The sequence below is a fragment of the Sturnira hondurensis genome, unplaced genomic scaffold (assembly GCF_014824575.4).
Source record: "Sturnira hondurensis isolate 20B ecotype Veracruz unplaced genomic scaffold, ASM1482457v3 Scaffold0023817, whole genome shotgun sequence".
In the NCBI taxonomy this organism is placed as follows: domain Eukaryota; kingdom Metazoa; phylum Chordata; class Mammalia; order Chiroptera; family Phyllostomidae; genus Sturnira; species Sturnira hondurensis.
The window spans coordinates 3,178,862-3,250,701 of NW_028096448.1; the positions used below are offsets into that span (position 1 = coordinate 3,178,862).

The following is a 71,840-nucleotide window of genomic DNA, read 5'->3' on the forward strand; positions in this document are numbered from 1 at the left end:
GCCAGCTGTATCAAGACCTGGATTTAAGCCATCAGTGTTGCTACTTCTCCTGCCAGGTACCCAGAGACTGGGTTTCTTCCCTCTGAACTTGCTTCCCTCTGTCCTTTATCCTGCTCCTGCACTGGCCTTCCAAGCTTACCACTAGTCTACCTCCCGATCACTTGCTTTCCTCCTATCTAGGTATTAGACACCCTAGATTTGTTATCTCAATCAACAGGACTTGAACCTGGGTCCTAATTCTCTTTTCCTCTCTTTAATCCATGGGCTTTATCTATCAATTTTCATTACAGTGGGCCTATAAACTCAGATGCCTCCTGCAGCAAGCAGATCACGTCATGAGTGACACTGGTGGCATGGGAAGTGGGGGTGGAAAGACGTGACCTCCCGGCTGACCTTCGCTTCCCCATATGTTTGCAGAGCCATAGTTCTCTGCTATGAGATAAGTAACAGTGTAAGATGTTATGTGGCCACTGAAACTCACCCAAATGTTCGGTTGCAGTGGGTGGGTGTGGGTAATGAGGAACTGGAAGGCCTGGACAAAAAGAGGCATATATGTTGCATTTTTGGGTCATTGTCCCAAGTCTTATTCATTTATTTTCAAGAGAAAGCAAAATTGGGATTTTTATATGAAATATCCTAATGTTTCAACACTAGCTAGCTTATTTATAAAATTCAACGAGGCCCAGTTAAACAGCCTGTGCGCTGTGTTCAGGCCTGTGTGTACTGGTTGGAGGATTCTGGTTTAGGGCGGCCTCTCCTTAGTGCAAGTTATTTGTCTCCTTGGGAGGTTAGTATTATCTTCCTTTCCTTCCTTTCATATTCAGAAGCCCACACATCCACAGGAGTGTGGAAAAGCTAGGATCAGAGCCTGCTTTTTCCAGCTCCAAGCCCATGGGTTTTGCTGCTACAGTGACTGATTTCCCAGTTGCTAAATTTTCTCAATATATATCCTGATGTGCTCACATGTGGGATAACAGACACTTCATTCTGCTCTCATGAACTATTAGACCCCTAAATTCTCTCAGGGCTGTTAGTGTTCTCCAACGAGTCTTATTCCACAGCTGGAACCTTGAGTCGTTGAGCCATGCATGATGGCTTCAGAACATCTGTCTCCACTTGAAGGTATATGGTGGTCCCTGATCAAATCCATTGCCTGTAAGCAGTTAGGGGCAGGTTGGCTTGCACTGTTTAAGGAGGTCCAGGGCACATTAGGCCCTGGTAGGAGGAAACTGAGCTTTCTTCTTCTTGCCTTCTCTTCTATCTTAGATGTAACCTCTTCCCCAGTTTCTTCTTCAGGTGAGCCTGGGGTGGAGTCCACCTACTGAACTGAGTCTATATTTTTTCCTTCTTCCTGATACAAAAGATAGCAGACTATATATGTACTTTTTTTGTACTTTATTTCCTCCTAACAGTACTTCCTGGAAATCATTCCATATCCAGTCACAGAGCTCTTCCTCCTAATTTTTTTTATATCTCAGTACTTCATTGTGTGTATGTACCACATTTTATGCAACCGATTTCCTGTACATGGGCATTTAAGTATTTCTAATATTTTGTAATTAGAAGTATTGCTTCAGTGAATAACCTTGGGCATTTGTGTTTTTGTATTGTTAGAGGTATATAGTTGGGGTAATTTCCTGGGAGTGGAATTGCTGGGTGGAAGGGCAAATGCAAACGTAGTATTGTTAGATGTTGCCGAGTCCCCTTCATAGGGATGGTGCCATGGTACATCCCACCAGCAACGTACCTGAGTCCTGTTGCTTTAGCCTCAACAACAGAGAGTATTGTTAAGCTTTTGAATTTTGTTTTTTTGCCAATCTGATGAGTAAACAAAAAATAAAGCCATTCAATGTGGACTTAATTTGCATGTTTTATTATGAGAAAAATTGATTATATTTTCATATATTTAAGGACCAGTTTTATATCTCTTCCAATAAATTTGTTTATGTTATTGTCTATTTTTCAATTGAATTTTGGTGTTTTTATTTTTAGAAATTAAAAAATATTATATATTGGTTCTTTATAATCTATGCTGCAAATATTTTTTTCTGTCAGGTTTCTTTTGTGTTTTGATTATGCTACACCTTTTTTTAAAAATGATTTTGTGTCAGATTACCAATCTCCTCATTGTAGCACCTGGATTTTAGTCACATTAAAAAATTACTTCCTGTCAGGTTATGTAGACATTTATCCATGTTTTCTTCTAGGTCTGGTGCAATTTTGCTCTTGCATCTAGGTCTCTAATTCACTTGGTAATTATTCTTTTATATAGTGCAAGAAATAGATCTGATTTTATGTCTTAAAAATGGTTATCCAGTTATCCCGGTGTCAGCCCCAGTGATTTTGGGATATTGTGTTTGTCGTGATCTGTATTTCTATAAGTATTTGGGCTTGTTTCCTGAATTTCTATTTTGTTACATTAGTCAGCCTGTCTTTTAGGTGTTGGCATTACCCTGTTTTGATTATAGAGGCTTGATGGTGTGTATTATCAATAATATCTTGTAGAATCACACGTTTTTCATAGAAGTTTATTTTTTAAGAGAGGAGTCATTACAGAATATCTGTAGGCTGATTGGCATGGCCAAGTAGAGAGATGAGTCAGTAGAGAAAGAGGAAAATTGTGCTGTCCTTGAATAAACAAAGGAGAGAAGTCTGCAAGGCGCCAGAGGACAGAGATTCAGGAAGTTGGTCAATTTTTTGGTTAAAGAAAGAATTCTCTTCTAATTTTGTTTTCAGTGAAATCAGCTGAGTTTGAGAAAAGGGGAAAAGAGATGGAGTCATTTTGCGGAGGATTGCAGAGAAAATAGGGAACAACTCAGACAACACTGAGGGTCTACTTGTGGCATGTGGTCTTCACTACAAAGCAAGACTCATCAGCAGAGTTATGTGGTTTTCTCTAGCCTCATACAATGGGTTGGGTTTGGGAGCTGACTGGGCAAGAAGTTGAGTTTAAACAGCATTGATATTTAGCCAAACAAAAAAATTGAGTTTAAACAGAATTGATATTTAGCTAGACAGAATTGATATTTAAGTAGTAGAGAAAGAATGAATGCAAGGGGGCAGAATGGTGGGCCAGGGATCTAAGCTGTGTAAGGATGGAAAATGAAGACAGTGGGTGCAGAGATGGATGTGAGAAAGATGGTAGTATCAATGACTGGAGATCCTGGAAGGGTCTAAGAAACACTGGAGTCTTTGAAAGAGGAGGTAATGATCCTGGGCAATGATTTAGGGTGTGATTTTGAGAGTGAGTGGATAAGGTGCAATAGAAGGAAAGATGTCAATTTGGGTATGGAAAAACTGAAAGGCCAGACTGTAGAGTGGGTTGTCTTTGTGGTTGCGATGGTAGTGACAGAGAAACCATGAGCCAGATCCTAAAATCTGTATGAATTTGGGTCAGTGGCTGGGAGGTGGTAGGCAACTGCAGCAGGAGGGGGTAGCAGGGGGCATCTCAATGACTCCTGTCCCGAGGTCTGGTGGAACTGCAGCACTAGGACCTTCCATTCTCTGCCACGCTCCTCTAGAAATCTCCCCACGCTCCTCTTTAATTTGTTCTCCTGGCCATCTTCCAAAGTTGGATTTAGCTGGGAAGTACAAGTATAAGAGGCTTGCCTAAGAGATTTGTCCTTAAGTTTTTTGGAGATTGGCATTGCTTAAAACTCAGAAGCAATCAGAAAGCCTTGAGGTAGAGTATGGAGAGGCAAGTGGGACGGGTTCTGAAGGGCTGGTGTGAGTTACACCATAGGAAATATCCTGGGATTCCTTTACAGTGTAGACCAGGCGATTGTAAAGGCTACTTGTGATACAGGGATTCAGGGGGTGAACTCAAACCCTCAGAAGGTCAATTAGCCAAAATCCTATTAAAATCTCCAGGAGCCCTGCCTACACGAGGAGGCACTATACACCCCTAGCCTAGCCTACCCAGGCTCCAAAATCAAAGGCTTAGCTTTTCTTCAAGGGCTCCAAAGTATTGAAAAACACCCTCCTACTTCAAGCTTTCTTTCCCATCCAGACTTCCTGAGAATCACCATCTGAAGTTAAATCCTGAAAAATGAGGCCTCCCAGTCAGGTGAACTGGACCTGGACCACTCCTTTCAGGAGACCAGTGCTGTAATGAGCCCCGGATGAATCAGTGGTCCCAGCGTGGCTTCGGCCAGGCAGCCGAGGCTGACCATTCCTGAGGCCTGTCGACAGGAAGGGCCTCAGATCTCCATGAGGGGAGATCTTCATGGGGCCGTCGACTTGAGGGAGCGGGAATAATTACCTTAGGACGGGGTCTGTGTGTGAAGTGACAAATGGGACAAGTGAATGTAAAATCTGGGTCTTTGTTAAGAATTAAAGACCATGGTTTATGACCCGTCATCAGAAATAAAATTCAGATTACTTTTTTTTCAGTTGTAGCTGTGTGGTAATTTGGAAGCTGGTGTAGAGGTAGAATAAAAGTCCATAGTGGAATTGGGGCCCACTGACATATTCACATGGACTGGAGAGAACAGGTAAGGAAATCCATCTCTATTCCATGTAATGTCTGAGGAGTTCCTGGCGGGCTGGCCTCCTGCTACAGATGTACCTTCTGGACCCCTGTCCCCACCCTGGACTCTTTGGAATAGCAGACAGTTGACTGCACTATCATGTTTAGATCTTTAGGATAAGGTCACTTCTATTACCTATGAGACATAATAAAGACAGTCTTTCATTTAGTGACATCACAGTATTTTGTTCTCATGTAAGCTACTGTTCATGTTTTCTTGAGGGGCTCTCTTTAGCTTGTGTCCTTTTTTGTGATGTCAGTGACTACAGACACATTTGAATTCTCTCTATTCTTTGAGCTTGATCCTTACGTGTGTTACTCAGAGGGTGCCTAGAGAATAAATGTTTATTTTCTAGTTGTTCTGTTATAGTTGTCTCCATTTTTCCCAATTGCTCTCCCCGGCCCCCAACTCCCCACTCCCATAGTCAGTCTCCACTCGGTTGTCCATGGGTCATTTGTACTTGGTATTTAACTCGACCCTTACCCTCCTTTCCCCTCTTGTGCCCCGCACCCCTTCCCTCTGGTCTCTGTCAGTTTGTTTTTTGCTTCCAAGCTTCCAGTTCTATTTTGCTTATTTGTTTGCTTTGTTGATTAGGTTCCTCTTACTGGCGAGATCATATGGTATTTGTCTTTCACTGCCTGGCTTATCTCACTCAGCATAATGCCCTCCAATCCCATCCATGCTGTTGTGAAAGGTAGGAGCTCCTTCTTTCTCGCTGCTGCATAGTATTCCATTGGGTAAATGTACCACGGTTTGGGGACCCACTCATTTACTGGTGGGCACTTGGGGTGTTTCTAGCACTTGGCTACTGTAAATTGTGCTGCTATGAACATTGGGGGGGGCATAGGTTCTTTTGGATTGGTGTTTCAGGGTTCTTAGGGTGTAATCCTAGCAGTGGAATTGCTGGGTCAAAAGGCAATTCCATCTTTAGTTTTTTGAGGAAATCCCTTATTGTTTTCCACACTGGCTGCACCAGTCTGCATTCCCACCAACAGTGCACTAAGGTTCCCTTTTCTCCGCATCTTCAGCAGCACTTATTTGTCAATTTGTTAATGGTGGCCATTCTGATCGGTATGAAATGATATCACATTGTGGTTTAAATTTGCAACCCTCTGGTGGCTAGTATAGAACAACTTTTATACGGTCTTAGAGAAGAGTGGGACCACTGAGCTCCTCTTCCTGTCTGTTCAAACAACAGAGTGAGCACAGATTCTGAAGTCCCAGGCAGGGAAGGTTTAACTGTGGACTAGAGTGTTAAAACTCTGGAATGTTTTAGACACATAATTACTATATTTAACAGTGGCCATTTGGATTAGGTCTAGCTGGTCATCAGTTTTCTCTGGTACAAAAGTAGACATTCTAATCTCACACACTGAAATTATCATAAGGGTTAAACAGTGTGATGTGTATGTGGGGTGACTACCACTCAGTAGATGTTACTTTCTTTTCTTTTTCTTGTTGTAGTGCAATGTGTTGATATATATCTTTGAAAATAAATCCCGTAAGAAACCTTAGATTTTTGTGCACATTGCAGTTAGAGATGAACACTCTGCTTTCTAGGCTCTTCCTCCAGCAGCTGCTCTCAGGTCTGTGGGGTGGGAGAGAACTTCCTGGCCTCCCTCAGAACCCTCATTTGTGCAGCATCCCCGGAGCTACAAACAGCAAGAAAATGAGGGAAAGGAAGCAACATCTGGTGCTAAATAAATACCATCATCTTGCAAATGACTTGTCTCTAGGATAGTGATACTTGCATATGTAGAGTGGAGGGAAGTCAACACCAGGACCCTATACTAGAGAATAAACACCTGAAAGGCAGTCATAAGCCTTCCTGACAGCTTCACTGTGTCTACAGCTACATTCCATTTTGAGAAAAGAGCAGGTGATGATGTTCATAGCTTTTAGTCACACCACACAGAAAGCCCACCTTTTGTTCTCTGTTTTCAGAGCAGAGCTCTGCGAACAGAGAAGCACAATAGAGGGTCAGCATGTGGGGCACCAGCGCCTGGTGGAGGGTGAGCTTGTGCAGGCTCTGGGGGCCTTCCACAGACACCTTCCACATTGCTCCTGGCCAAGACTGCCCCTGGTGGGTGTTGCTGTTGGGGACTTGGGAATTCCTGAGATGTCCTCAGGCATCATACGTGACTGACAAGAGGCTTTATGCCTTGCCTGATTATTATGGGTATTATACCTCAAAGAAGAAAAATGTTAATGAGTCATTCTGTAATACTTGAGTGACTCCAATTAAGCTGTGATGGGAATGCTCTGGGCCAAATGGTGATGGAGAATTTGTCTTTGAAGTTCGCTTGTCACATCTTCTCCTCTCAGCACGATTTCCTCCCTCAACTGGAATCAATCACCCAGCCCCCTGGGAGGCATCTGGTCACCCCATGCTGACGCAGACTATTGAGGATGATTTTTGTAAGGTCTGGACCTGTCTGGACAAGTCTGTTATCCCAGATGTTGCGTGCCATGACATAAATGAGAAGTTGGACAGTGACAACCATAAATGTGTTTGGTTTGTCTTTTACCATGTTTTAAATAAACAAACAAAAATCAATTACTTTTGGCATTTAGGAGATTTTGCATAAATATCTAAATTCTCAGTCCCTAAAAAAAACTGAAAAATTTGGCAACACTGGGTTGACACTTTCACATCAGGGATATTTGGCCGGAGCTGCTTCTTTTAGAAAAGCTGTTGCTCAGTTTGCCATCATCCCCACTACTCCCTATTGTCCCTTCCCACACAGGTCAAACTGAGTTTTGGGTACTTGGCTCTTTATATTCACTCATATTACCTTCCTGGCCCTGTAGGTACCTGTGTTCAGTCTCTGCTTCAGACCTTCCAAGCTTCCTCCTTTCTGCTTCCACCCAAACCTTGTCACCTTGGATATATTTCCACAAGCAATCCTGTTTTAATGACAGCCAAATGAGCTCTACTTGGATCACCAAACTCACAGAAAAATATTGATGATTCTTAATAATTTGGTATTTTTGTCAGTTAATTATGGCCATGATAATGATGCTTAAAGGTGAATTCAAAACATCTTTGCAGGTATATAAAAGAAAGAATTTATTTACTTCAAGTAGTCTGCCCATTTGATGAAAGTCAGCTATTCCAGGCTGGGCTCAGCTGGAGGGGAAGTGGGGAACGGCTCTGCTCCACGAGTTTCTCATCCTCGTCCTGGGAATAGTGGGCTAGCCTGGTCCTGTTCTCATGGTGACGGAGAAGGAGCAGGAAAGTGGAATTGACAGTCTTTGGTTCTGCCTGGTTCTCTTGGCCAACCAGTCACTTGACCAAACCCCAGGTGAAGAGGTAGCGTACTGTTCCAGCTCATGACTCATGGGCACGGCAAAGTTACAAGGCATGTGTATATTGAAGAGTTAACCTTACCCAAAGAGAGGTCTGGTCTTTGTCCTTGGCTACAAGGAAGCAATGGCTAAGCTCCTGGAATGTCTAGCCCGAGGAGTGTCTCTGTTTGCCTGAGGGCTGGCCACTGGCCAGGCTAACAACATGATTTATTCTGGAGGCTCTTGGTGGAGGCAGTGCTATCAATTCTCCCCCTGGCGTGACTGAAGACTAACGATCAGTCATGTGACTGTAGTATGTGATCCAGCCCTAAATGAATCTCTGGACACTAGGGCTTGAGTGAGCTTCCCTGGGGGGCACTATTTGTTTGTCACACAACATGGCAGAGAGGAGGTAACGTTGTCCCTAACTCCTGGGGAGGGGATGCCTGGAGGTTCACATTGGGACCCCTCCTGACTCTGCCCTATGCGTCTCTTCCTTAGCTAATTGTTATCTGTATCCTTTCCCTGTGATAAGGCACAACAGGGAAGAGTATAACAGTTGCCACTGAGTTCTGTGAGTCCTTCTAATGAATTATTAGAATTGAGGGTGGTTTGGGACCCCCTGGACTTGAATCCCTGTCAGAGGTGAGTGCAGCTGTCTTGTGTGGGCTGTTCTCTAACTTTGCAGTTGGCCTAAACTCACACAGCACAGAAAAAAAAGGGATGAAAATGGAGGCTAATAATGCAAACTGAAAAAAATATCCCTTTCAAATACACCTGTTATCCATTTACTCATCTACTCAGCAAACATTTATTGAGCACCTCCTATACATCCAATGCTATTCTAGGACCCAAGACTAAAAGAAGTAAATAAGAAATAGCCTGAAATTCTAGTGGAGGAAACATATAAAAAAGCAAACAAATCTGTGAGATAGTGTCAGACTATGAGAAGTACTATGGAAAAAAATAAAGCAAGTCAAGTTGGTGGTAGAGCTTAGCTCTTTTGTATGGGGTGGTTAAGAAAAACTTCTGGAAAAGTGGCGTTTGAATGCACTTGAATGAAGGAGAAAATTGGGCTATAATTCAGGGCAAAAAAGTTCTAGAGGGATGAGCAAGATCAAAGACACGGGAGCAGATGGTGCACAGGGCATAGAGTAACTGTAACACACAGAATTCATGCCCTGAAAGTTCCTTTCACATGGTCCTTGGGGCCTGTGGGGTGAGTATGAAGAATGCAGGCAAGGGCTTCTCTCCAACGTGCCTCAGGGTGAGTCTGAGGCCAATTTCCCCGTTCTCTGTTTTTGCGCAGCTTGCTTTGGTTGTATGGATTCTTTTTCACAGCCAACACGAGAATCATTTCACCTACCTTTTTCCTCCCTCACAGAGGATGATCTCTTTCTCTAAATGTCTCTAGTTTCTCTTTGGGGTGGGGGCAGTGAAGAGAAGTACAGGAACGAGTTATTTCTATTTATTTTATTCATTGAGAGAACAAATGAGCACATAAGTGGAAAGTACAGGGTGACTACTGAGTAGCCCAAAGGGAAAAACCTAACGGGGAAATTTTACTGAAAAACAGAATTTACATAGCTATACTCTGGGCTTCCCTCTCAGGCTCTTTGTGGTTCTCAAAGCCCCTGGGTGTGTGGGTGTGCATGCTGGGGGAAGCGGGAGTGGTGGGGGGCGCATGTGGACATCCTATGGCTTTGAGGGGAGAGCTGTCGGGGTGGAAGACCAACACTCTCAGTCAGCTAAGAGCTTTCCACGTAGGGCTGTTCTGGAGGCGGAGAAGCAGCAGGTGCTTACCACAAAGTTTTACTCTTGACCGGGGCTCAACAGTTGGTTGTTGCTGGAGTAGATTTGTTGTCAGAAGTAGTTAAAGTGCATTCCTTTCTCTCAAAAACCTGCTCTGAAAATAAATAAATAAATAAATAAATAAATAAATAAATAAATAAATAAGCAAATAAAATCTTTAAAAAACCCCTTCTCTGGAGAGGAGGCCCCGAAGGCTCCTTTGGAGCACGGGGAACCCCGCCTTCCCCTTTCGTAGGACTTCCTCATCTGTCAGGTCAGTGAACCCAAGAGAGCAGGGTAAAGAGATGTATGGGTGCACAGGGCAGTAACCTTGGGGTTTGCCTCCCATCAGCCAGCTGCAGTCTCTAGTGAAGCTGTTTCTAGTCAAGTGCAAGCAATTTTTGCCTCTCTGTGACATGTTCAGCATTTGATAGGTGTCTAAAGACAGTGTCAAAATGTGTTCACTGGCCCCTCCTGCACGACTTTTGCTTCAAGGGCATGCCTTACTCTCATTTCCTTTTTGTCTTATCCAATCATTGCCTTCCCTGAATTCACTAATTCCTTTCCTCCTTATTGAATTGCCCTCCACCCCTATATGCCACTCCCGTTACCCCAGCCTCTGACCTTCAGGAGAGAAGTGGTATAGAATTGAGAGACAGAGCAAGGTCCATTTCTTGAAATAATGTCTTCCCATGTACACTTCTTGAGAACAGTCTTCCTATGCACAACCTACACGCTGCTTAGTGAATGGGTAACATGCAGCATGTCCTCTATGCCCCTGCCTCAGTGCCCCTGTGCTGAGAGGGATAGGTGAGGACACCTAATGTCGTATCTCATTATACTAGAAGAGCTTTCTCCTTCCCCGGCCTCCAAACTCTGACCTGGTTCTCAAATATCTGCATTCCAAATGCTCTGCTGGCATGCTCTCAGGAAGAACTAGAGGAACAAAGCCACAGTCCTGCCATAAATAATAACAAGAAGGCAGGGCCTGAGAGGCAGCAGGAGTGGTGCTGGGGCCAGCCAGCTCTGTTTTACACCCAAGGTTAGTGAATGCCTGCCAATGGCTGTGAGGCCGGCAAACACACTCTTTTCTAATGAGTTAGGGGTTTCCTCTTTTTAAAGTAACAGTGAAATACATGAAGGTGACAGCTAGTGGTTTCAGAGAGACAAAAAGCACTTAATTTGTATCCATGTCTCCCTTTCCAAGGAAAATGAAGAGCCACCTCATGTCAACTATTCTCACTTGTGAAGGAAGAACCCAAGTCAGCGTTCGGGACTATTGCTTTTCCACACCACCGCCACCTCAGTACATGCTGTGAAGGTTCTTTTCTTTTTATTTTTTATATGTTTTATTGATTATGCTATTACAGTCGTCTCATTTCCCCCCTTTGCTCCCCTCTGCCATGCACACCCCCTCTCACCCACATTCCTCCGCTTTAGTTCATATCCATGTGTCATACTTATAAGTTCTTTAACTTCTACATTTCCCATACTATTCTTACCCTCCTCATGTCTATTTTCTACCTACCATCTATGCTACTTATTGTCTGTACCTTTTCCCCCTCTCTCCTTCTCCCACTCCCCTGTTGCTAACCCTCCATGTGATCTCCATTTCTATGGTTCTACTCCTGATCTAGCTGTCCTCTTGGTTTGCTTTTGTTTTAGGTGTGGTTGTTAATAACTGTGAGTTTGTTGTCCTTTCATTGTTCATATTTTTTATCTTCTTTTTCTTAGATAAGTCCCTTTAACATTTCATATAATAAGGGCTTGGTGATGATGAACTCCTTGAACTTGACCTTATCTGAGGAGACCTTTATCTGCCCTTCCATTCTAAATGAAAGCTTTGCTGGATAAAGCAATCTTGGATGTAGGTCCTTGCCTTTCATGACTTGGAATACTTCTTTCCAGCTCCTTCTTGCCTGTAAGGTCTCTTTGGAGAAATCAGCTGATAGTCTTATGGGAAGTCCTTTGTCGGTAACTTTCTCCTTTTGACTCACTGCTTCTGGGATTCTCTCCTTCATTTTAATCTTGGCTAATGTAATTATGTTGTGCCTTGCTGTGTTCCTCCTTGGGTCCAACTTCTTTGAGACTCTCTGAGCTTCCTGGACTTCCTGGAAGTCTATTTCCTTTGCCAGAATGGGGAAGTTCTCCTTTATTGTTTATTCAAATAACTTTTCCATTTGTTGCTTTTCCTCTTCTCCTTCTGGTACCCCTATAATCCAGATGTTGGGATGTTTAAAGATGTCCTGGATGTTCCTAAGCCTCTTCTCATTTTTATGAATTCTTGCTTCTTCATTCTGTTCTGGTTAAATATTTCTTTCTTCCTTCTCGTCCACTCTGTTGATTTGAGTCCCAATTTCCTTCCCATTACTGCTGGTTCCCTGCACATTTCCCTTAATTTCGCTTAGCGTAGCCCTCATTTTTTTCATTGAATTTGCAACCAAATTCAACCATTTCTGTAAGCATCCTGATTACCAGTGTTTTGAACTGTACATTTGATAGGTTGGCTACCTCTTTGTCACTTAGTTGTATTTTTTTCTGGAGCTTTGATCTGTTCTTTCATTCGGGACATTTTTTTTGTCTTGATGCTCCAGTTACATAGTAAGGGGCAAAGCCTTAGGTAGTCACCCAGGCAGGGCAACCCAGTTGCTGGGTTGTGATGCTATATGTGGGGCAGGAGTCCGAGAGGTAACAATGGCACTTGCTCCTCTCTCTGCCAGACTTCAGTCCCTTCCCCCACTACCCACAAGCAAATTGGGCCTTTTTGGTGCTGATTCCTGTGTGGGTGGACTTGTGTACATTCTAGGACCCTGTGGGTCTCTCCAGCAAACTCTCCTATGAGGCTGGGAGTTTTTCCTGCTGTATCAACCCCCACAGGTATTTTTAATCAGTCATTTGAGGCTTTATTTCTCTACACTGGGACCCTGGGTTGCACGGTCTGTCTCGTTCCCCAGTTTCGCCATGAGAATGTGGGATTGCTTGGCCCACTAGCTGCCTTTCATGTCAGGCCCTGTTCCCCAATCCGCAGCCTGACTGGGCCTGCCAGCTGCCTCTTTGCCACGAGTCCTATCTACCCTGCCTGACTGATTCTGCCCTTCTTACCGGTCTGGATGAATATGTCTTAACTCCTTGGTTGTTAGACTTCCATACAGTTCAATTTTCTGTCCGTTCTGGTTGTTTTTGGTTTTCAAATTGTTATTGTTCTTATTCTGGTTGTGTGAAGAGGCACAATGTGTCTACCTATGCCTCCATCTTGGCTGGAAGTCTCTTTTTTCTTTTCCTTTTTTTCTTTTCTTTTCTTTAATTGTAATGTGGCCAGTGAGAATGTTTGTAAGAAATGGCCTTTTAAAAATATGTTTGTCCCTCAGTATGAGGAACTGTATAGAGGATGATGAAGAATATGGTGTGAAAACATACTCGGATATTTCAGTAGGTTAAGAGGGAGCTGCTGTGCTCTGGCTGGTGTGGCTCAGTAGGTTGGATGTCATACCACCAAGTAAAAGGTTACCAGTTTGATTCTCAACCAGGGCACCTGCTTGGGTTGAAGGACTACGTCCCCGCCTGGGAGGTATGCTAGAGGCAGCTGATCGATGTTTATCTCCATTTCCTTTCTCCTCCATTCCCCTCCCTCTAAATAAAATAAATAAAATATTTTTTTAAAAGAGGGAGTTGCTATGATGTCACATTTTAAGGCAATTAAATAATGGATTGGATGCTTTTCTTTTTAGCAATATGGTTTTCTGTGTAATAAAAAAACACCTTTTGCAACTTCCTAGAAATAATAAATAAAGCCTAACTAATATCTACCTGTACCTGTAGGAGAGTAAGGGTAATTTGGAGGATCAAAATAAAAAAAGAGCTATGACCCTGCATGAGCTGACCCTGGGGCTGCTGGGAGGGGCGGTGGGGGGCAGGAGACTGGGGAGGAGCAGCTGTGCAGGCTGAGGAATCCCCTGAAGGATGAAGGAGCCCTGGCTGGTATAGCTCTGTGGACTGAGCTTGGGCCTGTGAGCCAAAAGGTTGCCAGTTCAATTCCCAGTCAGGGCACATACCTGGGTTGTGGGCCAAGTCTCCAGTAGGGGGCATGCAAGAGGCCACCACATCTGATGTTTCTCTCCCTCTCTTTCTCCCTTACCCTCTGTCTAAAAATAAATGAAGAAAATCTTTAAAAAAAAGGTTTAAAGAAATAAAAATTTAAAAAAGAATGAAGGAGCTTACTAGGTTCTAATGACCAGCAACCTAGGAAAATGGAAAGTTGGAACTGAGGCCTTCTACCCCAGTGTAAGGACATACTAAGAACAATTGCTTGCTCACATAGTGAGATGACAAGGAAGCCTGTTTGTCCTTAAAAATAAAAGCTTTTCCTTAAAACTCATAATCATAGAGGTGCCCTTACATGGATATGATTATATTTATGTAACTAGAGTGGTCCAGGAAACAACCTACCAAGAGATTAATACACAGTGCTGTCACAGACTGGCAATACCGTTGGGGTGCCTTGTTAAAACAAACACAAAAACTCTCTGGGAGGCTACACCCCCTAGGATTCCCCTATGTGAAGTCCCAACTAAAGATTAATTTACAATAAAAAATTAGAAAACACTCCACAGAAAGCAAGAGCCAGCAAACAAAACAAAACAAAAAAACAATATTAAAACCCCAAGAATTTGAGATAACATACTTATCAGGTAGATTAGAAAACAAATATTTTTAAAGCTATAAAAGCCATAAAAGAATAAAGGACACAATAACAGAATAAGGCAGAGATCAAAAAAAGAGACCAGACTGAGTTAAATAAGACATCAAACACAACTTCAGAACTTAATGAAAATTACAACAGAAAACTTAATGTGTTAAACTGAAGATGACATATCATTAAATAAATGCCTAGTCACTGAAAAGACAGGTCTGAGGACCATGCAGAGACCTGCACAGAGAAATGCAGAAAGATGGCATGGGGAGAAGGGGCTGATGGGCAGTGGGCGTGGAATCGGAGCGTCCAACACACACCTATCAGGTGTGCCAGAGGGGAACAACAGAGAAAAATAGAGGTGAGGCCATATTTCAACATAGCCAATGAGAATTTTCCAGAAGTAATAAAAGATACAAACCTTAGCAAGTTAGTAATACTGAATTCTCTACTAGACACAACAGAGTGTACCTGAAACAACACCAAGGAGAAAGGCAAGAGCCTAGAAGCACTGCTACGTTGGAGACCTGTTGCCTGCAAAAGAATGAACATCAGATTGCCTAGAATCTTGCAAAGGCAACAACAGAAGCCAGGAGATAGTGGGGTAATATATTAAGAGTCCTTAGAAAAAATAACCATCAACTTTCATTCTAACCGAACCTTCATTCAAGAATATGGACCAAAACGAGGCAAATGAAAACGAAGTGCATTTACCACTGACAGATTTGTGCTGAAAGAATTAATCAAGAATGTACTTTAGAAGCATTTGACCCTAAAAAAAGAAGCAGTGAGATGTATGATATTAGATAGAGCAAAACAAATATTTTAATACATAAAAAAGACTAATTGGGGAGTAAAAAAACAAGGTGGAATGAAGGCACTGGTCACAGTAGTTTGTAAGTGGGCAGGAGGTCAGCAGAGGTCCAGCATCCAGGCATTTTGGGGAGAAAAGTGGCAATGTTGTTTAACTTTAGACTATTAAATCAGCTATGCTTATTAAAATATATGTAAAGGTAACCACTTAAGATGAAAAATTGTATGTATAATTTTTAAACCTGTAGAGAGGGAATCACTGTATATAAAAAATTTGGTCAGTAGTTAACTAAATGCAAGAAAGGAAAAAAGAATCAGAAAAAGTCAGGTTAAAAATAAAGCATGAAAGAAGTGACTGAAAGAAATTCAAATATAGCAGGACTCAGAACAATAGTAAAATCAAACTCTCAACTAGAAAGACTGTCTCTTATATTGGATTAAAAAATGCAACTATAGCTTTAAAAAAGACATAGAACTTAAGGACAAAAAATATTGAATAGAAAAGTGTAGAAAATACAAGCAAAATATTAGCCCCAGTAAAGTGGTGTGATTATAATTAGAGTAGACAAGATTGTCTCTGATGAAATTTTTTTTTAGATTTAATTTATTTATCTTTAGAGGGAAAAGGAAGGAGACAAGGAGAGAAATATCAATGTATGGTTGTTTCTCCTGAGTCCCCTCCTGGGAACTGGCCTGCAACCCAGGCATGTGCCCTGACTGGGAATCGAACCGCAAGTGTGTGGTTTGCAGGCCCGCGCTCAATCCACTGAGCTATGCCAGCCAGGGCCTCTGATGAAATTTTTTAAAAGTCACTAAAAAAGGACAAAAACAAACAATTTACTCAGAAGAGATAATATAACTCAAAGGCAGCTACAACATAGCCTCAAGTTCAATGAGGCAAAAAGTTGAGAAAATTTCAAAAAGGAACGGACAATTGCATAGTCATAGGAAGATTCTGACACCTTTCTTTCAGTAACTGATAGTTTAGAAAGACCGAAAGTGAGTGAAGATGCAGACCTGAACGACACAATGAGCAAGCATGGTCAAAGTGACACATGGAGGATGTGCATTCCTTCCAGGAACACATGAGACATCTACCCAGAGACTTCATTAGGCCACAAAGCAGTTCGTAGTAAATAGCAATGCACCATACAGACCACATTCTTGAGAATACTCAATTGCTAGACAACAAAAACAACAATGAAAACCAAACCATATATTTGGGTTTTTTTGGGGGAAACCTCTAAATAATTTACAACTATAAAAGTGTCTTAATAGATGGCCTAAGAGTAAATTGTTAACACTAATAAGAAAGGTCAGTGAGATCACTGGCTATATAAAAGTAAATTTTTATTTACTGGCAATGAGCAACTAGAAAAATATAGTTTGGATAATATACAGTATCTATGAAAAGAGCAATAAAAATATAAAGGTACTAGAAATAAATTCACTAAAAGATATAGAAAACATTTTTGTGTAAAATTTGAAAGACTCTTGAAGATCTAAATAAATGGATACCCTATATTGATGGATTTGTAGAATCAATTTCTAAAATGCTAAATTTCTGCCATTTATACGTTGCATGCGTTCCTATTAAAATTTAAATGTGGTTTCTGAGATTCACAAGTTGATTCAAATACGCAGAAGGTAGAGGAAAGAACAAAGAATCCAGGACAGTTTTGAAGAGGAAGATTCCCCTATGAGGGCTCACTCGCCCCACCACCACAGCAGACTCATGGACTGTAGTCTAAGTAATAATAAAGCCTGATACTAGCTCAGAGTGAGAGGAAGTAGAGTTTAGAAGGAGGCCCACGTCCATATGGAAATTTGTATATAGCAGAGGTGCTATTTCAAATCAGGGGGGAAACGCGAACTTTTAGCAAACTGTATTGGAACAATTGCTTATCCGTATGGAAAAAATAAGATTAGATTTCCTACATCAACCTATATTTAAATGGATTCAAGACTTCACATATGACAAAGTATGACTTAAAAAGTTTTGGAAGAAAATTAAGCAGAATGTTTTTGTGACCCCAGGGGAGGAAAAGATTTCTTAAACACCACACCAGCAGCACAACCCAGAAATAAATAAATAAACAAATAAATGTCAATAAATGTGACATTATAATAGTTAAAAAAAACCCTTTGGACATTAAAGATACTATAAACGAGCGAAAAACACAAACCTTAGACGTGGAGCAGACATTTGGCATGCACACAGCCAAGAAAGGATTTGGCTCAGAATTTATAAACAGCTTCAATGTAAAAGGCCAAATGGTAAGAATGTGGAGTCCTCCAAAGGACACGATCAGCCTCAAAACATAAAAGAAAACATGTTCCTTCCTCCTGGTAATCCATGTCATGTAAATGAAGCAAAGAGGAACTGGTACTTCACAGTCATTACACTGGTAAAAGTGAAAAATAATCTGCGGAGGCCTGCTGAGGGGAGGGTAAACTGGACTCTCCTTTGGGGGACCGGAGGCAACACCCAGTACCCTGCCCAGATGGCAGGGCCAGAGGGTTTGAGCACCTTGGCTTCACACAGCAGTGTTTGTGACAATGAAAAGTTGGAAGAAAGCTTAAATGCCCAGGTATGGGCTCTAGCAAGGAACAGTTGTTTCATTAAATACATTGCATACAGATGTGTTTGATTCTTTTATTTTCTGTACTTATTTTTGTCTGCCTAAAAATTAGCCCTGTGAGAGTAATGGAGAAAAAGCACTTACCTGGAGCTTGTGTGACTGTCTGTCAATCGGTATAACTACTTTCAAGGCTAAGCGATAATTTGACTGTAGTGTCATTCGTTTGAACTACTTGAGTGGACTAAGGTGGAAGTTTGGTTAATAATTATGTTGACAAGTGTGCTGGGAAACAGACGCTCGCATACACTGCAGGTGGGGATACAGGTGGAGCACACCTCAGCGGAGGTAATTTCGGCATTAACAAAATTGTGAAATCCCTCTGGCCTAGCACAATTTTCCTCTAGGTACTTGTTCTGAAAGTACCTAGAGGTACTTACAGATAACCCCTATGAGACCCAAGGTTTCTTTACACGAAAATGATAACCCTTGTGAGACCAAAGGTTTCTTTACATGAAAGTTTATCTTAGTAACCCCAGCATTGTTGGTAATATTAATAATTAAACAAACAGCCTAACGCTAACATTATCTACACTAGTAACACTAGGTTAATAATGTCTAATACTAATCAATTCTAATTTATGGTGCAACTGTAAGATGGACTATTATACAAGCCGCCAAAATGATACTGTTGAAGCTCTTTAATGACGCAGAAACACTTGCAAAATATTAAGCTAAACTCAAGTAGGTTACAAAGTAGTTTGTAAAACAGACCATTAAAAATAGCTTTTTTTAAATTCATTGAGGCAAAGACACCAAATGTTACCAAATAGTCACTTCTGGATAGATTATATGTGATTTCTATTTCCTTCTAGATTTTCTTCTTGTCTCCCCCGCCCCCCCCCCGATTCTCTATGTGTAATTCTTATTTTAATAGGAGTCTCCTTTGTTGAAATATTATAATTTAAACAAGCTGAATGATACCGAGTGATAACCACGCCGGAAGGCTGGGATCCAAGAACTACAGCCTTGTCTAGTTCCTTGGCAAGTCTAGTGAGTTTTTGAATATCACAGAATCTACAGAGACTGAGGACCTGGGTTCTACAGAGACTGAGGACCTGGGTTCGTCAGTGATGTCACCACGGACCAGCTGGGCGACTGGGGAAGCCGCTTGACCTCTCTGAATCTGGTTTCACCTCCATAAAAAGGACATGCAGCCTTGGCTGGCCTCGCTCCTGGCTTTGTTAGGCAAGACAGCGGGGCGGTGTCAAGCGTTCTATCGCTGTTTCCAAAGCCCCAAGCGCCGGACGTCAGGCTGGGATTGCTGTAGCTGCAGCCCAGCCGCAGGACATGCGACACCCGCTGGGGGCGCGCGGGGGCGGGGGCGGGAACGCGCGCCAGCCGCGGGCGCAGGGGCGGGCCCGGGGGCGCCCCTGTGGCTGCAGGCTAGCGAAGGGCCCGCCTGCCGCTTCCGCCACCCGCTGGGGATTCCCCCTGAGCGGGCGCCGAGGGAAGTCCCCGTGCGCGCGGGTAAAAGAGCGCAGCGCCGCGCCAGCACGCCACAGACCCGAAATCCCCCAGCCATGTCGCGAGGCCTCCAGCTCCTGCTCCTGGGCTGCGGTAGGTCCCGAGACCGCCGGTCTACCCCTGCGTCCCGACGGCACCCCCTTTCTTCGCTTGCTCACGCCGCTGTCTTTTTCCCTCTAGCAGCTTGCAGCTTGGCGGCAGCAGTGCGGGAACTAAAGGTAGCTTGTTCCGAGAATGTGGACTTGCCTTGCACCGCCCCGCGGAACCCGCGCATCTCCTACACGGTGTCCTGGGCCAAGGTAAGCGCCGAGAGGCCCGCGGGCTAGGGTTAAGTTGGCGCCTTTGGAGGCAGCCCGAACGACCTCCCGAAGGCTGACGACCTTTTGAGGCTGGGGGTAGGGGCGTCTCCCGCAGCTATCTCCAGTCTGCAACACCGCTCCCTGTCCTCGTCCCAACGCTTTGTGCATCCAGGAACGCGGCATACTTAGATTTTGTTCCCGAGGACCTCAGTCCTTTCCTGCCCCTAAGAATGGCCCGAGATGAATGACCCACATAAGGCGTTTGGGGAGGGCAGATAACTGGTTGGGTCAGTTCTGAAAGGCCCCCTATGGTTGGGTTGGTAGGTCAGGGAGAAAACAGCCAGGGCAGACTTGGACAGTGGACGGGAAGATTTCTGATTTCTGGTGTTTTGTGACAGTGATGCCCATCAGTTTGGGGGTATCGGGTGGAAAATTGGACAAGACGGCCTGAGAGAGAGAGAGAGAGAGAGATGTTTAGGTTTGTTTCATAGGTGATAGTTTTCTGTCAGTCATCGCTTTTCTGGAATACCCTTGGCCTCCTCTTTTATCCCTTCCTCTCCGTTCTCAGTTCTGAGAGGAGCATCAAGCAGGGCGTCTGTGAGGGTGGATGAGTGCTGTCCACGCGTGGAAGGACAAGCGTCATTGTCCCTTCTGTGAGAGGATTGAGTCACACTGAGCCTTTTTTTTTTTAAGGCTTCCTTTGAACCAGAACATTTTCAGATTCTGAGTATGGTTCTGGTGGCACTGCAAAACCAAGCTGCCACTGTTTGCTGTCACTGGCTCTTCACTCACCTCCTTTAATGAGGTTACTGCCGCAACAGCACCTCCAGGTTAAGCCAAATAACTATCATGTCCCAATCTTATTCTGCAGCTCTCACTCATTGGCCTTGGTACCTTGGAGCAAATCCCATGCATTTGTACCTCACCACCACTGCAGGGTTCTCTCCTGCCGGGCATAAAAGATGCTATAAGAACCTGAATGTGTGCCTCTGGCTATTTGACAAGGCTGCATAGGACATGTATATTGTGTGTGTGTCATTGGAGACAGTGCCATGCAACTGCCTTTGTGCATTGTGGGTGGCACTCAGAGTCTGCTCTGTTGGTCGGGAAGGTGGGTGCTGAGTGAGTTGGGACCGGCACCCAGTGAGTTGTGCACAGTGGAACTGGTGCTGCTGTCTTGGCCTTGGGGCACTGTGTTGTGTGTGAAACTGGGTTTGTTATTCCTACTTCCTTTCCACCCTGTTCTCTGTGGGATCAGAGAATAGATTTCCAAATTGTTCTCATTGTAAAAACAATACTAGTTAACAAAAGTAGTTAACAACCAGTATTATTTGAGTATTCATCATCTGCTAAGTTCTGAGATAACTATTTAAATATATTAGCTGTTTCATTCCTTCCAAAAGATCTTCTAAGAGATCAGTACTATTTTTTTTTGCCTTAGAGATGAGGAAACAGCCTTAGGGAGTGAAGTAACCTCAGCACTGTTATGTGACTGGCTAGTAATTAGTTTATGTGTGCCATGAGATGAAAAAGTTGGAAATTGCTGACTTAAGGTAAAGAAAGTGAAAATGTTCCTGGGCTAGCCAGGGAGGGACTTCGTTATCTTAAAGAAGGGGGAAAACATGAAATCACTATTCCTTTCAGAGACTAATTTAAAAAAGAACAATGTTAATATCCCCAGGAGAGTAGTGAAAAACTACTCATGAAACAAGCAGATGAAATTTCAGACTGTAAAGTTCAAACAGTTGTCAGGTTAAATTTTCTTGCGCAAGGTCACTGGGAATATACAGTAAACCATAGCAATTAAACTTGGGCTTCTCTTTGGATTTCAGGTGATGATGTAACTCTGAAATGTATATGCTTGTTTATTGAACATGTTTCTTGTATGATTTACCCTGAAGGTGGCTCAAAACTGTGTTTTAAAAAACAACAAAACAAAGGTCTGTTGGCATTCTCTTTCTCCTGTTGGTCCATGGAATAGAATCATTGAAAAGTCATACCATAGTTTTTTTGTTTTTGTTTTCTTTTTAGACGTAAACTGTGATTGAGTAGTGGTGGGTAGGAGAGTCATGCTCTGCCAATAATATACTATTGGCAGATACCTCAAAAAGGATATGTAATTTCCCCTCAAGAACTTTTTAACAGGTCTCAGCATATTCTGTAGATTATTGTTCTTTTCCAACCCAGTAATTATACGTTTGTATTGATTGTTCTTGTACAACAAAAACGGATAGAGTGTTCTGGAAATAAGGCCAGTGGTAAAATGTGCAAATACTTCATTTTACAGAAGATTAAGTGTCTTGTCATTCTGCCCGCCGCCCCCTCCCAACTTTCTTATAAAACATTTCAGTCAAGCTGAGAGGTAGCCGTAAAGTGAGGACTTTAAACCTGGTGGCTCCAGCCAGCCTAGCTGCTGCCACCTCCTTGCACAGACGTGGGTCGCCTGCTGGACACGTGCAGCAGAGTCCCTTAGAGTGCGGGTTTTCCACTGTTCGTCTGACTGAATCCCATTCTTGCAGGCCTTCTGCATATCACAATACGGTCAGAATGACTCACAGTTAAAAAGTCCATGTACCACTCAGTTCTCCAGGATCAGAGAGCATCTTGCCACTGTCCCGTTGGCACTGATCACTTGTGATGAACAGAGGACCTGTGTAAGCCATGTTCTCTTCATGTGCCTTTTACCAAGACTCAAAGCAGACAGCATCCAGGTAGTGCCTGTAATATTAGGGTGAGCGGAGAAGGAACAGTGTCCACTTTCTTCTCTCTGTTACAAAGGTTCAGTGAGAAGGGGCCAGAGGGGCCTTAATATAGATGTGCACAGGGAGGTCAAAGGTGGAGCCAACAGTAGGTAGAGATAGCCCAGGTCTTGTTAACCCAACTTTACTTTCCTTGTCTCTGGGTGTCTTCCTCTCTGGGATCCTACAATGGGTTCTCTCATCCCTTCCTATATTGTAACTTTTAAGGCAGAGTGAGTGGCTGAAAAGAAACAGAAAAGTGAATACAGTACCTCCATTAAATTTAGCTTTGAAAGCTAATGTGAGTAGATCGTGGTCGTTTGGGGAGGTGTTTTGAGAAAATCTGAGAATACACTTTGGCCCAGCACTCTTTCTCCACTGGCTGAGACCCTGGGTTAGACTGTAGCAGAGGAGGGCATAGCACAGTCCTGTGTCTGTCAGGAGTAAGAGCATCCCTAAAGGGCTACATCTGTGCTCCGCACTGAGTGTCATTTGTCCATGCTCTCTTTAATGAAGCTAAATGGGTTTGGAGGGAGAGGATGAGGCTGGGTGGAGTGTTTGGGCACGGTCAAAGTTTGCTGCTACTACTAATGAATGCTTCTTAGGAATGTGCAGTACCATCTGTTATCATGCCAGGAGCTCTGACAACCTATGTTGATGCATAACGAAAGAGGATATATGGTTCATTTCTGGGTGACACTGCGGGGGACAGACATGCGTCACAAGACAAGTGCCCTTTTTAGACGATTTCTAAAGGAAGGGAGAAAGGGGAAGTAAGACTCTGGTTTCAGAAAATCGACCCAACTTGAAGTTTAGAGTATTTAGAAGAACCCTAGCTGTGGAAGATCCTGGGATGTCCCATGGACTAAGGGATCTGTGGGAGAGCAGGTTAATGGCTTGCATAAGGCTACTTCACCACACGGATGTTTCTTATTCTTCATTGTGAAGCTGTCTTCCATGGACATTGCTAACCTCCTCTTCAGTGGAGTTATGTGTTCTGTCTCCACCATCTCGTGTAATAGTGAGCCACACAGCAGGGGGGCACTGAGGAGAGCAGAGTGTTTGGGGAAGGGCGGAAGTTGGTGAATGGCCCAGGCAGATGTAATTGGTGCAGCCACAGACCCTGAAGGACCCACGAGGGAGCCAATGGGTGCCACTCACTGTACTGCCTTGATTTTAGAATGCCGTCTTTTGTGAGAGAGATTAAAGAACAAGTCTTTAGGAGAAAAAGGAAACACTTGTACATTAAATATAGCAGCCTACAACACTGAAAGGTGAAAACAATGTGTGTATTGGCATCAAAGAAAAATCATACTTTCCCCATTGGCACCTGTACTACTTGGTCTGGTTGAACCACTTCTGTGCGTTCCACGTGAGTTCAGACTATGAAAGTCATAAAGCTGGTTTTCAGGTGTCTGTCATATATATATACTTTCATTATTTAGTAAATACTTCTAAGTCTCAAATATGTGCTCAGTCCTGGGCCTGGCAATGGCCATCCCAAGATCAAGACGGACCTTTTGCCAGAGGACCATCTGAGCAAAGTCATGGACCACAAAGTCAAAGGGGGAATCCGCAAGCATTTCGGGGAAGCGATGGGTAACCTGTAGTTTAGAGCGGGGCGGATTACACAGCCGAGGCTGAGAGACAGTGTTAGAAAGTAGGCTGGGAACAGATTGTAAAGAGCCTTGAATGCCAAACTTTACGGCCTTGAACTTTAATCATTTTGACAGCAAGTAGCCATTTAAAGTTTTTAAGGAAAGATGATGACATAATGAAAAATGCCGTATTTCTTGTGGTGAAGGACAGAATATGATTCATCCTGAAAGATGAATCTCAGAGTGAGGCTTTATTCTTTCACTGCAGTGAAACTTTCAGCAGGTTAACCCTGTAAGAGTTGAATACATGCATGGGATGTCTTTCCTTCCCTCTTGGTTACCAGTCCTGTCCATGTGGTTCCGTGGAAGAGTGGGCAAGGCAGAATGTGGCTGCCTCAGAGTGGGCAGTGGAAGAAGTCTCTGCCAGACCCAGAATGGTGGATTCACTGGGAATTTTGGATACTGATGTGTCAGAGCAAAATTGCTGAAGTCTTTTAGCTTGGAAGAGGGTGGAGAGGAAGAAGGCAGCTGAGACTTAAAGAGAAAAAAAAACCCTAAGCACTTGTTTTCCATGAATAAAAGGGGGAACCTGAATCACGTGAGGACTGGATTCGCTTCGTTCTGTACTTGGTTTTGTCACTACACGAAGAAGAAGAAGTGAAAAGAAAGTCTCCGTGATGTAAGGGAAGGTTTGATGTACAGAAGGACCAAGAAGAGATTCGCTTACCTAAAAATAAGCATTGCTCCATCTATAACTGTTTCCAGGACCCCTCTTGCTTGTTCCAGCTGTGACCCCACATTTTCTACCAGCGGTCCTTAGCTCAAACCAGACCTAGACGAAAGTATTTCCCTACGATGCTTTTACACCCGTAAGAATATTTTTGATTTCTGTTTTTGCACTGGGTAATTTTACTTGGGTAAAATTTCTGTGTGTCACATGTTGCTGAAATAGGCATAAGAGCATAAGGCTTGTTAGCATCACTTGTAGTTTTCTGGGCAGCAACTAGACTGCTCTCGTTCTTGTACGGCTTCTTCAAGAGAGGATCGATTTCAGAAGAGCTGCAGGTTGTCTGGGATTATGGGTCCAGCTGGGAAAACTTATGAGAAAATAAGGATGCTCGTTGCCATAAATGAGTCATATTTACTTTGGACTAGACTCTCTGGGGCAGTTCTGGAGAGCAGAGGTTCTTCATCAAACCAGGGCCTGGTGTCCCGTTCCCTGAGGAGTGGGAGACACGGGAGTCCGAGGCAAAAGGCAGGATGGGCCTGGAGGCTAGAGCCCTGTGGGACGGCCCCCACGTGCCGCATTCGTTTATGCCGTGGTGCGAGGTGTCCCTGTCAGTTAGGACACTTTCGTTTGTGAAGGATTATAATTCGATCAAAACTAGCTTAAAGAAAAGAGCATATATCAGTTTCTAGAATTGCAATGGAAGAAATTTAAAAATCGAAGTGTGGTTCACACTTCAGTTACGGCTGGTGTTGAGGATTGAATGGCGCACCACAAAAAGACATGTCTCCGTCCTAATCCCTTACGTGTGTGAATGGGACCGTGTTTGGAAACAGGGTTTTTCTCAGACTCTCAAATTAAAGTGAGGACCCATACTCGATAGGCTGGGTCCTAGTCCAGTGACTGGTGTCCTGAAAAGAAGAGGGAACAGAGACAGAGGCACAGACACGCAGGGAGGACACCGTGCAAGACGGAGGCAGAGACCGGAACGCCCAGAATTCCCAGCAAACCAGAAGCTAGGAGTGAGGCCCACAACAGATTCTCACCTGAGAGCCCTCAGACACAGCAGGGCCCTGCCAACACCTTTTTGACTTTTGGCCTCCGGAACTGCAAGAGAATCAATTTCTGGCGTTTGAAGCGACTCTGTGTGTGGTGCTTGGTGATGGCAACTCTAGGAAACAAGCACAGCTATAGTCAGAGGTCTGTGAGTGTCCTCAGGGTTTCATGTCTTCCAGTCTCTCCACTCTTCCTTCCTTCATGTTGGCTTTATTCTCAGCCTCCACACGGCAGTTAGACAGAAGCTGATAACCTCAGACTTGTATATCCTCCCAGGATCGAGTGCAAAGCAAAATATTTTGCTTTTCTTTTAATATTTCAGTGAATGTCTCATTATACTTAAGTGGCTTTGATTGGGTTGTGTGTCCTTCAGAAGCTGTTTTTGTCTGGTCACAAGCGTCTGGCTTGAGGGCAGTGTGCCTCCTCTAGGAGCAGACGCAGTGCCTGCGAAGGGCGTGACCTCAGCTTGCAAGGCTGCGCCTCCCGGGCCCAGCAGGACCCACAAGATGGAAGAAGGATGGTTGGCATGAACAATGAGTGGTCTGATGTTACCCTCAAAGGGTTTTTGACACGTTATGGTGCTTGAGAAAATTCGGAGGGTTTTGGATATTTTAGAGACATTGTGTGTAGAAAAAGTGATTTCTTCCTAAAGCACGGATTGGGACTTTCAGGAAACTTTGCCAGAGAGGAGACTGAAAGTATCAACAATAAGGAATGACTGAATGAAGTGGATGGAGTGGAAAGCTACCAGAGATAATTCCTATTACCGACATTATCAATTATAAAGCACTTTTATGTGTTTTCTGGCTTGATTCTTAAAATAACCCCGTGAGTAAGGACGGTAGTTCCAGATGAGGAAATGAGACTCAGAGGTGAAGGGATTTACCAAAGTTGGCGTGAAAAGCTAGGGCGTGACGTCAGGCTTTCTGATTCCAAGGCCAGTGCCCTGGTATCCCTAACTTTCTCATTGTATTGAAACTTCACTCACTTATTCAGCAAATGCCCTTTGAGTATTTCCTGTGTGCTGGGGCACATTTAGAGTGCTGAGTGAAACCTTGGCTATGAAAAGAAGAGTAGTAACATTTTTAGGACTTTTTGTGTGATGGACACTATGCCACCTGTCCACCTCCACCAGCACAGGTATCTTTACCCCAGTGTGGTGAGACAGACTTACCACCGAACCCCATCTCGATGGAGCCGGTGAGTCTGGAGAGCTGTTCAGTCAGCTGCTCAGAGCAGAACTCGCCGCGGCGGCTGGGGTTTGGTTCCAGGTCCAGCGTCAGTGTTCTTAATGATGTTCTTAACGATGTTGCCACATTCATGGCTCTGTTAACAGCCATAAATCCAACCCTGTCTGTTAGATCCAGTAAATTTCAAAGTAGAAAATCATTTCTCCAATAAAAGTATACTTAGGAAAAAAACGACGTTAGTGTGCACGCATTCTACCCTCATTAGGACATCGGCCCCCAAGCCAAACTGTTTTGCACGTTTATAAAGAGCTGTTTTTGTGACGGATGGTGATTATATTGACACTTTAATTGAGTCGGAAACGAAGGTATGTGAATGTTAGTGCATGACAAATGCAATTAAAAGAAAAGCTGTTCAATGTTATTGGAATATATCAGATTAACTCAATATCACCTTTAAATACGTCAAGAATATACCTTTAAGATGTTTAATTAAATTTTTGAATTAAATATTTATGTACACACATTGCCTCTCGAAAAAAATCTTTTCTAGTAGTTAGTTTCCTATCACACTCTTAACAGATCTCATTTATAATTAATTTAGATTTCAGGTTTGTGATAAAAATTTTTTCTTTGTCATAGAAATGGAAGTGTAGCTTTTTTATAGTTAAATATAATATTCCAGGAGATTAGCATGTAGTTGGATAAAATGATGTAAGCTTAGAAAAACACTTTATACGATAGAGGTTTTGACTAAAATATTTGTTCATTTTCAGTTATATTTAACTATTTATTTGATTTCTTTTATTCTAGTTCAAATTTGTCCACCATTTAAAAAAATCTTAATCCATGTGCCTTTAAAGTTAGTACTTGCATTTAACTGGTTTAGCATTCAGAAAATTAAAGAGAATATATTTTATTTTGGGCCATGGTTTCTTGAGGGTCAAACTGCAATTTTAGAGAAAGAATATAGTACTTAAATTATTCAGTCAAACGCCTTGCCTTGAGACAAGCCAGAAGTCCATAGATTTTCTGGAAATGAGGTGTCCTGTATGTTATTCTTTCCCAGTCCAATCAGAAAAGTAGAACGGTCAGCAGGAGAGCTAATGCAGGGAATGTGGGTTTTTAAGACGTCATTGGGATGAGTGTTTCGAGGAATTAATTTGCCCAAATCATGTTGTGGTGTAGCACACTACAACATCAGCGTTGTTGAGCAGGCATAAATCATTCCTGTCAATTATACTTGGCTGTGAATGAATCCGAGGATCCCTTTGTTATAAATTACCGTTTCCTGTGATGCTTTTGCAGAGAGGCAGTGAAAAAACACTTTTAGATTTTGCATGTTTAATGAGCTGTTCTTGCCAGTTAATTTTGAGCCAGCTCAAACGTTTACAAGAACTCACAAAAACAAAGCGAAGTTGGGGATGGCCCATTTACTGTTAGTTGGTTTTCCTTGCACTGAACTTCCCCTCCGGTTCTCAGACAGGGCTGCCACCGCCCTGGGGAACTTCCCATGCAGTCTCGTGGTGCTGGTGGTGCTCACTCTCCTTTTCTGCCTGTGCCATCAACATAAAAATTACCACTGCTTTTGTGACTGGGCAGATCCCAGATTCCCCAGGGGGAGTCACATGAGAAGGTGTCAACGCAAGAAATGTCCAAAGCTGAGAGAATTTTTATGAGGTTATTTGAGCCAAACTGACGACAGTTGCTGGGGAGCAAGATCTCAATGGATTGAAAAAATGCTCTGGAGGATGGCAGTTTGGCAGCTTATTTTATATATTAGAATCAAAGGAGAAGACGCAGGAAGGGGTGTGTGAAATCCATCGGTGTGTACTGGGGGGGGCAGGAGAAAGCAAAGTGGGGAAGTCTCTGGGATTGGATAAAAAGATAATGTCGGAAAATACATACTTCTTTTACATTGGTGGGCACAGAAGAGGTAACAGTGAACCTGTGCAGCCCACGGAGATGGTGGAAGGGGAACAAGATGGCAGTGAATGAGGGATCTGTGGTCTCCTGCTCTGGTGCAGCCCTGAGGGTCTGGCAAAGAAGATTGCTCTGATTTCAAAGGTCTCTTATCTTAGATGCAAAAAGACAATAGAAGGGCTTACTTAAGGTAAAGACTGACTTTTGTCAAGGAAACTATAGGCCTAGGACGTGACTATCCACCATGACCTACTTTTCATTAGGAAGTTTTATGTTCAGACCATCCTGTGTGGTTGCTTTCAGGTTCCGAGTTTGTAAGGCCACCGTGTAGCCCTCCCATGAGCCTGTCAGGTTTAGTACTTGGCCCCTTTTACAGCTATAGAAGTTTATGTTAACAAAAAAGAAGGGGAATAGGCATCGTCTGTCCTCACAGCTTGAAGCTAGAGCAAGGTTATAAAATATTTCCAGACACATTGTGTGGATTTACAGGCTCCTGTTGCTGGAGTGAGTTACTAGGCAAAGAGAGTTGTTTGTTACTGTGGCCAGAGTTCTCGGGGAAGCCTGCAGTTTTTCTCTTCTCTGGGTCCTTCAGGAAGACCCTGGAAGGGACCATTGGAAGATGGCCCCGAGAGAGGTGAGACACTTTGCCGTGACCCCCCTGATGGCTGGAGTGGCTCAGGACATCAACATTCTGCAGGTTGCCTTGGAGTCCTGTGTTCTGCCTTTCCCTGCCTTCTTTCTGTCCTCATCACCTCACCCCGCCTTTGTTTTACTCTTTCAAAATAACTGGAGGCCTGCTGGAGGTTTTGCTAGAGGCTCATGGAAATCGGGCCATCAGATAAATTTTTTTGGTTGTTACTGTTGATGTTCAATATGAATCCTTTTCGGCATACAGGCGGAAGGCCAGGGCCAGCCAGTTCCCATCAGTTGGTCCATCAGTTGGTTGTACTTACTTGGGAGGCTCCCAGCAGCCAGTATGATAATGGGGCCCTCTCTGTAAATGACCGCAGCAGTTTATGTTTCCACCAGCTCCACAGAGGCTGGAAGGTTTGATCTTGACTTTCAGATGGGTCTTTCTGAGCTGAGGGACGGAGGCACTGGATGGGAGAGGAGGCCCCCGGGAGAAAACCAGAGGCAGATCATTGCATGTGATGGTTGCCGTCCATCTTTCAGATGCCGAGATTTCTAGTAAAAGAGAGTTCCAGTGAGGTCTGTTAGAAAGAGATCTGAGTTTAATGCATCTGGAGGTTTAGGTTCGAGAGACATCACCATGGAGATCGGAGAGACTAGGCCAAGTCAATGAGTTCAAACTGAAAGCAGGGAGCGGGGGGCCTCGGAACAGGTGGCCCNTCTGAGCTGAGGGAGGGAGGCACTGGATGGGAGAGGAGGCCCCCGGGAGAAAACCAGAGGCAGATCATCGCAAGTGATGGTTGCCGTCCATCTTTCAGATGCCGAGATTTCTAGTAAAAGAGAGTTCCAGTGAGGTCTGTTAGAAAGAGATCTGAGTTTAATGCATCTGGAGGTTTAGGTTCGAGAGACATCACCATGGAGATCGGAGAGACTAGGCCAAGTCAATGAGTTCAAACTGAAAGCAGGGAGCGGGGGGCCTCGGAACAGGTGGCCCTGGAGGGTTCCGGGCACTGGGCCCGTCTGCAGCCGGGGTTGGAGGAAGCACCTCTGCAGGCAGCTAGGCGGGGACAGGCGCGAGCACACGATGAGGCTTTAGTTTGTGGTTTAATTAGTCTTGAAAAGTGAAAAATTGAGCTATATTGGATGTGTTCTAGAATCTGTTGGACACCTTAAGTTTTTCTAAGGTTCCTTTGCCACACCTCCTTCTTTTCCCCTTTATTTTTGAACACCTAAAGGCCTCACTCAGTCTGTAGATCCTCGATTACTTAGGAAGGACCCGTCCAACACAAGGAGAACTGTCAAGAAATGGGATTGATGTTCGTGGACTCAGCCTGAGAAGTCATTAGTCTTAGCAACCCCTTGCTAGGAGTGAAAGGAGCAGGGCTCCTTGCAGGAGCGATAAATCTGCCACCAGATGTCTCTGTAGCCCACTCCACAGGAGTGCTGACTGCACCTAAAGGCTGTGGAAGCTGGAACCTGAGCTTTCAGGTGACTTTGTAGCGTTCCCTTACTTAATAAATTAAGTAGAAGCCAACCACTGAGGGTGTGTGTGTGTGTGTGTGCGTGTGTGTTTGTGATTTTTACTCCTGAGCTCTTGCTGCCTCACTGGCTGTTCTCCTGACCCCTGGTGATTTATTTCCCTGATCCCCTTTTGAGAAGGAGAGGAGTTGCAAGTGCCCCCGAATAGGAGAGGAGACATAGGCAGGTGCTGGCACAGACTGTGGAATTTGTGAAGCCTGTTCATGCTGTTTCTTACCCTAGGGTGGCTCTTTGGTGCTGTTACAATGCTAGGGACAGGGAAGGAATGCAACCGAACCCCCAGTTCCCGGCTGCTGCTCGTGGGCCAGGGGCTGCCCATGCACACCAAAACAGTGATCGACTTTACTGTTTGTTTAAATCCACTTTAGAAGCTTTATAACATTTCACTGGAAGATGGATGGGCAAATTAATTAAGCAAATTAAAGACATATGTGGGGAAAAGAGTCGATGGTGAGTGCAGTATGTGCCTAATCTTTGAAGTAGAAGATGATGAAAAGACCCCAGCAATTAACTGCAAAGATAGTTCAGGGGAAGAAAACCGGTCAGATTAGCCTGGCTGAACTTGACAGACCTCAGCCAGGCTGGTCTCTCCTGGGCCCAGTGATTTAAGCTGTAACTGCTCTTGGTATGGCCACCAAATGGATGGCGCCATCTGGCACGAAGTCCCTGCATGGCGCTGCTTCCCCATCCTCCTAAGTTAGGAGAGGAGTAAGTGTGGTACTTCCTGCGACGTCACGGAAGACCACACAGCTACACAGCCTGTGGAGGCCAAGGTGGCTGTTCATGGGAGACACTGCCCTTCTGCACTCTGCTTCCCGATGCGTTGTCTGGCAATGATATTAACAGATTCAGGAATGTTTCCAGATAAAAGGCTGGGATACAGAAATAAGAATCAGTCAGTGAGTGAGTTGGTATCTGAAGAAAACAAGGGAACATTCAACACAGAACAGCCAGCAACAACATTTGATTCAGAGTGTTCACCCACTTCATCAGATCACCGCCAAGACATCACTAGCGTCATCGGCAACACCCTCTTTTGTGTGGGGTAACAGATGGGAAAGGAAGGATTATAAATGCAGTCCTGATCCAATCCCAAAACAGATAGAGCCTTAAATAATTGCCAGAGTCTCTCCTCCTCCCTCCAAGGTCACACATCCACACAATATCTTGTTTTAAAAAAACTTGGGGATGGGTGTTATGAAAATACGAGGTGGCGCCTTGGCCTGGCCGCCCAGTGCTTGCAGGCCTGTCAGTGGAGCACAATTCAATAGGATTCTTTTTTTAACAGCTCACGGAGGGCGGGGAAGAGACGATAGAGGTGCCCCAGGAAGACCTGCAGACCTATCACCAGACGGAGCAGAAGGGCCCCCTTGAGGACCCCAGCCAAGAGCCGTATTCCCTGAAGATCCGAAACGCCACCAGCTGCAGCTCAGGGACATACAGATGCACTCTGGAGGGGCCAGGAGGGCAGAGAAACCAAAGTGGCACAGTGACCTTGAGAGTGACAGGTGAGGTGACCTGCTGCCTTTGCTTGCTTCTTACAGAATGCGTGTGTACTTTTCCTATGTCCTAAAATTGCCCCTCTTGGTTGGAGCCTAAGTTGGAAGCTTTGGATCACGTCTGTGGCTAACAGCTAAAATCTACTGCAGGAATGTCCTGACTTTTTTTTTGCTTTAAATAAGCCCAGATCTACCCCACCTGACCAGGGTAGGTGACAGATGCAGTCAGACAATTCACCTGGCTATTGTTTAGTCCTATAAGAGTCCTTTGGAGCAAATAGAAAGTGTGTAAGTCTAATTTTTGGAAGATGGGGAAATTGTGTGGTCCCCTACACCAGGTAACTGTATAATAATCTTCTCCTTTGGGGCCTCTAACCTGACCTGAGGTGGTTGCTCCGTGTTTCCACCTTTTCAGCCCGGGAACAGCACTTCCCTCCTGCTTGATGGTGGTGGACTCTCCCAGCACCTCGACTCCAGCCAGAGAAAGAAAGCACAGTAAAGGAAGGAGACTCAGTGACAGAATACCTACCGCTTTTGCTCCAAGGGTTGATTGTCGGGGCAAGGGTTGTCTCTTTGGATTTTTTTTATAACTTCTTTATGTAGCTTAAAAATGCCTTGCATTTGACTTTTACCCAATTCTTATTAGTGGCTAAGGTTTGAATGATAAACATGTTATCACAGAGCCCCAGATTTTAAAAATTTTTTTATTTTAAATTTTTTTTAGAGAGAGGGAAAGGAGGGAGAAAGAAAGGGAGAGAAACATCGATCATTTGCCTTCTGTACATGCCCTGGTCCGGGACTGAACCTGCAACCTAGGCATGTGCCCCTGCCGTGAATCGAACCAGCAACCTTTTGGTTTGCAGGGCGACAGGACGATGCTCAAACAACTGAGCCACACTGGCTGAGGCCCCTGATGTTTAGAATAGCTGTTTTTCCTACTGGGTATGTGAAGGGAGTCTACTTTAAGATAATGCTCTGATGCTCCCAAGGACACAATCCCTGTTTATTGGTCAGAGTTTGGACTTGGTTCACTGTTGCACACACATGCGCGTGCACCCTCTCCCCTCCCTTATAATGCTCTCAGCCCTTCACTCAGCTTTGTTTGTCTGTGTAGAACTTGACCATGTCAGGTCGTGCTGCGTTCTCTGCTTTGCCTTCTGCCGTGTCCTGGTGCACCGTGAATATTATCGCATGGATGAGAAATGAGAGAGACTTGGCAGGAAGAGCAGAGATGAGATGAGAGAGAAACCTGATTTTCTCTTCCTTTCCTCCTTGAAGGCCTGCAAGTTGCCCAGTTCAGTGGCCAGACTCTAGAGTCATGTACACCTGGTGCAGATATTAGCTGTGTTGTTCTTTAGCATGTGATCTTGGGAAAGTCTCTGTTCGATTCTAAGCCTCGGTTCTCTCATCTCTAAAATGCGGATGGTAACCTCTACAGCATAGGCTTGGAACAAAGGTTAATGAGGCATTGCACTACAGTGCCTGGGGTGGACTGAGTGCTCAGTAAAAGTCAGGAACCATTAGGACGATGGCTCTCAACCTTAAAGTCTCAGATCCCTGTGAGTATCCATCCCCAGACTATTGCATTACGTTTTAAATCCAGTCTCAGGGGCTGACTGATTTCCTCAGGCCATCCGTGGTCCCTGGGGAGAACCCCAATCATCTGCACTCCACCTGCGCCTGCCTGGCCTTTAGGTCGACCCTGCAGGCAACCTTGCGTCTCCAAACAGCGCATTGGGTGTCATGCCTGAGTGGGGAGAGCCGTCTCTACCATGTCGCCTCCTGGGCTGAACGCCTCACCCGCCCTCCCAGAGTGCTGCCGCCACAGCCTATAACAGCCCCTTGGGGAGCTGTTCTGTCCGCCACCCTTGCCATTGGCCTTGATGGAGGAGCTGCAGTGATTCTACAAAAGCAGTAGCTGGGCGCCTCCCCTGCCTCGTTTCGCAGTTGCGCACTCCTCCTGAGGTCAGGACACCTGGCAGTCTGCACCATGCCAGTGAACTTAGATTGCGCTCAGGTCAACAAATGGTGGTTTCTCTGCCATCTAGTCAAAATAAAAGCCAGGAAACACCACACCTTTGAAACGGAGGCAGGCGGGCAGCAGGGTAAGTCTGGACCAGGTGCCCGGCCCTCCCACCTGCCTTCATCCCTCGGCCTGTCTGAGCCTCGGCTCCTCCCTCTGAAACGGGCAGCCTCAGACCTCCTCCGGAGGTTCCTCGAGACGCAGAACCTCGGTCCCGCAGTACCTCGGTCCCGCAGTACCTCGGTCCCGTGCACATGGCTGGAGGCAGAGGGGGAGTGCGCACGGGCTCCTGCCACCACTGTCACTGCTGCTGTCACTGTTGCTCTTCTGAGGGCACAGATGTGAGGGCGGGAATGGGCAACAGGAAGTTGAAAAGCAGGAACAAAGCATCTTTGCTTTTTCGCCTGGTAGAACAGAAAAGTCCTGTTAAATGGCTTCGTATTTCTCTTATTTCTTTTAAGGATGCCATAAGAAGGGCAAAGAAGAGACTTTTAAGAAATACAGAGCTGAGATTGTACTGCTGTTGGTTTTGGTGGTTTTTTACATAACACTCATCGTTTTCACTTGTGTAAGTATTTTCTTAAAGGACCGGTTATTATTACAAGATCATGTGTAGAGTGAATCATTTAACAACAGGGAGAAAGCATCTGTGTGCCCTGGGCTTATGGAGGCCTCAGACTGTGAGAATGGTTACAGCAAGTGCCCTGCTTGTTTCTTGTCGCGTGGCTCTGCACAGAGCGCTGAGAGGGCACATGAAGCGAGATGCGTGGAGGCGGTTTGAGAAACGCCAAAGCGGTAGCTGGGCACCTCCCCTGCCTGGTTTCGCAGTTGCGCACTCCTCCTGAGGTCAGGACACCTGGCAGTCTGCACCATGCCAGTGAACTTAGATTGCGCTCAGGTCGACAAATGGTGGTTTCTCTGCCATCTAGTCAAAATAAAAGCCAGGAAACACCACACCTTTGAAACGGAGGCAGGCGGGCAGCAGGGTAAGTCTGGACCAGGTGCCTGAAGCACCAGGGGGCGCTGTCGTTACAGTGGCAGACAGTGGGACACCCCTTCCACCCTCCAGGGCAGAGGTAGGGTTCTGTGGGCAAGCGAGCATCAGTGTATGATCGGTGTCCTTCACCTGCCCTCGAGCTGTTTCCTCTTTCGGGTTCTCTCCTTGTGTTTTGTTACTTCCACCCACTTCTGGAGAAGTAACCCTGAGAAGCCAGGGCAGTGGGGTGCACAGAGAGTGTCCTGTGTTGGAGGGTGACTGGCCAGTGTGTAGGCATCGTCGACGTGGCTTTGAGCTATTGGCAGCAGCCTCCGGCTCAAAGACCCTGCGCCTCTTTCTGCCTGGCTGCTCACCTGTGTTGCCGAAGTTGCAGGGCGCAGGGTCAGCTCTGGGCCTGGCCCACCAGGAAGTGATCTTTCCCATCTGTCTCAACACCATCAGGACCGGCTGGCTCCTTACGGACTGGGATAGATCTCACCCAGGAGTGTGCCAGGGCTTCTTTTTGTCGTTGTCCCTGGTTGAGCCCCTTTATTCACTTACCTGCCTCCCTGGCCATGTGCTCATCGCTCCGCTTGCTCTTTTAGCCATTAGTTAATTAAAAGACTCCTGTGAGCACCAACTGCGTGCAAGGCACTACACTAGGCACTGGGGGGGATATAAAGAGGGGTAGGACACAGTTCTTCCTCTCGAGGAGCTTGTAATTTGGTCCTTAGAATTATTTGCACATAAGATAATTAGACTTACTGGACAGTAAATTTAAAGAGTGAAAGACTTTAGTTTCTTGCTGCAAATGCCTGTTTCTGTGGGCACTGATTTTCTCATGCAGATGATTAACAGCAGGGCCTTCAAATGACCCCCGTCCGTAATCCGTGTGCATGTGAACTGGTCAGAGTTCACAGGTAGCCGTGAACTAGTCCAGGCCCGCTGTGCAGTGAGTGAGGTGGCCATTAGACCGAGGGCTCCCAGGATGGAGTTTAGATCAAGGTGACAACTGATGCGTTTTTCCAGTTATGCACTTCTCATCTCTCTCTCTTATTTTTCAGAAGTTTGCACGACAGACTGTGTTTCCAGAGTTTTTTAAATCTGGCATGGAACGAGCTTTCCTCCCAGTCACCTCCCCAAGCAAGCCTGTGGAGCTGGTGACTCTTCCCAAGACAGAACTGGTGTGAGCGGGATTGTTTTCCCTGAAGTGGAAGGTTCCGCGGTGTGCCTTTACGTCACACAGGACACAGGAAGCGTGTGCCCCCACCGAAGACAGCGGCCTTCCTGTGAAGTCCCCACCTGACTGAAACATCCGAAGGGGATCCCACCTTACTATTTGTGACCAGGGTGTCGAACACCATCATGTGGCCACACAGCATGGGGCCGCCCTGCGGGGTGCTCTCCATGGCTCCTCCCTCACCACCACCTGCCCAGTGTTCTGTTCAGCTGCCTGGTCAACCGCTTTGACATTTTTTTCAGTCACATGAAAGCTGTGGTGAGAGGCAGTTGGAAAAGGGTCTTGGGAAGTATGAATCTCCAGAGCTGGCCCGGTGACAGATTCCTCAGGACAGCTGCACATCTGGGAAACATCTCTTTGAATTTGCTGTGTGTTCTTGGACTAGCCCAGACACTTTATGTCTGGGAGAAATGGACAGGCCATGCTGGGAGACAGTGGGAAATATTTGGCAAATAATTTCCCGCTGTGAAGGCTCTGCTTTTACGAAGGAGTATTTTGTATGCGTAGAAATAACAGGTCAGTGACCTGTTCCTCAACAGGGCCCTTTCATCTGGGAAAGGCGTCTACAAAGAAGCAATGAAGAAGAATGCCACTTTTATTTTTATATCTCCATATATGCTCTTCAGAGAAGGACTTCTCCTTTGAAAACTGTATCCGCAGTTAGATGCCGTTGCTGACTGACGAGAAGCCCGACCGTGGAGAGGGAGAGACACCGGGGAGGGGGACATTGGGATGGGATCTGCTTCATGACCCGGGGAAGTTCGGGGCCAGTCGTGTAGTCGGGCACTGGCCCCAGTGGTTCTGCTACCTGTGTGACCGTGGGCGAGGTCGGGTGGTGTCTGCTGCCCCAGCTGTGAGCCAGGAGGCTGTTGTATGAGTTGACTGAAATAACGTGTGTGAAGATGCCCTGAAAAAGTATAAAGCACTACCCAACTTGGAAGCTGTATTGAGTTGTTATCCTTACTATTGCAGTACTGTTCTGGGCAGGGGAGAATGACTTCCATTTTTTATGTTTCGCATTGTTCCAAACAAAAATCCGCAAAGGAGACCTTCCTTTCGGGACCTGAGGGCCGGTTCAGTGGCCCATCTCCGAAGCACCAGCCAAAAGCTCTCCACAAGCCACTGAAGCTTGGGGAGAAGGGAGTTCGCTGAAGTTACATTGCTATTTTGGCAATTGTGTGTGTCTTATCAGATTTGGCTGCTTCCCTCCATGTTTTCCAAAGAGACTGTGTCCCTTCAATGGTGTGTGCATTGCCCACACTGTTAGAGAGTAAAAGGGGTGCTGAGTTGATTGAGGGTCTTTGCCTGTGTCTCAGCTTTCGTGTTATTAAATGTATCCATGTGACTAGGGAATATTTTTCTTTTTATATTTAAAACTACTTCTAAGGCCTTTGGCGTGTGTGCTGGGAAGTCTGCTGGTTTGAGAACCCAAACCCCTGGTGGAATTCTCGAAATGAAAGGTTGGCCAAGTCCTTCCTCTGAGGGGGAGGACAGTTATGATGGGCAGACCGCTGTTACACAGTACCTTCCTCCTCCCTGAGGGACCCCGAATCCACCCTGGCGTTGCATGGACCCCAGGTAGTGCATGATCAACTTGGCCACGTACCTGACGCAGGTAGAAGGGTTGGAGAGAAGGAGGGTGTCTACTTCCAATGGGCACGTAAGTCCAGGGCTCTGCACCTGGGATCCAAGGGCTTTCACTCAGGAGTCTCAGATAGGTCCACTACCCGCCAAATGGTTGGAACAACTAGTGTGAGTGATTGTAATAGTTACAAAAGCATCATAGATGAGTCCACTTTGGAAAATGGCTGTTTATAAAGATGAATGCTCAGAAAATGTTTGTGAAAGTGATACACTTCCTTTCAGTGGAATCTATTCACTGAAAGTGCTGGAAGACTTGCTGAGGGAGTCATATTGCCTTAGGAGGATTAGTCCAAATGCTCCGCAGCCATTAGAATCGTGAACCTGAAAAACTAGGGAGGGAGAAGCCCTTCATCAGTTCAGACTGATTCAGGCTGAAAATGTGATGGGATTTTGAGATTGGGTGGACTCAACAGATTATTCCTAATACTTGGTATAAAAATATCTCTGTGTGTGTGTGTGTGTGTGTGTGTGTGTGTGTGTGTGTGTGAGGGAGAGAGAGGGGGAGGGTGGGCTTTATCAAGGAGAGTGAATGTTTTCCACTGCCTAAATTAAGGCCTGCCAGGTATTTCATAGGAAGGTAGATGAAACCATATTTAATTTCTCATCTCCACTGCCAGAGAAATCTTTGTTCTTAGAACTACAGTTACAATAACTTCTCCTTGTCATGTTTTAAGACGTAAACACATGAAGGCCAGCTCCACAGTCTTCCAGAAGAAGGCCCATGGTTGGTTTTCATAGTGACCCTGAGCTGGGTCCACGGAGGAGAACACTGAGCTGCCCTCCCAGAGCCCAGCGGGGCCCGATTATTGGCTGGGTTCCCAGACGAGACGTGACAGCCGCCTGTGGACCCAGAGAAAGCGCGAGGCTGGTACGTGGCCCCCGGCACAGCCGAGCTGGCAGTCTCAGAGTAGTCCTGTCTGATTCCCCAGCTCTTTCCTCATCAGCAGCTGTATTTGGCTGCATTACCTCACTGTCGTTCAGTTCTCCATCTTTCCCGTGTAAAAATAGCCAAAGGCCCACAAATGTTGGGGTGGAAGCTGTTTGCTTAGTTCAACAACAGTTGTTCCTCATCATTTTGTCACTGTTCATTTGTAGAGCCAGGTTTTATCGAAGTGGTTGGTAAGATACAATCAATCAGTTCTTTGGTCAGAGTCTATGGTTACTATTTATTGTCTTCTTGAGACTAGATATGTTTATTCTTGAATTTTCACCTCAAAAATTCTACCACCTGCCTTTTTGTAGCATGTGTGTTCAGTGGGTAAAATGGAACTTAAGTATATTTGCTGAGCATATACTTGGAGTACTACTGTGGGCACTTTACGCAGCACTCCACACACACGATCATTCCTTTCAAGGAGCTGATCTAGTGGAAGGACAAAGAAGACCAGAGCCATCTGTCCAGCTACTTGTTTTACTTAGCATTAGGGAAGTACAGGAAGAATAGAACAAACTCTCAAAAAGCCATGTGGGAGGGTCCAAATTCATGTGGGAGCACTTAGAAGTCTTTAAAGAACTGGATCCATGGATCCATTTGAACTTGGACTTGAAAGATCAGCAGGATTTTGAATGGTGGTAATGGGAAAGGGCCATGGGAATGGCTGGGGCCCATTCTCTGCGGCGAAAAGGTAGCGAGCAAGTGTGAACAGAGAATTACACGAGAATTTTGTAGGCACAGGGCACCCACAGTCCAGGCCAAGTAGGAAGGAGGCAATAAGGGAAGACTGACAAGTTTTAGGGAATTTGCACAGTGGGGCATTGTTGAGGGGTTCTGGATTAAGGAGCCATATCATTAGATTCCTTTCTAGGACAATAACCAGAAAAGCAAAGTGCAAGATGAAATGAAAAGGCCGCAGGAAACGGGAAGCGGGAGACCATCTAGGAAGCAGATGGAAGCCCGGGGCAGCACATGGACGGTGGAGGAGGCTGGGGACGAGCTGGCTCCCGCACGATTTCTTTTTAATTCTTAGTCCTCCGTTTTCTTATGATCTGAGCTGCTGTACATATTTCTCTTATTTTTTACTTAGGTCTCCTTTCCTTTTTTAAAAACAACAGAATGGAGAGGAAAAAATGACTCCTTTTGTCTTGACCTCTACATAGCAGGCAGAACATAATCATCTTAGACGGCAGAAGTCCCCGGGTGTCAGAGCCACAGAGGAGACGCGGGGCACTGCAGTCACAGGCGGCCCAGGGTGGGAGCGGGCTCAGCCCTCTGTCCGTACCCCTGCCTCCACCGTCTGCCTCAGCAGAATACTCCTGGGTTCTGCTCTGCGATTCAGTGTTATGTCCGATCACCTGGTGGTTGATTTAGGAAACATGGAGTGCATCGCCTTAGCCCTTTAGGTCTGTTCTTCTGTGTTTACAGTCATATACCTAACATTCACGTCTTTTGTTGGCCCGGTGCCTTTATACTTTTGTTTAAGTGATTACATGCTGCATAATTGCTTCTTAGTGACTTTAAAAAATGAAGTCTTCGGCAGTTGGCTAACAGACCCTGCTAACAAAACATTAAGATAAATCAAAAAATACTTTCAAGGGGGCCCAATGAGTTGTGTGTGGGTCACGCAGGGTGGGTATGAATCTGTTTTAGAGAAAAGAAATGTGGTGCCATATGATGTTAGTTGCCTCAGCGATTGAGAAGTTAGGCGCGGGCCCCATCCTCTCCTCCAAAGAGAAGCCATCTCGCTTGCAGATGTATCTTTTTCCTTTTCCACGTCTTCATTTCATTCTTCATGTGGACTCCCAGGCAAGCCCCCAGGAAACCAAGAACTATCAGGAAAACATCATCTAGGTGGGGTGCATTTGTTTTCACGGTGCCTGAGAAGTTAGGGTGAAGGGAGGTGGCGACATTTGGGCACTGAAAGCAAATCTGTTCTTTTGATGCATAAACACATGCAGAATCCCTCAGGGCAAGGGACACAGACCTCACTTAGTGGTTCATTTAGATTCTCCATGAGGAGGAGGTATGATTTTAGTCTTCATTATAAGAGGGGCCATTTCTTCAAATTGGCCATTCCCCCCCCACTCACTCTTTTTCCAAAGTAGCCTGTTTACAATCTATTCTGTAGATTACAGTACTTAGTAGACAAGTGGAGAGAAATTCAGGCATTGAAATGCTTCAAGACATCCCGCAGAGTTGGAATGCTTGTTTCAAAGGGAAAGAAATCTGCAAATGTGCGTGTACATGCCTAGGTCCCCACAAGAGCCAGCTGGACAGCGCCTAAGCGGCTCCCATTCAGGAGCAACAAAGGCCGCGTCGGAAGCCAAGGGACAGGAGGCTGGGAACTAATAATAATTTTGCACTTACACAGCAGTTTTCGTCCAAAGACCTCAGCGTGCTTTATAAACATTAATTAAATTGCCCCACAGCTCGGTGAGATGTCTGTGTATCACTATTTCCAGTTTGCAGGGGGTGGAGGGAGGGGAAATGTATGCATGGACTGAAGTTGGAACCAGGCCGTGCTACAATGCCTGTGGATTCCACACTCAGAAAAAGCAGCGGGACCTTTCCCCCTGTGATCCAAGGCTGTGATCATGTTCCTGCTGGGCCAGGGGAGACGGACTGGTGATAGAGTTGTCCAGGACAACTCCCCAGCAGGGCCCCTCTTAAGCATAAAGGGAAGAGAAGACCACCTGCACCAGGCTGGAAGGGCGCTGGCAGTATCTTCCCCACCAGTGCATCACCACGGGCCAGGTCCATCATTACAGACTCATTCCTGTAGTGGGACCTGTGAGGGCAAACTGTTCTCACCTGAGGTGCTGGCTCTGCATGCTCGGAAGCACAGCCAGCGCAGCTGTGCGGGGAAAGATTGTGATGTCTGGTCCACTTCATAGAGAACCCCATGATGGGTCATTGATGTCTGCCCTGCATGTGGGGAAGGAGGGTTTGGGTTGAATTATGTCCTCCAAAAAGACACATTGAAGTCTGAACACCCAGTACCTGTGATCTTAGTTGCCAATAGGTTCTTTGGAGATGTGATCAAGTTAAGATGAGGTCATAGTGAGTTAGACCAGGCCCTAAATCTGTTGACTGGTTCCTTGAGAAGAAAAGAGAAATTTGGACGCAGTCACACAGAGAAGAAAATGCCACATGAAGATGGAGGCAGAGATTGGGGTCACGTGTCTACAAGCTAAGGAATGACCGGAAACTAGGAGGGACAATGAAAGAGTCTTTGGAGGGAGTGCAACCCTGCTCACACCTTGACCCTACATAACTGAGTCTGCCACTGGGCTGTGGTTTGAAGAGAAGTTGCTTTCTACTCTACTTTGCCTTGGGTTAGTCCTGCTCTTGAGGTTCTCCTTTCCTCCTCGTCCAGGGAGTGGACCGGCCGTGGGCAATGGAGCCGCCGCTCCTCTGCCTGTGCTCTGGGATGCTGGGCCCTCATCCAGGGAACTGGAGCAGCAGAGCCACCGGAGGCAGGTCCAGCTGTCGCCGGAATCCTTTCCCACGGGCTGGGGGACTGAGTAGTGTAAAGGAAGGAGGTTAGAAGTTGCTCTTATCAGACTGGACCAAAGAAGAAGTCAGCAACTTTACCTTCTATGAAAGTGGTTTCTGAATCTCAGTTAAATGGCAACTCTACCCAAACAGAAACAATCTTTGCCAAATGGCTCATCATCTTTTCATTTCTTAATAAATGCAAACGAGTTCTGAGTATAGCATCTTCTTTCCCTAGGCTCTACACAACCAAGGGCATAAGTAAAAGCCTTGATAAAAATAAAGGTATCTTTAATGTTGAGTTCCTCCAGCGAATATGGCTGGTTCCCAAATGCAGGCCCAGTGCCTTGTAGGTCCTGAGTAGCTCACCATTGGTTGTCCTGGGCCAACCAACCCTCATACTTTCCCCTTAGGAAGGCTGTACTGCCATCACTCTGCCACCTGGTGGACTGACTCAGCAACTGCTTCAGGCGTGCCCACTGCTTATCTCCTCACTGGACTTGAAATGTGTTGCTATTTCTGTAGAAGCTGCTGGGCCCTGAGAAGCTGGAAGGGCTTCTCTTACCTGTAAAAGCTTCCTAAATAAAAGGCTAACTTCTTAACATTTCTTTCAGTTCCTGGAATTGAGGCATGTTCCACCACCAAAGTGATGCATTTGGAAACATCTTGCTCCTCTACCATCAGTCAAGACACACAGTAGGGCCCAGGCACTTGCCAGAGACACTGTGACCAAGCTTTAACTGGGATCCTCAGAGCCTGCTGCTGGGCTGGGCCACACCTCGGGCTTTCTCTTGAGCAAGAATTCTTCCGAGTCAGTTTAGGGAAAACTCCTACCCTTGGTATCTGACCACCTTTTATATATTACCACCCTGGCCTGCCTTCAGCAAGAATTCTGTGGAGTCTGTCTGGAAGAATCCCTCTCTCACCCCTGATGTCTCTGTTAGTAATTCCCATCCCCCGAGCCTCGCCTGCTCCTTCATTGCAGTTGGCCTGCATCTGTCCACTCACACTCGAATTTTCTCAGTTAATACATTTCCCCCTCCTTCTTATGATTTTTGTAAGTAACACTTTTATTTCTTGAGCTTCTTTTATTGTAAGAATACAATGTATAATACATATGGCACACAAAATGTGTGTTCATGGATTATGTTATCAGTAAGACTTCTGGCCAACAGCCGGCTATTAGTAGTTAAGTTTGGGGGAAGTCAAAAGCTATGCGTGGATTTCCGACTGCAGAGGACTCGGCACCCCAACCCCTGCATTGTTCGGGGGTCAAACACGTACCCCAGTGTCCTTGTGGGAGTCCAAGTCAAGCCCAGTCTTCCACCCACTACACACCCTTCGCAGTGGCCCTCACTGAATGAAGTCTACTGTGCTGTCTAGTCTTTAACAAGTCTCGTGAATACTTTTTTCTTTAACACACATCAGCTGTCACTGTGCCTGGCCCTGCCCACACAGGGCCTCAGAGGTTGGAATCTTTGAGACTCGTAATCCCAGGAAGGCCCTGACCTATTAGATTTAAAGTCTCTCAATAATCTCTCCCCCGAGGCCTACTGAGGTCAGCAGCCATATATTTTAAATTTGGGAGAGCATTGGTAATTTCAAAGCATCTGAAATTATCTCTTACTGCTAGCAAGTGAGTCATGAATTTTTTGTTAGGAAATAAAAGAAAACTCCACATTTTCTGCTCAGGTACGCCGGCGCTCCTGCTCACCCACGGGTGACGTCCACATTCTCCCCCTTTCGACACCACATCCTGCCTTTCCCAGAGGCTGTGAGGCCAACCACCCAGGGTCTGAATCTCCTGTGTGACACTCCCCACAGTCTAGCTCAGAATCACGACTGACTGACTGGGATGCCGCTGTCTAAGTCCGCTTTCGCTTTTGTGGTTTCCCAGATCCTGGGGACTAGTGAGGAGGGAACTCGAGAGGAGAGGGGAGGGGGCAACGCTCCTTTGTTCTCTGCTCTCCTCTCTGCCTCCCTGCCTAACCTCGTGCTGGTCGGGAACACGATGTGCTAATCTGCCTGTTTTTTTTCCGAATGAAAGTCCATTCTCATTGTCCCCAGTGCTAATGCTTGGTAAAGATAGGGCCGGACCAAACCATGACCATAGTAACAGGAAGCAAAAGTGGCCTGGAGATTCTGGACACGTAAAAAGACCAGTTAAGAGGCGGTGTGAAAGAGGACTTGTGGGCAGTGCTCCACGGGAAACGTGGGCTGGAGTGGACGCAGAAGGAGTGCAGGCTTCGTGCCAGGCATTTTACACCCCTTACTTTTTCCTCACTTTGTAGATTCGGTACCGGAACCTCAGGGAGGTTAAGCTATGTCCCAGCTCCCTTGGCTCATGCGTCGAGCCAGGCTTCAGTCTTAGGTCTGCAGATCTCTTTGACTTCCACACCCTGGCTCTTTCCATGAAACCCTATCCCTCCCATGGGGGGCAATGTGTGTGCTCCTGAGAACAGCCATGTAGTCCTCACCCACCTTCCAGAGAAGTCTGGCTGTCTTTGGTTTACTGCCCGTCTGTGGCTCAGACCTTGCTACCATTCATGTGGTTCCCAATAAAATATTCTTAATAACCTCTGAGGTGACAGAAACGGCACCAGTCTACTGACATCTGGAAGGGCTCGGGGCTGCTGTGACCACGGGTGCAGGCTTAGGCTCAGCCCTTATATCCCCTGTAGGCCGCAGATGGTCTGAATCAGATAGCTGGGCAGAGAGGGGTACGAGCAAAATGGCAACCAGGCCTGCAGGTTCCCTCGAGACTGAGCCACAGGCTGCATCCGGTTGGTAAAACCGATCTGTGTAGCACATCCTTGGGGACTAGTGACCAGTCTGACGAGTGACCTTGACAGAATTGCAGCAGTCCGACTTTCAGTTGGGTGAGCCAGTCTCGCCCAATTTCTCCAGAGTGTTAGGTGCAAATTCAATTCATGTGGCTTTCTGGCAGTTTGGGTTATTTTTTGTTTTTAAATTGGTTATTGTCCTTTTTCCAGTTGTGCGAGGAGGCACAGTGTATCTACCTACGCCTCCATCTTGGCCAGAAGTCTGACCTTTTATTTTAAACAGCCAGACCTCAAGCTCACTGTATCACCCTTTAACCTTGCTAGTTAATAAGCCCATGAAATACTGGGGATATTGCATGTAAAGGAATATTGTAAATGGGGCAAAGTAGTTCCTGAGATATTTTCAACCACTTGCCCATCTCTTGCCAAGCAATGTCATTTAATTTTGGGTCAGATGGCTTTGCCAGGAAATACTCCAGTGTGTCGCAGAGCTGGGGCACAGAAGTCAATTTTCAATCATATGGTAGCCAGCTCTTCTGGGAACAACAGAAGTCATCAGGCCGTATGCTTACAGGGCAGCTACTGAGACGACGCCCGCACGGCCAGTTGCCACAAGTGAGTCAGTGGCAATACTACGTGTGCGAGAAGTGCTCCTGGGCTCGCAGCTGGGCAGCTTGGGGGAGGAGGTCGAGGTTCCTCTGCAAACACCATCAGCAAGGACTGAGCATCATCACTCACCTGGAGCATCTACCGAGACCCTCATGGGATCCTCCCATGGACTGGGCTGTTTTTGAACCACCCATAGAATGTACAGAATTGATACTGTCCTCAAGAAAGGACAGTCAAGGACTACTCAATTCAACTTCATGTCTGCGTGACACTCAAGATGATGGTAGCTATGACCAAGAAAATGACAAAATCTGAGTGCCATTCTGCCTTAAACAGTCGTCACCTAAAGAAACAGTTCAACAATTCATTTTCCAGTTTGGAGGCTGAAAATAAGTGTCAGCTGGCCTTGTCAGCCTTCCTTAAAGCCAGCCTGGTCCCTGACTCAGGCTGTGCCTGATGGGGGCGGGGCCGAGGAGTGGAGATGCACTTGCAAGGCTTAAGGCAACTCTGGAAAACTCAGGAATCTAAATAAATAATATTTTATGCAATATTTTAAAAATAAAATTAATGTAAAAATCTATCATGGACCAAGTATCAAAAGTTTGTAAAGTAGTGAAACACCAAACATTCTGGAGTCTAAGGTAAAAGGGGAAAACAGCCCTTCCAGATGTCATGTCAATTGTTTATTTAAAATGTTGATATTTTTGCCCTGGCTGCGTTGCTCAGTTGGTTAGAGCATTGTCCTATACACCAAAAGGTCAGGAGTTCAATTCCGGGTCAGAGCACATGCCTGCACTGTGGGTTCTATCCCTGGTTGGGGCTCATGCGGGAGGCAACTGATCAATACTTCTCACACCGATGTCCCCCACCCCTCTCTGTCTCTCTCTCTCTCTCTCCATTCCTCTCTCTAAAATCAATAAATATATCCTTGGGTGAGGATTAAAATTTTGATATTTTGCTCATTGTGGATTTCTTGCATTAAAATATGAGGCATTCAACATGTTCCCTTGAGGACTCACTTTTTGGACTCACCTCCTTAAAGCTCGTTATCAGAAGTAAGGGCCTTGCTTGCCTCGCTCTCTGCCCAGCCGGCCAGTCATCTGGGCCAGAACCTGGATGGTTTCACACACCCTCTCACAGCTTCAGAAACCGCAACCCCCAACCCACCTCACACACTCACTGTCTCACACGCCACAGTGACGGTGTGGAGAAAGGAAAGCCTGCTCCTTGGCAGTGGAAGCCCACCTCCCGTTCATTTGTAGGGGTTAGAGAGGGCGTGCTTGAAACAACTTTTCTCATTTGTCTCTTCAAGAGTGCCGCTGTTCCTCTCTAAATACACATCTGAGATCAGCGTTTGTAACAGGCTCTACCCTCGGGTTGTGCTCACGCGCGGAGAGGAGGAAAATCAATTTCAATCCCCAAAGGATGGAATTACTGGTGCAGAAGGTCACTAAATGCCAGCACTGTTCCTCGGGCTTGGAGCAGGATCCTTGTCCACACTACTCGCTGCACGTCCTGCGGAGGGAGGGGAGAAGCCTGGGGACTCTCACTCTCGCCAGGGAAGAGAAACGTATCAGTTGTACAAGCCACAGGATAAATACATTAAACAGTGAAGGGGAAGAGGCAGACACCAGCATGTGCAATGTGGATCCACAGACTTATATTGTTTCCTCTGGGAACAATAGCATTGTTCCCTCTGGGACACCCCCCAACATGCAGTGCCACAACTCAGCAACGTGGGTTGCCCTGCCCTGGCAAATACCTAAGGTTCTGCCCCTTACAACATAACAGCTGCGCTAAGACAAAAAGATACAGCCCAAATGAAAGAACAGACCAAAGCTCCAAAATAGGACTAAACAATGAAGAGATAGCCAGCCAATCAGATGCAGAGTTCAAAACACTGGTAATCAGGATGCTCACAGAAATGGTGTAGTATGGTCGCAAAATGGAGGAAAAAGTGAAGGCTATGCAAAGTGAAATAAAGGAAAATGTGCAGGGAACCAACAGCGGCGGGAAGGAAACCAGGACTGGAATCAACTATTTGGAGCAGAAGGGAGAAAGAAACATTCAACCAGAACAGAATGAAGAAACAAGAATTAAAAAAAAAAAATGAGGAGAGGCTTAGGAACCTCTGGGACAACTTTAAACATCCAACATCCAAATCACAGGGGTGCCCCAGAAGGAGAAAAGGAAGAGCAAGAAATTGAAAACACAATGAAGGAGAACTTCCCCAATCTGGTGAAGGAAAGAGACTTCCAAGAAGTGCAGGAAGCCCAGAGAATCCCAAAGAAGTTGCACCCAAGGAGGAATGCACCAAGGCACACCATAATTACATTAGCCAAGATTAAAGATAAGGAGAGAATCTTAAAAGCAGCAAAAGAAAAGGAGACAGTTACCTAAAAAGGAGTTTCCATCAGATTCTCAGGTGATTTTTCCAAAGAAACCTTGCAGCCAAGAAGGAACTGGAAAGAATTGTTCAAAATCACGAAAGGGAAGGACTTACAACCAAGATAGACTTTATCCAGCAAAGCTCTCATTTAGAATGGAAGGGCAGATAAAGTGCTTCCTAGATAAGGTCAAGTTCAAGGAGTTCATCATCACCAAGCCCTTATTATATGAAATGTTAAAGGGACTTATCTAGGAAAAAGAAGAAGATACAAAATATGAGCAGTGGAATGACCAAAACCTCGTAACTATCAACAACTGAACCTATAAACAAAAACAAACGAAGCAAACAACTAGAACAGGAACAGAATCACAGAAATGGAGATCACATGGAGCGTTATCAGCAAGGAGTGGGAAGGGGGAGAGCACATGCAAAGATATAGGAAATCAGAAGCATAAATGGTAGGTACAAAATAGACAGGGGGAGGTTAAGAATAGTGTAGGAAGTGGAGAAGCCAAAGAACTTCTATGTAGAACCCATGGACATGAACTAAGGGGGGAAATGTGGGTGGGGGGGTGCAGGGCAGAGGGGAGTCAAGGGGGGGGGGAAATGGGACAACTGTAATAACATAATCAATGAAGTATCTTTTTTTAAAAAAAGAGGTCGGTGAGAGGCTGCCTGGCTCTGGTTTTCAGTTTCCAGTTTTCCAGGGTATTTCTGCCACCTCAGACCTGCTCCTCCTTCTCCAGTATGCACTCGTTCAGGGGTTGGCATTGCCACCTACACCCACCAAAAGTTCCCAATTTTATCTCCTTAATTATCTAGATCCCTTCCTGCTGTCAGAGTGGTCTTGTCAGAATGCTAATGTGATCATGTCATTGTCCTTTTTATTTTTTAAAAAGATTTATTTATTTATTTTTGGAGAGAGGGGAAGGGAGGAAGAGGGAGAGGGGGAGAAACACCAACATGTGAGAAAAACATCCATTGATTGTCTCTTACAGGCCTCCAACTGGGAACCTGGCCCTCATGTGCCTTGACTAGGAATCGAACCGGCAAACTTTTGGCTTATGGGAGGATGTCCAACCCACCGAGACACTCAGGGCTGCCGTACTGTTTAGAACCCTCTGCAATCCCTTGTAGCCTAGAAGGTGAGGCTAAGGTCCCTGTTTTGGCTCTGTCCATGTTACCATGCTCATGGCTCTCTGCTCTCCCCCAGGCCACTTGCAGCACTGTCTCAGCCCCTGGGCCTTTGCGCACATCCTTCCCCTGTCACACTCCAGTGTCCTCTGGGAGGGTGGCTGCAGGGCTGCCAGGCTTCTTAGAGCTGAATAGCCAGAGAGGCCAGGTGGCAATGGGGGCTCGGCGTTCACGTGGACTTCAACGCATTGCCCTGATGCCAGCAGTGCGGCACTCCCCTGCCCAGCAACATACCTTGTGGTCTCAATTCTGGAGCCTCTTAACTTCATTTCGCCCCCCAAATAGAACTCCTTTACCTCCTGGTAGGTGGAGGTGGGGACCCACTGCAGGCCTGGACAAGCCGATGAAGCAGCGGGAGCTCTTGATAACTTCCCATCAGTCCTCCTCTTTTTAGTCTCCTGCCTCCCCCCATCTTCAGTGACTCTGGGGCTTCTAATTCCTGAATCTTTCTAGGGTTCTGGAGAGCAGATCATTATTTATCACTGGTATCCCTTTCAGAAGGCCCTGAAGATACAGCTTTCCCAGGCTTGCTGACCTCCTGGGACTGACTGCATTTTACTTATCTGTAAAATGATGAAAATTTCACATCATTTTCAATTCCAGTTAGGGAGTCGAATGAGCTAATAATTTCTCAGGTGACTGCTAAGTGAGGTCCATTTCACGATTGGCCAAGGAGCCTGGGGCAGCAGGAGAGTTGTGTAAAGTTTCCCTTTATTCTGCAGCTGACTGTGGTCAGAGGGAAATCACGCATGTTGGCTCGATGATAGACCGGCACATCATCATATATTTGCTTTTAGGTTAATGTGAAAGGTTGGTTGCATGTGTGAAGTATGTATAAATCTCGTTTTTGGAACTTTCCATTATAGTAGACTTTCTGATCGATGGGCTGACCATGACAGTGTGCATTGGTCGTGCGTTGGATGAGAGGGTTAGTGAGAGGAAATGCCCAGGGATTCACGCTGGGGAAAAGCTGAAGGACCGACCTACTGAGACAGGCGTGAGTGAGGTCACCCTCTGGCTGAGGGAATGGCCACATTACCTGTGTCCCCTCTGTGACTCGGGGGGTGATGCTGCTGGGTTCAGGGGGCAGATGTTCTTGGACCAATTAAACAGTTTAGAGCCCTTAAAAAAGACCAAGTTTTCATTACGCTTTCCAAGAGTGGGCCATAATTTTTATTTAAGTACACACAAACCACAGAAGTCTGAAATCCATTACAACTCAACGTATGTAACTGTTGTTTGGCGTACAGGAGATCGCCCTGAATTGCTACTCGGGGAGCCATGTGCGGTCACTGCTGGCACCCGCTGGTCACCAGGGTAGTGCTTTCTGGCACGAGTGGACAGAATCTCAGGGCTGCGATTACTTTGGAAAGGAGAATGAGCAGATGTGCCCTGAGCCTGACCCAGTGGCTGCCCGGGGACTCGTTTTCACATTCTGTGGGGCTCTGATACCCTAAGGCATGTAGTTGCCTTTGGTTAATTGTTATTACCACAGGTAAGAAGAACTAGGGTGCAATTGCCAAGTCTTCTGCTAGAGCCAAAAAATGGAAAAATCTTTCAAATAGAAAATGAGGTTTGGTTTGGCACTGCAATAGACCATTAGCCTGAAAATGCACACTTGGCCTGGCTGGAAAGTTTGAGGAAAGGAACAGGAACTTTGCAGGGTTTATGCAGTCTCTCCAGTGAGGCCGGCCTCCTGTCCCACGGGCCCCATGGAGCCTGCGCCTGGCAGATTCTCTGCTGCAGGCCCGGGGCTCCTGCCCTGTCTCCTTGCTGTTGGGGGGAAGGTTGGTCCACCCCAGAGTGTCATTTACCTGGCACGAACATCTGGCTCTGCTGGGTGTTACATTCAGTCTTTTCAAATCCCACTGCTTCCCGTGGCGGCGATGCCGGCTCCATCTTGGTGCCCCGCCCCCACATGCCTCGGGCTCACGCCCGTCGCCTGCCCCCCTGCACAGCACACACAGGGCAATGCACAGTGGACACTGCTGCGATTTCTCTTCAGTCTGAGCCCCTTCTCCACCCGCCTGTGACCCTGGAGGATCTTGTTTGGATCACGCATATGCAGTCCACCCAATTCCCAATGCGCTTAAATGTCACCCCCGTGGAAACAAATGGATTGATCTCTGGGCCGTCACAGCTGGGTGTGAAAGCAAAGCTGATGCCCCTGATGACGTGTGGGTTCTGCAGGTTTACGTGACCAACTTGTCTGGTAAGCCACACTGTCAAGGCCACAACGCCCCATCCTTTTCAAACGTTAACCAGAACTTATCTGCCTCTTGGAGTGACTCAGATGAGGGCTGGTGTCAAAATGGAGACACAATCCTTCATTGTCGAGTTGACCCTGTATGTGAGCGAGGCTGAGGAGCAGCCCCGGGCGGGTGGAGGGTGGGATGTTCAGGTCTTGTGGATAGAGCAGATGGAGTTTGACAACTTGAGTAATGAACAAGGAAGACTTCCAAGGAGATAAAAAAGCTTATTCTAAAATTGATCTCCGGACTTTGTCTTAGCTTAGCTCACAGAAGAATGGAAAAAGATGGGACTGGACATGGTGCCAGGGTGCGGTGGGTAGAGTCGGACACTGACTTACTCTCTGTGCCTCAGCGTCATTGGTTGTTGGTGCCATGAAAACTGAAAAATCAACCTTCATGCCTGCTGACTGGAATGTTTAGGAGTCTGTTTCAAACTGTGGATTGAGGCATAATTGCGCAATCACCCAGACTAGAGCTGTGCCCTGGATTTGATGAGCTCTCCAAGACAGCTGGGAGTCAGGTGACAGAACTCGACCAGGTGTGGGAGGGAGGGGATCGTTTTCCTTTGACCCCAACAGGGCACGGATGAGCAATATCAGAGAAAATCCTTTAGCAAGGGATCCAAATCAAAGCCCGAGAGGCCATCCCAAGGAGCAGAGCACGTTGTGTGTACTGTACCCTTCCAAACACAGCCCCAGAAACCCAGCGAATATACAAAACCAAGACTGAGCGGCGATGTCAACTGTGGAGTTTGGTAATCCTGACACATCAGTGCAGGCTCACTGATTGTAACAAATGCATCTCTGCAGTGGGTGGTGTTGGTGATGGGGGAGGCCGGACATGTGTGAACAGGGAATATATGGGAAATCTCTGTATCTTTCTTCAATTTTGCTGTGAACCTGAAACTGTTCTAGAAAAGTAAAATCTTAATGAAGATTTAATATATATATATATATATATATATATATATATATATGGTCCCAGCAAGTGGATGCTATGCGCAGATACTGTCTGACCAGTGAAGAGTGGACCACTGGACTTGGATCTGGGCATAAGCCTTTATTAATACATGTTTTTTTGTTTTTGTTTCTGTTTTTTGGCAATTGTCTTATGCTGGTAGGTCAAATTGGTTAGATATTATTTGAGGCTATATACGATGTTATAATTGTATGTTTGATTTTAATAATTGCAAATATAACACTTTATATTCAGTCCCACCAAATTTCATCATCTCTGGTTTGGATTATTACTCCACTTTCCCAAGATCTTTTTGAGACTGAGGTCTACCTTCTATATGTTGTACGTTTTCTTCAGCTTTCTGATAAGTGCAAATGTATTTGATATGCTTTTATTGACAAAACCTATTGGAAAGATAAAGTGAGAAACAATTTCTGCAGAATTCTATTAGCAAATTCTTTTCAGCTTAATATGAACCCTTTAATCCAATCTCTTTGCACAATTTCAATCAGCCAGCTATTTATCATTCAAGCTAATAAGCCCAGTATAGAATCTACTCCTACTTAATGCCTAATGGCCATGGTGCCCAGTCCGAGTCCTTACCTTCTATTCCGTCTGCCCCACACCCCTTCTGATGGGAGCTCCTTCGCCTAATGTATGTTGTCTTGCTTTCTGTCCTGCCATCATTGCCCTTGTCAGTTCATCCTGACTCAAGAACAGCAACCCTATCAGCCACCTTTGGCCATGTCCCCCAAAACAAAAAATAAAAACAAAAACTAGGCCAATTATATTCTCTGATTTTGAGATCTGAACTAACACAAATGAAAGGAACTTCACAGTTTGCAATAGATCTGTAAGTAAAAGGATCTCACGAGGTTGAGCTGGGGCTGAGGCAAGCTTTGGCTTGCCTCCCTCCAGAGAGAGCTGATGATGAAGTTTGAAGGCTTCTTTTGTATCTTAGATTATTCTGAGAGCATGTGAAGGCTACGGACTCTCTCCCCAGAGAAATGTAGAAAATGAATATATATAACATTTTGCTTGCAGTTTCAGAATGTTTATAAACCTCCTACATCTTGAAGCAGTTAATCCTAGGAAAGAGGTGATAAATCTGGTTGGTACTAAGACTGTGAAGAGGACATGCAGAAAGAAATAGGAGTGGAGTGAGACCAAGACTCCCCCGGACTTGCCTCGTTTTCTGAAGCCTGTAGGTCTGATTCCTGTCCTCCTGACCTATCTGATAAGCCCTAGTCTCACTGAGAAAAATTCAGTGAGTTTCTGTTCCTGCAGCTGAAGGTGCTTGGCGTAAATAATCAGGTCATCATCCACCCAGTCACGCAAGCCGTAAACCCTAGAGTCACATCTTTGACTTCAGACATCACTTTCTAAGGGCTTCATGCTTGATCCACTGCCCTTCTTACCCTGCTGACATCCCAGGGGCAAGCCCACCTCTTCTCTAACACTCATTTGTCTATAATCTAGTGGTTTCTATGTCTCTTACCCAGCTTGTTCCCAAACTGTAGATTAGGTATCCAACTGCCTGCTCTCTACCTGGTTTTCCCGCAAGTATTGCAAATGCAAGAATATTGCATCTTCAAACTGAGTTCATAATTTCCATACCAGAAAAAAAACCCAGAAAGCAAAATTTAAAAACCAACATGCAAATTTGGTCTTTTCTAAACATGCTTTTTTTTTTGGTCAACAGTCTCCATCCTAAGATGCCCGGGAAGCATCTCTGACACCCACCTCTCACCTGACCTCTGCTGAATCACTCCCTGCGTCTTGCCGATTCTGATGAGTTTTCAATCCTGGCTGTTTCTTTCCTCCAACCGCTACGATCTTCATTCTGTCATCCTCATCCATCACCTGTATGAGGTTTGTTGTAAAATAAAACTAATCCATCTCCCTGTCTCTAGTCTTGACCACTCCAGTCTGTCCTCTAGTTGTAGTCACATGTTCAAGCTAAGGCATTTTCACTTAACGTGCTTCGGTGTTTCCACACGATCTATGAGATAAAGCCCTACAGAGGGGCCTCCGCAATGTCTCCCGCTTATTGCCTTCTAGCCCCATCTCCGCCCCTCCCTGCCCATCACTTCCTGTCTCAGCCAACTGACCTTCTTACACTTCCCACCCAGACCACCAACTTCTGTCCCCCTCCTGCTGGGGGTACTTTTCTCAAGCTGGAGGGTTTTCATAGGCTCCTATTCAGCTAAATTCCCATTTGGGGTCTGGAAAAATACTGTGTATATACACAAAATTACTGGTGTTTTCATGAAGAAATCCAGAAGAATCAAGAAAGATTGTACATCACATACCACATGGTCAAACATCATAAAATTCTATTTAAGGATATCTAACATACTGCCTCTATCTGATGTTTACCATCTAAGGTCTCCACTGTTCTTCTTTGGAGGATCTCTTCAAGGCTCCTTTCTGCCCGAGTGACATTTATACCTCTTCAGCTACGCTCACTTTGGCCTTGGCCCCTCTTATGTTTCTAGACATCCACCCTTGTTTCCTTTCTTTTCTACTGAATGAAGGTGACTATCATTCTCATTCAGATCTTCCAACTAGTATCCTTCAGTCTAGCACTCCATCAATGATGCAAGACTTTTCTAAGGCTTTGTAACCTAGAAGGTGGGTTTGGCTGCCTGAGGCAAGGAGAGCCAAACTTGTGAGACAAGCGTTTGTGTAAAAGGAGAGAGGTTCATTCAGTTGCCCCCACCTGAGAGAAAGGCGGACTCCAGTCCCGAAGACCATCTTCTCTTTCTGCTCAAGCCCACAGTTCTTACAGGGATAAGAAGGGGAGGGTTTTCATTTTCTATCCAATTATTTTGCTAGCTTTGGGCATGCTGGGGCCCCACCCACTCATCTTTCTAGCCTTTGACAGACTCGGTTGAAGAACTTCACCCTGCGCAATCTTGGTCAGTGGGGGAGACATCCCCCATTGCCTGTCTGGGTTATCAGGGTCAGTGGGGTGGGGAAGCTGCAGAACCCACTGTCAGGAAGGCTGGAAATCCCCTAGGGCATCCCACCGCCCCACTTTGGACACAGTGCCCGCACAACTGCGGAGCCATTGGAGTGCCCAGGGCACCCCTGGATCCGGCCTGCCCAGGTCCTCTGTGCAGCCCCACGGGCCCACCACGCTGAAGTGGCAGGGCGCACCTGCACTCTGATTGACTGCAACAGTTCGGCCTTCGTTGGAAGGCGAGGTGAAGTTGAAGTATGTGAATTTTAACTCATACGTAAATTTTAACATGATGCTTTTTTTCTGGTTATATGAATAACTTCTGCTATCCAGGAAACATTGTTACAAAGAAGTATGAAGAGGGCGGTAAGAGCATCACATTGCTAACTACCTCAGATGTAACATACTTTTCCCCCTCTCTCTGGGGTTTGGCTAGGATTCCCACCAGAAACTAGCAAGAATCTCTCCTAGTACTTCTTAGAAGCCTAACTTGCACAAAATTCTGGAAGAAGTAGAATCTTTCTTTTTTTGTTAATAAAACCAAACTGTTGTAACTTGGAAACCCATAGACATTCACTCTCTTTAAAAATGATGGTTTTATTTAATATTTAAGTAGGGTGTTTATTCACATGATTCAGAATTCTAGGAAAATAAAGGCTTAGTGTGATTTTTAAATCTTCAAATTCTTTGCCTCTTCTCACATTAAAATAGAGTCTAATTCTTCTCCCTTGTATATAAACTGGCCTTCGTGAGTCAACACCGTGGGTATTCATCCAGAGATTTTTGCACACTTAAAAAATGTATATATTCCCCCTGTTTTCACATATTGTTTTATACTTTGAGTTTTCTCTTTCTTTTTTATTTTAACCTATCAGTACTTTTTTGGAGATGGTTCATTCTTTTTACAGTTGAATAGTATTGCCTAGTCTGGGTCCCTTTCCAGTGGACATTTATGTAGCTTCCAGTCTTTTGCTTTCACAATGTTGCAGCAAATAATCTTGTATGTACATCACTTTGCATATTTGTGGCTACAACTGTAGGATAAAGGCCTAGAAATGGAATTGCTGGGTCAAAGGGCAGGCACATTTGTAATTTTAATAAACATCGTCACATTGACCTCCACAACTCTCAAATTTACCCCCCTTGAGTGATAAATGTGTTCCCTGCACTTCAAGCCTCACCAATCCAGTACATTATTGGACTTTTGGATCTTTGCCAACTTAAGCAGTAAGAAAATAGTGTTTCAGTGCAGTTTTAATTTGTATTTTTTAATTAAGTGATTTTGAACATGAGTGTTTCATAATTTTAAGAGCTTTTTTATATTCACTTTTCCATGAACTGTTTATATTTTTGTCCATTTTTAAAACAGTAGATGGTCTTTTAAAAATTAATTGGAACATATGTATTAGGGAAGTTAAGGCTTTGTTTGTGACAGAAGAGAGAAATATTTTCCTGATTTTGTTGTTTGTCATTTTAAAAAAATATTTGGTTTTTTCTTTTTTAAAAAAATATTTATTTATTTATCTTTAGAGGGGAAGGGAAGGAGAAAGGGAGAGAAACATCAATGTATGGTTTTCTCTCATGTGTTCCCTGCTGGGAACTGGCCTGCAACCCAGGCATGTGCCCTGACTGGGAATCGAACTGCAATACTCTGGTTTGCAGGCCCATGCTCAATCCACTGAGCTACACCAGCCAGGGTTTGTTGTTTGTCATTTTGACTTTGTTTATAATATTTCTTTTAGGAAAAACTTTATTTTAATTTTCTAGGATAGAATTGTCTTTTCTTTGATGGCTCCTGACTCTTATGTCAGTTGGATACGTCTTTTTCATCTAAAGTTACTAAATAATTTTCTTATGCTTTCCTTTACTATATTGGGGTTTTAACTTTTTACATTTGGAATTTATGCAGGTATGACATTGGGATTCAACTTTATATTTGTAAAATGGTTTCTATGTTGATCCAACACCAACAATCAAATAATCTACTTTCTTCTTATTCATTTAAGATGGCACTTACAGAGTAAAAAATATTTGTAGGCTCTCTATTTTGTTTCATTGTTTGTTCTGAAACAACATCACACTTTTTAGTTTTAGAATATTTTTTAATATCTAGTAAAAGTATTTGCCATAATTATTCTTTTTATTTATTATTTTCCAGGTAAATCTTACTAGTCCACATGGAATTTGGGATCACTGTGTCTGCATTTTTATAGTGCATATCTGAAGGAAGTGTCTGCAATATCTTTAAAACTTTGGAGATAGAGTCACTTTTTTCAAGACTCTTACCTTTTTCACTCACCCTCAGTCTTCAACGGGTCTCACCTTTTGGCCAGAGGCAACACTAAGGGACAGAACTGCCACTACTTTCTGAAAATAAAATTACTAGCAAGGTAAGTCAAAGCAACCACGCATTTAGTGCACTCAGTCTTTAGCACATGTCTGGGGAGCTGCAATCCATCACTCGTAGTGGGCACATCTTAGGAAAGCAACGATGATGCCCTCCATCTGCCAAGGCAGTCAAAGCATATACTCAGGGCCTCCACTCACACACTCTCCACTGATTTTTTTCCTTTTCATATGCAAGGATTTCCACACTCATTTATTCATCAGCTATTTGAAGGGAACCCATTATGTGCCAGGCAGTGTTCTAGACAAGAGTAATGCAGTAATGTACAAAACAGATTTTTAAAAATCTCTGCTCTTGTGGATTTTGTGTTCTAGAAAGCTGATGAGACTCATGAGACCCAAGGTGGTGAAGGAGTAAGGGGAAGCTCCTCTAACCTTCTCCCAGGACCAATCTGGAATTACAAATGAATTGTAGAGAAATCATCCTGAATAACCAACTGAACAGGAGCTGGATTGAAGCCTTATAACCATGGGCAGATGGAAGAAACCACTTCACCACAATGTGACTGGTAGAGAGTAGAGAGGAGAAGCAAGAAGGCTGGCTGGGCTCCCACAGGCAGCGGCTGAAGTTCTAGAGGGATATTTCAGTGCCTGGGGGTTGTCCCTGAGAAGTATGGGGTCTAAAACCCAAGATGGGCTCCCCAGCCTATAGTAGCAGAGCCATAAAAGGAACCCAGATAACATCCAGCAGGGTTTCTATCTGCCAGGGAGAGATGGCTATAGACACAGAGAGCATCTTAAAGGGGCAAGGCACAAGATTTTGTTTGTAGCCATTGACCCTGGGCTCTGGCATAGGGAGAGTAGAGTGGTTTTGAGATGCATGAGGAGAATCTGGGGCTGGTGGCTCTGGTGAGAGAACCGAAGAAACAGCTGCCAGGATCCCTGTACTGAGTCTTTCCCTATACTGCAGGGGCTACCTCACTCAGGCAGAGCAGTCCCCTCCAAGAGGCCTCAGCCTAGGGGGAAGCAAGAGCCCCACCCACAGGAATTACTCTGCCCAACCCTGTGGAGCTTAAGCCTGGCTGCTGAGTACAGCTTGAGGTTATATTACTGGTTAAGTTTAACAAATAAGGCAGATCTCTGGGAGCTCTGAGACTTTAGCTGACCCTCCCTAGGCCTGGTGTTGGTAAAAGCTGGCATTGGTGCACAGTGTGGTTCTTTCTGTGCGCAAATAGGCCCAGCAAAGGGAGCCACATACTGTGGATTGCTGATAGTTCTAAATGGGTTGTGAAGGGCCAGTCACAAGCAGCATCTGACAAAGGTCTGTACCATAGTCTCTGTAGATCTACCTAATACATAGAAACAAATATAAAGAAGCAACCAAAATAGGAAGACAAAGAAACAGACCCTAAATGAAAGAACAAGAGAATTCTTCAGAAGAACAACTAGATGAAATAGAGGCAAGCAACTTATCAAATTGTTTAGAGTAATGATTATAAGGATTACTCAACAGCATGAAAAAAGACATAGAAACCATAAAAAAGGAGCAGCCAGAAATAAAAAAATGCAATATCTGAAATAAATAAGGCACTAGAAGGAATAAACAATGGGTTAGATGAAGCAGAGAGTCGAACCAGTGATTTGGAAGACAAGGTCAAATAAAACACCCATACAGAGCAGCAAAATGAACAAGGAATGTTAAAAATAAGGAGAGCTCGCCCTGGCTGGCGTAGCTCAGTGGATTGAGCACAGGCCTGCGAACCAGAGGATCGCGGTTCGATTCCCAGTCAGGGCACATGCCTGGGTTGCAGGCCGGTTCCCTGCAGGCCAACTCCCAGCAGGGGACACACAAAAGGCAACCATACATTGATGTTTCTCTCCCTCTCCCCTTCCCCTCTAAAGGTAAATAAATAAATTTAAAGAAAAATGAGGAGAGCTCAAGAAGGATTTTGGACAACATGAAGCATAACAACATCTGCATCATGGGAATACCAAAAGGAAAAGAGAGAGAGCAAGTGATTGAGAACTTATTTGAAGAAATAATGACTGAAAAGTTCCTTAATCTGGTGAGGGAAAAAGACACAAAATCCAGGAAGCTCAGAGAGTCCCAAACAAGTTGGACCCAAAGAGACCTACACTGAGACACATCATAATTAAAATAGAAAAGCTTAAAGATAGTGAGAGAATCTTAAAAGGCACAAGAGAAAAAGCAGGTAGTTATATACAAGGGATCATCTATTAGAGTGTCATCTGATTTTTTAACAGAATCATTTCAGGTCAGAAGGGAGTAGCATGAAATATTTAAGGTGATGAAAAGCAAGGACCTACAACAAAAGCTACTTTACCCAGCAAAGCTATCACAATCAAAGGAGAAATAAGCATCTTCCCAGACAAGAAAAAGCTAAAGGAGTTTCTTAACACCAAACCAGTACTGCAATAAATGTTAAAGGGTTTGCTTTCAGAAGAAGAAGAAAAATAGAAAGAAAAAAAGCAGAGGAACATAGTTTAACAATAAAATGTCACTGTATATGTCATCTGATAGATACTCACCTTATTCACCTTAAAGGTAAATGGCTTAAATGCTCCAACCAAAACACATAGAATAGCTGAACAGATAAGAAAAGAAGACCCACACATATATTGCCTCCAAGAGACCCACCTCAGATGGAAAGATACATACAGACCCAAAGTAAAGGGATGGAAAATGGCATCTAGTGCAAATGGAAAGGAATAAAGATCTGGTGTAGCAATACTTATATCTGACAAAACAGACTTTAAAACCAAGGCTATAGTAAGAGACAAAGAAGGATACTACATGATAAAAGGAACAATCCAAAAAGAAGACATAACCCTAGTAAATATTTATATACACAATATAGGAGCACCTAAATATATGAAGCAAATCTTGATGGATATAAAGAGATAGATCGACAGAAATATAGTCATAGTTGGGGATTTTAACAGCCCATTGACTTCAGTGGATAGATCTTTCAGACAGAAAATCAACAAGAAGGCAGCAGCCTTAAGTGACACACTAGATCAAATGGATTAAATTGATATCTTCAGAACATTTCACCCCTGAGTAGCTGGCAATACATGCTTTTCAAGTGCACATGGAATGTTTTCTAGGTAGACCACATGCTAGGACACAAAACAAGTCTCAGTAAATTTAAGAATATTGAAATACTATCAGGTATCTTCTCTGACCACAATGCTATGAAACTAGAAATCAATCTCAAGAACACTGAAAAACACACAAAGATATGGAAGCTAAATAACATGTTATTAAACAGTGAATAGATCAACAATGAGAAAGGAAGGAATCAAAAAGATACCTTGGAACAAATGAAGTTGACACAGCAATCCAAAACCTGTGGGACCCTGGAAAAGCAATCCTAAGAGGGAAAGCATAGCATTACAAGCCTATCTCAAAAAAACAGGTAAAAGCTTAAATAAACTTCATTAACTCTACACTTAAAGAATTTGAAAAAGAACAATGAAAAAAGCCCAAAGTGAGTAGAAGGAAGGAAATAATAAAAATCAGAGTAGAAATAAAATAGAATCTAAAAAAAGAAAGAGAAAGTACCCAGATAAATAAAATCAAAACTGAAAGAGGAGAGACACCAACTGACACCAAAGGAATACAAAGCATTAAAAGAAAATATTCTAAACAAGTATATACCAACAAACTGGACAACCTGGATGAAATGGATAAATTTATAGAAACAAACAATCTTCCAAAACTAAATCAAGAAGAATCAGAGAATCTGAATAGATTATACATAGTGAACTTGAAGCAAGTAACCAAAAAACTTCCAGCAAACAAAAGCCCTGGACCAGATGACTTCACTGTGAATTTTACCAAACATTCTGAGAGTAACTAATGCCTCGCCTTCTCAAACTATTTTAAAAAATTCAAGAGGAAGGAAGGCTTCCAATCTCACTTTATGAGGCCAGCATTATCCTAATTCCAAAACCAGATAAACACACTACAAAAAAAGAGAAAATTATAGGCCAATGTCCCCAATGAACCTAGATGCTAAAATCCTCAACAAAATATTAGCCAACTGAGTACAGCTATTCATCAAAAAGATCATACACTGTGTTTAAGTGGAATTTATTCTGGGAATGCCGAGTTGGTATGACATTCTCAAATCAATAAGTGTGATTCACCACATTAACAAAATGAAGGATAAAAAGCACATGATCATGCCAATAGATACAGAAAAAGCATTTGATAAAATCCAGCATCCATTTATGATAAAAACTCTCAGCAAATTTGGAATAGAGGAAATATACCTCTATTAACAATAAAAACATAATAAAGGCCATATATGACAATCCCACTGTCAGCATCATACTCAATGGGCAAAAACTATGAGTGCCCCCCTTCAGATCAAAAACAAGACAGTGATGTCTGTTTTCATCTCTCTAATCCAACATAGTCCTGAAAGTCCTAGCCATAGCACTCAGGAAGAATAAGAAATAAAAGGCATCCAAATCGGCAAAGAAGAAGTAAAACTGTCTTTATTAGGAGATGACATAATACTGTACATAGACAACTCCAAAGATTCCACCAAGAAACTACTACAAGTGATAAATGAATTCATCAAAGTAGTGGGATACAAAATTAATATCCAGAATTAGTTGCATTTTTATATGCTAATAATGAACTAACACAGGGAGAAATTAAGAAAACAATCCCATTCACAATTGCTTCAAAAAGAAAAAAAATAGGGATAAACCAAAGCAGAATATAAAAGACCTGTCCTCAGACACTGAAGAAACAAATTAAAGAAGATACTGATAAGTGGAAGCACATACCACCTTCATGGATAGGAAGAATCGACATCATTAAAATATCCATACTACCCAAAGCAATCTATAAATTCAATGCAATTCCTATCAAGAGTCCAGTGAAGTATTTCACAGAAGTAGAACAAATATTTTAAAAATGTATATGGAACCACAAAAGGACCCACATAGCAACAGCAATCCTGAGAAAGAAGAACAAAGTTGGAGGAATCACACTACCTAATATCAAACTGTACTACAAGGCCATAGTAATCAAAACAGCTTGGTACTGGCATAAAAACTAACACAGAGATCCAAGGACCATAATACAGAGCCCAGAAATTAACCTACACCTTTATAGTCAATCAATATTTGACAGAGGAAGCAAACACACACAATGGGCTAAAGATAATTTATTCAGTAAATGGTGTTGGGAAAATTGGACAGATACATGCAGAAAAGTAAAACTAGACCACTTTCTTACACCGCACACAAGAATAAATTCCAAATGGATCAAAGCCTTAAATGTTATATCCGAAACCATAAAAATCCTAGAAGAAAACATAGGCATCAAAATCTTGGACAGGGCTTGTAGAAATTTTTTATTGGATATACCTCTCCTGGTGAGGGAAACAAAAGAAAAAATAAATGGACTACATCAAACTAAAAGTTTTTGCACAGAAAGGAAATCATCAACAAAATAAAAAGACAATTCACAGAGTGGAAGAACATATTCCAAATACATCTGAGAAAGGGTTAATACCCAAAATGTATAAATTATTTACAAAATTCAACACCAACAGTCAGTGAAATTAAAAAATAGGCAAAGGACTTGAATAGACACTTCTCTAAAGAGGACATAGAGGTGGCAAATGGACATATGAAAATCTGCTTAATGTCACTAATCATCCGAGAATTGCAAATTAAAACCACAATGAAATACCATCTCACACCTGTCAGAATGGATATTACCAATAAATCAACAAATAACAAGTGTTGACAAGGATGTGGAGAAAGAGGAACCCTTTTGCACTGTTGGTGGGAATGCAGATTAGTGCAGTCACTGTGGAAAGCAGTCTGGACATACCTCAAAAAATTAAAAATAGATCTGCCTTTTGACTCAACAGTCCCACTCCTGGGAATATATCTGAAGGAACCCAAAACATTAACTCGAAAAAATATAAGCACCCATATATTCATTTCAGCATTATTTACAATAGCTAAGGTGTGAAAGCAGCCCAAGAGTCCATCAGTAGATTAGTAGATACAACAACTATGGGACATTTACACAATGGAATGCTACTTCTCCATAAAAAAGGAGAAAATTTTACCCTTTCCAACAGTACCGATATAACTGGAGGACATTATACTAAGTGAAGTAAGGCAGTCAGAAAAAGACAATAATATATGATTTCTCTTATATGTGGAATCTAATGAACAAATGGAACCAACAAGGAAAATAGGGACAGACTCAGACGGAGAGCAGGACGATAGCTAAGGTGGAGGGAGGTTGGAGGGGTTGAGGGGAGGGATTGAGCAAAAACAGGAAAGGACTCATGGACATGGACAACAGTGTGGTGATAGGGAGGGGAGGAAGGGCTTGATTTGGGACTAAATGATCATGAAAAAAATACAGTAAATTTTTTTAAAAAGTAGGCAGCTAATGGTCTTTCCCTCCCTCTCTCCCTCCCTCCCTCCCCTCTTTCTCTCACTTTAAAACTTCTCCTCTAGTGCCAAGTCCAGTCAAGAGCTTCTGACCAATGTTGTAGACATCTGTTCTTGGTTACTCACTACATGACCTCTTCTGACAGCAGCAGTCTGGCTTTCTTTCTTAAAAAAAAAATTCCTCACCTGAGGATACACCTACTGATCAATTTCAGAGAGAGGAAGGTGGGGGAAAGGTGGGAGAGAGACACACCGATTGGCTGCCTCCAACACCCCACCCCCACTGGGGGCTAAACCCCCGCCTTTTTGTGCAAGGGAAGACTACAACTGAGCGACTGGGCCAGGGCAACACTCTGCCTTTCTTTGGGGGGAAACATCCTTCCCACTTCTGGCTCTGAGGGATGAGCTAACATCAGCACTTCAAACACCTGCCCTTTGTGATTGGTTCAGGGATATGTAACATATTAAATCAAAAGAATAAGAGCCCAGTACTGCTTCTGAAACAACTGAGAAATGGAAGTTGTTTACATTGGGTCTGCTAATAGCAGGTGAACAGTACTTTCCTTGGCTAGTTTAATCACCCTTCAAGTGTGGAAAGCTTTTAAACAAGAACACTGAGGACAGCAAGAGTAAAACATTTTACTGATGTTGTTGTTTGAGCTCCTTGCTCTACCCACACTTAAAACTAGTCTGCCCTTAAACTTTTTAGTTCATTAGCTGCCAATTCTCAGCTGAGCCCATGAGATCAGGTTTATTTTCTATTCTTAGACTTGAGCTTCATTACTCATTCTTTGAGAACTTGCATATGACCTGTGAAGCTATAAACATTGTTTTAAACCTTTCCCCCATTGTTCTTTCCTGAGAGTGACTAGCTGCTACCTTGCTACTGTTGGCTCAGTTTCTGTTTTTGCCCCGGCACTGAAGCTGAGCCAGGACTGGGGAAGAGCGGCCTGGAAGGACTCTGCATGAGCATGGGCACTTCCAGGGCTAAGTTGGGAAAAAGGCCTTTACAAAATGATCTTTCTCAGTTGCCACATTGAAGGAAGAGCACAAAATAGCAGCCAAGAAACCACGCGGTGGTTGGGAACTGGAAGTTAGCTGATCAGTGGGTGAAAGCACAAGAGCCAGCCAGAGGGAGAAATGAACAGGCATGGCAGAAAACGAAGCACTCCAGACCCGATGTTGGGCATGAGCAAGTGCAGCTGACAGGTCTTAGGACTTAGGTCTGTGCATTCTGACCAGCCAGTGGGTGTTCTGTAATGGAGTGGACCCATGGCAAGGGCCAGCCGGGTCAGGCCCTGACGTAGTGCCCGCTGAGTTTCTCTTTATTTTATGCCTGGATGTCATTTAAAGTTGTCTTGAACATAATCAAGTCTCGTGAGGCATGTGAGGCCAATATTTACTCTATTTTCTATGGAGTCCAAGATAAACTCTGTATTTTCTCAAGGAGCAGAGGGGTCTGAGAAATAATGACAAAAGTTGGCAGGAAACTTCAGAGATGGTTTCCTTTGGGTGGATGAACTGGTTAGGGCCCAGAAAAAGACAAAGGGAGCTTAAGGGCAAAGAATTCAGGTGGCTCATTTACACAGACTCCGGAGACAAAAATCGTTGTCATTGTGAAATGAAAGACTTTGTGAGAGGGGAGTTACGCGTGGCCTGGGAAACAAGGATTATACCCGCCTTAGCCAGCACCGAGGCTGCAGCTCGATCTATACAAGACTCCACTAAACACTGCTGTTCTCTGCTCCTCTCGTGACCTTCTATTTTCCATGCTCATCCTTGGCAGTGAGGCAAATAGACAGCAAGAGGGTGAGCTGAAGGCATCGAGTGAAACACAGAGAGTGGACAGTCCAGAGTAGGCAAAACACTGATGAAAACGCTGTGCTCCGTGGCATCTGAGCCAAGCTGCTCCTGGGTCAGGGTGGGTGGGGGAGGGAGACCGTTGGCATCTCAGGTAGAGAGAAGCCTTAGTCAGGGTCACCAGAGCTGCTTTCTTTCCTCGATCTTTCTGTGGTCCACCCTAAGTCACTTCATGTAAGATGCCACTCCAGGAGTTCACACTTCATTTTTTACATAAAATGTAACCTATCTTTATCCTTTGAGGAGTTCTCCAGAATGCTCCCCTACTCTTTTGTCTTCTGTCCTTGCTTGACTTCCAGTTGTTTTGTTTTTTTCAGAATCCTGATTGCCCCAGCCATTCTGTGTACCTCCTCTGCTGCCACATGGGCCTCAGGGACAGCCTGCGCTGCTCGGCCCCTGAGGAAGTTCCTGGGTGGGCGGCCATTGGTTGCTTCCTCCATGCCGGGAGGTGTTCTGACTCTGAAGACACTGCCCGCCACCAACTTCCTTGACTGGCTTCCTGAGCACGGACTGTGGCAGCACAGGCATGTCACGTGCCTCATTCATCTTGCGCCCTTCCAGGTTGGCTTTTGATGCTCTGTACATTTGACCCATTATCTATGGAAGTCTCACATGCCCTTGACCTTGTCATTCCGTGACTGAAAGCCATGTCTTGGCATTCCAGAATATTTCATGACTCCAATGACCTACTACATGCAGGAATGTCTAATTTCAGCATTATGAAGAAAGATGAGAGAGCATAATTTCCTAAAATATGGATTTGTAAGAAATAAAAGCTCTCTAATGCAAGAAGTATGCTCTCAAAATGGAGAAAGCAGAGAGCCTGAGAAGGCTTTCTGGAACCATAGAATTTGCTGTAGATTTTTAAAGATCTGAAATAATAACTTTAAAGAAAAATAAAAATTGACGCACCCAGGGGAAAACTCCAGGTATATAGCAGTTTTAAAATATGCATTTGTTCACACACACAAGTACGAAACCTCTTGGGTTCTTCTTCCTACATTGCTTTCTATTTTACACTAACGCAACAGCTGTAAATGGCTTCAGTAAATCACACAAGACCATTTCCATTAACATTAGCAAAATTTATATCAGCTGCACTGACAACAACTGTCAGCCTTGAAGAACCCTAATCTCTTCCTGCACAGAGAACACACATCTGTGTCACACCCACAGTTTCTCATACATCCTGGTAGCATTTGTCTGTCTCCTTTCCATTTTGTTCTCTGGACTCAGACGGCTCCTGGCTCATCAATCAGCTTTGGTGTCAGTGGGGTGTACGCTGACTCAGCCCAGACTCCCCCTGTCATTCCCTCCTCTGGCAGGGCTGCCTTTTTGCAGCAGCGAACGAGGTTTTCCTCGCAGAGCAGCCACATTTGTGTGTTGTGAAGGCAGAAGATAAATGGGTTTTGAAACAGCACCATACTGCCTACCTTCAGGGAAGTGTCCATTATTTCATAAACGGAATTTTTTCTATTGGAGCATATACCAAGGCTTATAATTCCCACCCACCAGAAATCATTACCTCTGGTTTACAGTTTTTCTGGAAAGTCCTCTTCTGTAGACAGACTGAGCCCCTCTACATTTGGTCCGGCTGGGAACTCTACTAGGGCTCCTCTCACTGTTTGTGGTGAGGAGCCAGGGCTTTCTATTTCTGATATATCATGGACTGGTGCTTTTATAAAAAAACAAAATTGGGCGCTTGAATGCCGTGGCAATGCCAAATCACACATGAAAGTTTCTAAGGGCTTGCTCTCACCTTCTGTACTCGCCGCAGGTGGGTGACAGTTCTGGGACCGCCCAGTTCTGCTGACCACACTGTGGGATGCATTCACTCTTGGCCCACGCGTGGGTCACACTGTTCTAAGACTCATCCTGCAAAAATGGCCACGTGATGCAGGGTGTGCTGCCTCTGCTGTTTCCTAGAACAGGAGAAGTTTAGACCTTTTGGGAGGAAAATCTTTTTAACTGCTTTTAAAGGAACAGGTGTTCAAAGCCTGTGTCTGAGTCGGAGCCCTGAGCCACCGTGGTCAAAGCAGGACATGAGGTGTTCAGGTGGGAAAGAAAGCAAAGTAACATGCGGAAGAACAGAGTGGGAAGGGGAGTCACAACTAAAACACGAGGGAATTTGAAAAAAATGGGAAAAATCATTTTTTGAATCCTTACCTGAGATGTGTTTGTTGATTTTGGGGGGCGGGGTGGAAAGAGAAGGGAGGGAGAGAGAGAGATCATTTGTCTCCTGTGTGTGCCCCAACTAGGGATGGTACCCACAGCCTTTTGGCGTAATGGGGACAGAGCTCCAACTAACTGAGCCACTCAGCCAGGGTGGAAGGAAATCGTTTTCAAAAATTTGTTCTTTCATTCATTTGTTCATCAGCAAATATTTAAGTGTCCATTCTAATAGTCTGGACCCTGGACATACAGCAACAAATGAAACAGATAAAGGTGCTGCTCTCATGGAGCTTACATAGAAAGCCCAAAGGTTGCATTCTTGAAGGTCAAAAATGGTGGGGATGAGGATTTTAAAAGCCTGAATTTTCTTCAGAAAAATCTCCTATGTGGCTATCTGGAGGATACATACGATAGAATGATAGAACTCACTTAAAAAATAAAAGCATTGCTTGATCATAGAGATCAGGAAAGTGCAGCAAACTAATCTTGTTAATTACAAATCTGTGTTTATTAGGGAAAAAGAACTGAAGGAGACTCATCAATTCAATAAAAGTTTACAAATGAAAAGAAGGAAATCAAGGACAGAACTGGAGGAGTCACTCAATCACCACATAACACAAGGTGGTCTGGGACCAAAGAGAAGCCTGGACAGGTCTGGTGAAGTCTCCTTTAGGTTTCTGTGTTGGAGACATTCACAATCCCAAAATATCTTTTGAAACTAATTGGTCAGATGTATTTAAAAATAGTTATAAGATCATAGATTATTCTAGAATAAAATAACTGGGTACAAAGAGAAACCCTTGAGCTTCCAAGTCACCCATCCAAGAGTTTAGATGTAACTGATCAGCAGAGAAGGGAAGAATGGCAAAGGACTCCTATCCATGATCCATAAGAAAATCTCCAAATTTGCCCAGGAAATGCAGTGGAACAATCTCCTTCCAAGAGGCAAGGTAGTGGGGAAAATAAGAAAGGGAGAAACAGAACACTGGAAGAAGCACTGCCGTAGGGAGAGGATGTTAAAGTTCATTAGGGTTTATATTTCTAACTGTCTTCTTCAATATTCAAAGAGGATCTTTTAGCACCTAATGAACATAGACTCACTCCAACCATTTTCTTTTTGAGATTGTGGGGTGAACTCTTCCTTCTGCCTAGATCTTAGAGATACGCTAGAATGTACATTCCATGAGAGCAGACTTTTGTCATGGCTTGTTACTCGAGGCTTTATCTTCAGCACCTGCAACAGAGCCCGGCATGCACTAGGTATTCCACATCTATTTGTTGAATGAATTAAGGAGGACCAGGGAGCACTAAGACATAATTTAGACGGGAAAGAGGGGTCCAGCAGGGTCAGGAAGAATAAGAGACAGATGCTTGTCTAGTGAGGGCAGGTAGGGTAGAGAGCAGGAGGAAGGTGCCACGGATGTGAGCTGGCAGTACCCAGCGTCCCAGAGGGTAAAGAGTTAGCAAGGCTTTCAGCCCTGGGATGTTAGCACACACATCTTCAGCCTTCTGTCACTGGGCTGTGTCACTGGCGGGCAGTCTGCGGGTGGGAGCAGTTCTGGGCTTGCAGGGGGGAACCTCCTGGGAGAAGGCAGTGAAGTCTGTCTCTGCAGGGGCCAGGGCCAAAACCGTTTGCCTTTTCTTGTACTCGTGGAGCTCGTAATCCTTAAGGAGGCAGAACTGAAATACCAAACAAAAATAAAATACAAAAATATGACCACAAAACCAAACCAAACCGTAGACAAAGCCAGCTTATCAAAATGTATTATTTAGGGAATGCAAGGGGTAGCAGTTGCGTCTCAGGAAGGGCCAGGAGGTGGCAATCTTATGTTTTCTATTATGTATCCCAAGGTGACACCTTAAGACAAATAATACTGGTTTGGGGAGACCACCAAAACAATCTAAGTTATAGGTGAGTAGTTTTTCCAAACTGCAGGTGCAAACCCTTGTAGAGGAAAAAAACATAGTACAGAATGAATAAAATGATGGTAATGCCAACCCATCAGTCAACAATCAAAGAGAAGCCTACTGTGGGCAGAGCCATGTCCTGAATCTATGAATATTGAACAATGATTTATTGCTTGTCTTCCATGCCTCATTTACATTGTTTCATTTTATTCTTACAATAATTTTGATAGTAGATATTATTATTCTCTTGTCAGACACGAGAAAACCAGCTAGACAGTGACACAGCTGGGATTAAAACCCAGGCTTGCCTTGCGTGAAACTCACTGCTTTTTTACCCCACTACACTCTCATCTCTAATTACACAGTTGAAAGCCAAAGCCACAGAGAGAGTCCTAGACGCAACCAAAGAGAAACAACTCGTCATGTACAAGGATCTTCGATAAGATTTATAACTACATTCTCATTAGAAACCACCAAAGCCAGAAGGCAGTGGAATGACATATGCGGAGTGTTGAGAAAAATAATTTGTCATCAATTTAGAAACCTATCTGTTTTTTAAATGATAAAGAAATTAAGATATTGCCAAATAAACAAGATGTGAAAGAGTTGGTTTCTACTGTCTGTGCCCTGCAATAAATGCTACAGAGAGCTCTTCAGGCTGAAACGAAAGGGTACCAGACAATTATTTAAATCCACATGAAGAAATAAGAACATCAGTAAAATTAACAAGATAGGCAACTATAAAAGACAGTATTAATGTGTTTTTTCCTTGCAACTCCTCTTTGTAAGAAATCTGATTTAGAGGACAACGACATAAACATACGTTGTTAGGGACACGATGTATGAAGATGCGACACACGACACCAACAACAAAGAGTGAAGGCGTAGGGTGCACAGCAGCAAAGTCCCAGTGTACAGTTAAAGTTAAGTTGGTGTTAATCTGAACACCATTGTTATAAGGGAGGATGTTACTTGTAGCCATCCAGCAAGTACTACAAAATACGATCAGGCACCAAGTAACAACGAGGACACGTTCGGAGAGACCCATCATTGGGCGATCTTGTCATTGTGAGAACATCCTGGAGCGCCTAATGCCCCTAGCAGGGCTGCTGTTGTGATTGTACGTGCTATGCTTTTACACGACTAGCAGTGCAGTAGCTTTGTTTACACCAGCGTGTCCACCAACACGTGAATAATGCATCACACTACGATGGTACA

At 44.6% G+C, this 71,840-nt stretch overlaps 1 protein-coding gene across 2 annotated transcripts; it reads left to right on the plus strand.

Annotated features, from left to right (window-relative positions):
- Nucleotides 1–19,085: 19,085 nt before the first annotated feature.
- Nucleotides 19,086–37,943, plus strand: CD83 (CD83 molecule). Of its 2 annotated transcripts, none has more exons than XM_037037936.1 (5): nucleotides 19,086–19,310; nucleotides 19,401–19,516; nucleotides 32,203–32,422; nucleotides 34,898–35,004; nucleotides 36,480–37,943. In XM_037037936.1, the coding sequence occupies exons 1-5, from the start codon at nucleotides 19,274–19,276 to the stop codon at nucleotides 36,600–36,602; spliced, it is 603 nt and encodes a 200-aa protein (XP_036893831.1). In that variant the 5' UTR covers nucleotides 19,086–19,273; the 3' UTR covers nucleotides 36,603–37,943. The 2 variants fall into 2 exon arrangements, with proteins under 2 accessions (XP_036893831.1, XP_036893829.1); XM_037037934.1 differs by having other exon boundaries at nucleotides 19,089–19,310; nucleotides 36,477–37,943.
- Nucleotides 37,944–71,840: the final 33,897 nt, after the last annotated feature.

Excerpts from the sequence above, each read along its gene's own strand:
- CD83 (XM_037037934.1), top strand. The coding sequence starts at position 19,274 with ATGTCGCGAGGCCTCCAGCTCCTGCTCCTGGGCTGCG. Across the intron at positions 19,311-19,400 it reads GCTCCTGCTCCTGGGCTGCG|CTTGCAGCTTGGCGGCAGCA; the intron begins GTAGGTCCCGAG and ends TCCCTCTAGCAG. Across the intron at positions 35,005-36,476 it reads CACTCATCGTTTTCACTTGT|AAGTTTGCACGACAGACTGT; the intron begins GTAAGTATTTTC and ends CTTATTTTTCAG.